General features: G+C 47.1%; 3 protein-coding genes across 3 annotated transcripts; 2 read left to right on the top strand and 1 right to left on the bottom strand.

Moving 5' to 3' along the window:
* Positions 1 to 11,061: 11,061 nt before the first annotated feature.
* LOC109755935 (beta-glucuronosyltransferase GlcAT14B) lies at positions 11,062 to 15,184 on the top strand. The gene is made up of 5 exons (XM_020334809.4): positions 11,062 to 11,336; positions 11,467 to 12,251; positions 13,020 to 13,095; positions 13,206 to 13,321; positions 14,367 to 15,184. The coding sequence occupies exons 2-5, from the start codon at positions 11,585 to 11,587 to the stop codon at positions 14,930 to 14,932; spliced, it is 1,425 nt and encodes a 474-aa protein (XP_020190398.1). The 5' UTR covers positions 11,062 to 11,336; positions 11,467 to 11,584; the 3' UTR covers positions 14,933 to 15,184.
* Positions 15,185 to 52,169: 36,985 nt separating this feature from the next.
* LOC141027192 (uncharacterized) lies at positions 52,170 to 52,538 on the top strand. The gene has a single exon (XM_073504172.1). The coding sequence runs from the start codon at positions 52,170 to 52,172 to the stop codon at positions 52,536 to 52,538; it is 369 nt and encodes a 122-aa protein (XP_073360273.1).
* Positions 52,539 to 57,250: 4,712 nt separating this feature from the next.
* LOC109755943 (phospholipase A1-Ibeta2, chloroplastic) lies at positions 57,251 to 60,032 on the bottom strand. The gene has a single exon (XM_020314820.2). It carries the CDS (start codon positions 59,154 to 59,156, stop codon positions 57,666 to 57,668), a length of 1,491 nt encoding a protein of 496 aa, XP_020170409.1. The 5' UTR covers positions 59,157 to 60,032; the 3' UTR covers positions 57,251 to 57,665.
* Between the last annotated feature and the right edge of the window lie 12,057 nt (positions 60,033 to 72,089).

Here is a 72,089-nt window from a genome sequence, read left to right as displayed (position 1 = left end):
TTTGGATAATTGAGCAAGAAACATTTAGCATTGGGGTTCAAATGTTCTTGTTGAAAATCGGAGTACCATAGACCTGCTTCGAGATAGCATTGACATGGTCATTAGGTAAGATCAGGCTATGGATACACAAAGGATCCATCAGGAACAACTTATAGAGTAAGTCTTACAATTTCCTCATGGAAAGAATGGATAACCTTGCTAAAAATGAAAACTATAACAATAGGGCCGGAGGGCTAGGTATGACACCACCTTACCGGGTCATATAAAGACCAACGTTATAACTCTTGGAAATATGTTCCAACCATCATATCTGACCGAGATTCAGATCTGATTGGTGTCAGGATACCTCAGACTCAGGATGTCTGAGAAGAAAGGTGCAACACAAATTGATGGGATGACATTGTAAGATTCTCGGGAAATGAACTATGGAAGCGAGTTCTGAACAAGGGTTCATCATTAAGCCAAGGAGAGGATGAGGAGGTGGCTGATGGACTCGGCAATATTTCAACGAGATATCCAAAAAGATGGATTTCCACAATTATGTGAACAAGGAGATAACAATCGTCATTTCAAACGATATAATGATGTATGCTCGAGGAAAAACATACACAATTAAAGAATGATAGAAAGGTGCACTCGAAAATCTGGACTAGGTAACACGATCAATGTTAGAATGATGATTCAATAAGCAACAGACTTAGAATGAAACTATCGACCATTAACTTCAAAGCAATAAGGTTACTAGAAGTTTTAAATTTACACATCACAGACCATTTGTCGACATTCCGGTTAGAAACAACACGGACACCAAGAAAAGAATGGTGATGGTAATAAGTATTACTTGTATCAAGAATTCTTAAGGGGTGGTGAAAATTCCCATGACATTCTTGACATAAAAGATGGTAATACTCCAAGGTAAAGAAGAACAGAAGCTGGATAGCAAGGGACTCAAAGTATAACACAAAACACGAACAAGTTTGTGTTGGAGGGAGGTCAATAAAGTGGTCGATGATAACACAAATCATCGAGGGCAAGGATGGTATTTCTCATCACGAACTCAATTGATATCCTGGAAGAGCTCGGAATGCTGATGATGATCACGACACATTTGTCGAGAGATCTCATGAAGATGTAATCAATCGGTAATGACATCTAGCCAAACGAATGACAAAGCAAAAGGTTATTGGAACCATGGGTACGACACAAACTCGGAATCAAGTATTGTTATTCAAAGCGAAATGATATGATGAGGAAGATCGACGTAAGCTTAGCTCATCGTCAAAAATTGTGCTCCGGGAAGAAGGACCAGGTAGCACAGTTAAAATTTAGCACGATAGTGATATAGACGATAAGGCTAGGAATGACTTGAAGGATTATTAAACTCATAGCAACAAGAATTACTTAGAGTTATTGAATCGGAGTGCGGAATCGATTCACTTATCGCTGTTCTCGAGTGACTAATAACTCAGAACCTGGGGGATCCGAGATCGGTGAGAAGCAATACTAGATGAAGACTTGCAGGAAGCAACACAGTTCTCGAGATACCAGAGGTTAATACTCAAGGAAGATCAAAAATAGAGGTTGCGGAGATGTATCGATCAACAAAAGACAAGTGCTTTAACTTGTCTGAGAAATGGAATCAAGGAGAAAATGTGGTCGGGACCACGATTGCAAATGATCAATACATACATACCAGATGATTTCATATCAAGGAAATAGTTATTATTACAAGAAGCTTCTATGTTAGGATCTACATCGTGACCATGCGCAAGAACACAAAGTTCAAGGTCGACTCCCACTTCTTTAATGCATAACCTTTCATTCACTTCTCGCCTTCCACGAATTTGTGGTGTTGAAATTTTATCTGTCATAACACCAGTAGAGTATGACCCGTAGTAGTTTCCGGGTTCACACAAATTAGAAAAAGGCATATGTCCAATCCATCGGGGCCTCTTAGGAACATATACCACAAACTTCAGGAGTAATTATCACCAGCTCGAAAGTAGAGCATGGTTGACAAAGCAGAGGATACAATTTATCAAAGGCATTATATACCCGTGGAAAGGATCACAAGGTTATTGAATATGAAGGACGATGTCGGATGAAATCCAACAATGGATCGAGCGATCCACAACGGAGCTGATGTGAGTATCGGTACTCAATCAGAGGAAGAAATAATGCAAGAGCGTCAGATTATAGATCATCTGAATAATTTGATGCTTAGTTAACAAAGGAATTGATGATTTCCAAAACGAAGGATCAGAAGCAGACGCTCTGATCAAGGATGGATAAACTGAATAGACCAGAGGCACAATCGACGACAATTAGTTTGGTCAAGAACCAGCTCATGTTCAAAATGACGTCTGAGCCGGAAAGATAATTTAGAAGGTTCGATTGATGATGTGTGCATTCGCACACATGTTGAATCAATAGGATCAAAATGATAGTGTCAAAAGATACTAGTGAATATTGCTAGTGATATGGGAGCATCCATAATGTAAGCATACAAGTATTTGCAGAGCAATAGTTCGAAGAGGATGCTCAGAAGGTCGGATAGTATTTCAGAGTATCTTATGAAGCATACGAACAACTGGGGATGAACGGATACTCAATAAGTGCGAGGAATCTTCAATAGGGGTATTCATGTGGTAAAGAACTGCAAGGCAGTAAGCTTAAAGGATTTTCGGAACAACAGAGAGAATTTCGGGGTATCTTGTAATAACAAGATCAACTGGGAAACATTGTATGAATGGCGAGTATACGTGGTTATCCATAGGAGTTTATCGATGAAAGGGAATTGGAAAAGCGATGAACACAAGTTCTCGGGTTATCAGCGGAGAGTATCTTCAGGGTCTTCACGTGCAGCAGACGATCATCAGTGATAAGGGGCTCTCCGGGTGAAAGTGATAACGAGATCCTAATGTTAGATTTAGCAAAATTCACTTAACCCGAATAGAAGAGAGATCAGAGTCCCAGAGTATAGACAAGGAGTAAAAGATCCTAATACCACCCAATGGCGACGTGGGCCCATAAGCCACACATCCCTGTTAGTAAAAGTTTTTCAATGACTAGACTCGACTTCGGCCAAGGAGTTGGAAAGGGGGATTCCTACAGGCAGTTGGCTCTGATACCAACTTGTCACGCCCCCGATTTGACCGTACACTAATCATGCACGCAAATGTGTACGATCAAGATCAGGGTCTCACGGGAAGATATCACAACACAACTCTACAACATAAATAAGTCATACAAGCATCATAATACAAGCCAGGGGGCCTCGAGGGCTCGAATACAAGTGCTCGATCATAGACGAGTCAGCGGAAGCAACAATATCTGAGTACAGACATAAGTTAAACAAGTTTGCCTTAAGAAGGCTAGCACAAAAGTAGCAACGATCGAAAAGGCAAGGCCTCCTGCCTGGGACCTCCTAACTACTACTCGAAGCCAAACTCCACGTAGAATCATCCTCGGGATCTCTAGCTCCTGGACTCCAGCATCTGGTTGCGACAATCCGGTATAGAAAGGGGGAAAGAGGGAGAAAAGCAACCGTGAGTACTCATCCAAAGTACTCGCAAGCAAGGAGCTACACTACATATGCATGGGTATATGTGTAAAGGGCCATATCAGTGGACTAAACTGCAGAATGCCAGAATAAGAGGGGGATAGCTAATCCTATCGAAGACTACGCTTCTGGCCACCTCCATCTTGCAGCATGTAGAAGAGAGTAGATGGTAAGTTCACCAAGTAGCATCGCATAGCATAATCCTACCCGGCGATCCCCTCCTCGTCGCCCTGTTAGAGAGCGATCACCGGGTTGTATCTGGCACTTGGAAGGGTGTGTTTTATTAAGTATCCGGTTCTAGTTGTCATAAGGTCAAGGTACAACTCTGGGTCGTCCTTTTACCGAGGGACACGGCTATTCGAATAGATAAACTTCCCTGCAGGGGTGCACCACATAACCCAACACGCTCGATCCCATTTGGCTGGACACACTTTCCTGGGTCATGCCCGGCCACGGAAGATCAACACGTCGCAGCCCCACCTAGGCACAACAGAGAGGTCAGCACGCCGGTCTAAATCCTATGGCGCAGGGGTCTAGGCCCATCGCCCATTGCACACCTGCATGTTGCGAACGCGGCCGGAAGCAGACCTAGCCTAGCAGGCGTTCCAATCCAATCCGGCGCGTGCCACTCAGTCGCTGACGTCACGAAGGCTTCGGCTGATACCACGACGTCGAGTGCCCATAACTGTTCCCGCATAGTTGGTTAGTGCGTATAGACCAAATGGCCAGACTTAGATCAAATACCAAGATCTCGTTAAGCGTGTTAAGTATCCGCGAACGCCGACCAGGGCCAGGCCCACCTCTCTCCTAGGTGGTCTCAACCTGCCCTGTCGCTCCGCCACAAAGTAACAGTCGGGGGCCGTCAGGAACCCAGGCCCACCTCTACCGGGATGGAGCCACCTGTCCTTTCAGCCCCCTCATCAGAATCACTTGCGGGTACTCAACGAGCCGACCCGACTTTAGCCACCACATGTGTCATGTATATAAAGTATATAGTATATACCCGTGATCACCTCCTGAAGTGATCACGGCCCAGTAGTATAGCATGACAGACGGACAAGAGTGTAGGGCCACTGATGGAACACTAGCATCCTATACTAAGCAGTAGGATAGCAGGTAAGGGTAACAACTTGTAGTAACAATGACAGGCTATGCATCAGAAAAGGATTAACCGAAAGCAGTAACATGCTACACTACTCTAATGTGAGCAGTATAGAGAAGAATAGGCGATATCTGGTGATCAAGGGGGGGGTCTTTCCTGGAAGCTCAGCCGAGAATGAGGGGTCGTCAACACCGTAGTCGATCGAGGATCGCCGACAGTCTCGGGGTCTACCGAAAAGAAGTAACGGAGGGGGAAGACAATAAATAACAGAGCAATCAAAGCATCACAAAGCGTAACATGGTAATACACGGTGCTAGGTGTGCCCTAATGCGGTACTAGGTGATACCGGCGAAGGGGGGAAACATCCGGGAAAGTATTCCCGGTGTTTCGCGTTTTCGGACAGATGAACCGGAGGGGGATTGTTGCACGTTTGCTATGCTAGGGATATATGGTGGACGAACGGGCTGCGTATCCGGATTCGTCTCGTCGTTCTGAGCAACCTTCATGTAGAAAGTATTTTCATCTGAGCTACGGTTTATTTTATATGATCTTCTAAAGTCTTAAATCATTTTTAGAATTTATTTAATTAATTTAATTCAACATTATCCAGAATAGTGTATGCTGATGTCATCATGACGTCAGCAGTCAACAGGGCGTTGACTGGGTCAATCTGACGTGTGGGTCCCGCATGTCATTGACTGTTTAGATAATTAACAATAGTTAAATTGGTTAATTAGCTAATTAAACAGGATTAATTAAGTTAATTAATTCTCTAATTGATTAATTAATTAATTAATTAATATTTTAATTATTTTTAGTTATTTATTTATTTATTTAATTCTTTTTTTATAAAACGTTCTGGGGTGGGCCCCGTTTGTCATAGGGCCAAAGGCCTAACGGGGCGGAGCGGTTAGCGGGCGCGGGCGTCGGCGCCCGACTGGGCGAGCGCCCAAATCGACAGGCAAGGGGGGCGCCAGCCACGGGCGTGGCGAGGCCGCCGGCGCCCACGACGCCGGCCAAGGGAGGCGGCGGAGGGCGGCGCCACGGGAGGGACCGCGATAGGGTGGAGCAAGCGGTGACGGGCGTTCAGCGCGGCAAGGCCTCGCGCGAGAGGAAGGACACGGCGAGGCAAACGGTGGGCGTAGCCGGGCGCGGCCACCGCGCGTGTGAGGCGGTGCGGGGCGAGCAAGGCGCGCGTGCAGGTCGTGGCCCGCGGGAGCAGCAGCACGGGGGAAAGGGGAGGAGAGGGGAAGCTCACGAGGGCCGTAGGGAAAAGGCAGCGGGCTCGGGGTCGGCCGGTGTGGAGGAGACCGTGGACGGGGCAGCGGCGGCGTGGTCGACGGCGGCAGGGGCACGAGGTTCGGCGGCGTAGGGGGCGGCTTCAGGCGACGGTGAGGTCCGGCGACGGCGGCGAGCGCTGGGCGCTGGAGTAGTTGCCCCCCGATCCAGATCGGGGGGAGGAGGAGGCGAACGTGGGGGGAGTGGGGCGACGGAATTGGGGCGGCGTCCGGGCCACCGGCGACGAGGGGCGATGGCGCGCAACGGCAGCGGCAGAGGGGTCGGGGGCGTTGGTTGCCCCCGATTCAGATCCACCCGTGGGTGGGGTGGGGAGACGAGAGGGATCGGGGAGGAGTGGGGGGTTACGTGCTAGGGTTTCAGGTGCGTGGGGTTAAGGGGAATGGGGTGGCCGGTTGGGCCTTTTGGGCTGGTGGCCTGCTGGCTAGCTGGGCCATTCGGCCCAGGGGGAGGGGGTTTCTCCCTTTTTTTTGTTAGCTTTGTTTTCTGTTTTTGTATTTTCTTTTCTGTTATTTATTTCCCTTTTCTGTTTTATTTAAATTTAGGGCATCTTAGCATTTTCTAAATATGTGTTTTCTTCACAACAATTACCTATGCAATATTTAGCACTAACCGAACATTTTCGTTCTAATGCTTGAAAACTTTTGTTGTTTGCCATATTTTTGAATTTGAATTTTGAATCGGTTTCGAACTAACGTGAGAATAGCAACAGTAATCGAGGTGACGTGGCATCATTAGCAGAGGTTACTGTAGCTTGATTATCCGGGCATCACAAATCTAATCTATCCTGGATTAGGGATTTCCTTTTGTTCTTTGTTCTGTCAGCTTCAGAGGGAACAGAGTGGTTCCTGTAGGCCCAGTTATTAGTCAGTTGTTTCAATTTCAGTAAGAAGTGTGTTGTAGCAGGTCCTCTGTATCTACTTCGGAGGGAAGAGAGTCGGACAACTGAATCAATATTTAAACAACCATGAAGATAGTGGCCTGGAATTGTCATGGTTTGGGCAATCACAAAGCAGTTCGAGGGATTTTGGACGTCCAAAGGCATGAGAATCCAGATGTTTTATTTCTGTCTGAAACCAAGTTGGATGAGAAAAGAATGAAAAAAATTTGTTGGTTACTGGATATGCCCAATATGGTGATTCACAGCAGCAACGGAAAGAGTGGTGGCCTAGCTCTATTCTAGAAGCGCGATGTGGATGTCTCGGTCCGTCATGTTAAGCGCTTATATATTGATGCTTATATACGAGATGATGGGAAGGTATGGAGGTTTACAGGAATCTATGGCCATCCAAAGAAAAAGGATATGACCTGGCGTGCTCTACGGAATTTGAAACATCAAGGTTCTGGACCCTGGCTTTGCATAGGTGATTTCAATGAAATTCTATTTCAGCATGAGAAGTTTGGTGGTCAACTTAATCCTAGTGTACAAATGGATCGGTTCAGGGAAGTGCTAGAATTTTGTGAGCTTGAAGATCTTGGTTTCATGGGAGATGTTTTTATCTGGCGAAACCATAGTCACAGGTATGACCGATACATCAAGGAAAGGCTAGATAGGGCTGTTGGCAATCGTGAATGGCGTACCATATATCCGGCTTTCAAAGTAATCAATGGCGAACCTCGCCATTCAGACCACCGCCCGGTGATTCTTGACTCTAGTTGTGAACCTGTGTTCGAGCCACCAAGTGACCCAACTTTTCGATTTGAAGCTATGTGGTTGCAAGAAGAAGGTTGCGCTCAAGTGGTACAAGAGTCTTGGAATAATGCCTTTATGAACGGTGCCTTATGTGCATCGGATGGTGTTAGACAGGTTGCAGATTCACTTCGAAACTGGAGCACAAATGTCTTGGGAGATCTAGAGAAGAGGATCAAAAAACTAAAAAAAGATCTTAGATGTTGCCTACGTGGTCCAACTAGTGAACAATCTGTACATCGTGAGCATGTGCTTCGGTTCAAACTTGAAAGACTGGAAGATCAGAGGGACACCTATTGGAAACAAAGAGCTCACATAGATTGGTTGAAAAAAGGTGACCGTCATACACAATTTTTCACAACTGTTGTTCAGAGAGGAAAAGGAGAAACAAAATCATTAAACTGTGTGATGACCATGGGAATTCTATTGTAGGTCATGGGGCTTTAAAGGAGCACATTCATAATTTCTATAAATCTCTCTTCACTGCACAGCCTGCTACAAACTTGGCTAATTTGCTCCAACATGTGCAACCACGGGTTTCGGACTATATGAATGCTTCCCTCTGTTCTCCCTTCACTGAAAATGAAATCTTTGAAGCTTTGCAAAATACCGGGAACCTAAAAGCTCCAGGCCCAGACGGGATGCCAGCAATTTTTTACAAGAGATTCTGGGATTTGGTTGGTGAGAGGGTCAGATGTGAGGTACTCGCAGTTCTAAATGGAGGCCCAATCCCAGAGGAATGGAACAGAACTACAGTTGTGCTAATTCCAAAGAGTAAAAATCCAGAAAGGATTAAGGATTTCAGACCAATCAGTCTCTGCAATGTGCTATACAAAATTATTTCCAAGGTTCTTACTAGTAGAATGAAAGTCTTTATTGGAGACATTATCTCGCAAAATCAAAGTGCATTCATTCCAGGTCGTTTGATCATCGACAATGTCCTGGTTGCTTACGAGATGTCTCACTATATAAGAAACAAAAGGAATTGACAGGATGCTTTCATGGCAATCAAACTTGATATGAGTAAAGCATATGATAGGGTAGAATGGAAATTTCTTGAAGCAATGTTGATCAAGCTTGGCTTCCATAATAAGTGGGTTTCTCTCTTGATGAAGTGTGTTCGATCAGTGACTTACAGAGTTAAAGTGAATGGTGATCTGACAGAGGTGATATACCCCCAACGGGGTCTGAGACAAGGGGACCCACTTTCCCCCTATCTCTTTCTAATCTGTGCCGAAGGATTTTCCTCCTTACTTCATACTGCTGAGGATCAAGGGTTGATTGAAGGCATTCAGATTTGTCCAGGGGCACCAAGTGTGTCACACTTGCTTTTTGCGGACGACTCCCTTCTCCTCCTAAAGGCTGATGGTGACAATGCTTCAGAACTTCAACGTATCCTTGACCGATATGAGGAATGCTCAGGACAAATTATCAACAGGGATAAGAGCAGTGTGCTTTTCAGCCCAAATTGTAATAATATGCAGAAGATAGAAATTATGGATTATTTGCATATTTCCTGTGAGGGACAAAATGAGAGGTACCTAGGGCTCCCAGTTCATATAGGCAAGTCCAAGAAAAGAGTCTTCCAATATCTGAAAGGGAAATTTTGGGCAAGAATCCAAGGTTGGAAAGAGAGAACACTTTCCAAAGCCGGAAAAGAAATTCTTATTAAGGCGGTGGCTCAGGCGATCCCAACTTATGCTATGTCATGCTTTGATATCACTAAAGGGATTTGCGAGGAGATCTCTTCCATGGTATGTCGTTTTTGGTGGAGTCAAATGGATGAAGAAAATAAATTACATTGGGTTGGCTGGGACAAATTATCTAAGCCGAAGAAGGATGGAGGTTTAGGTTTCAGAGATCTCTATTCCTTTAATATTGCTATGCTAGCAAAGCAAGCCTGGAGGATCCTTCTAAATCCAGAGTCCCTATGCGCTCAACTACTCAAGGCGAGATACTTTCCGCACGAGGATTTCTTGAAGGTCATGCCAAAAAAGGGTATCTCTTACACTTGGAGGAGTATTCTTGAAGGTCGCGATCTTATCAAACAAGGGTTGATCTGGCGTATAGGTGTTGGCCAAAAAGTTAATATCTGGGAAGATCCATGGGTACTGAGAGGGAGTACTAGAAGACCTAGTACAGTTAGAGGCCAAATTTTACTTCAGAAGGTTTGTGATCTGATCGACCCTATTTCTGGACAGTGGGACCAAGATCTTGTTCAACAAGTATTTAATGATGATGATGTCCCACACATTCTGAGTATTCCTATTAAGGAGGGATTTGATGATCTTCCAGCCTGGCATCCCGACCCGAAAGGTAACTTTTCGGCTCGTTCAACTTACAAACTTAAACTTCAATTGGACGATGTTGCTGCAGGTCAAACATCAACTTCCACTGTAGCAGATCCGACAACAAGTGCAACAAAGGTTTGGACCAAGCTTTGGAGTTTGAAAATGCCTAGGAAAATCATCATGTTCCTTTGGAGATTGAGTCACAACACCCTTCCTGTCTGGTTAAATCTTAAACGTCGTGGAATTGACCTGGATACCACCTGTCCGATGTGCAATCGCCTTGACGAGGATGGTGGCCATGCCTTCCTCAAATGTAAATTTGCAAAGGCTCTTTGGCGGGAAGCTAAACAGGAGCATGTAAGGGGTTTGCTTCTCAGTTGTACTGATGCAAAACAATCAGTCGAAACTCTACTAAGCCTGGAGAATGCGACATCCATGTTCTGCATTTGTTTGATGTGGAATTTGTGGAATGCTAGAAATGCAGTTAATAATGGTGATAGGTATCCGTCAGCAGCGGCTATCGTTTACTCTACTGCTATACAAGTTACAGAATTTTCTGAACATCTTCGTATACCTTCATGTTCAGTTATTGCCCCTAATGAGCGCTGGTCTAAGCCTCCTGAAGACTTCCTAAAGATAAACATTGATGGTTCGTTCCTAAAAAATAACAGTACAAGAGGTTGGGGTTTTTGTGTTAGGGATGCTTCTGGAGATGTTGTCGGTGCTGGCATGGGCCAAATCCACTTCCTGTCGGATGCTTTGCATGCAGAGACGATAGCTTGTCTGAAGGCGATTGAGTTTGCTACTGAAGTTGGGTTTGGGCGTATCATCATTGAAACAGACTCCACAGTGCTAGCCTCAGCTCTTCTTTCCAATGAATTGGATACTGCTCGTATCGGAGTTCTCTTTCGGAAGGCAAAATTTCTTCTTTTTACCAGCTTTATTGAGTTTAAAGTGCATGTGTGTAAGCGTGCCTGTAACTCAGTGGCACATGTTTTGGCTACCAATGGTGCCCATATGTCCCAGGGAGGTACCATGTATTGGTATGACGCTGTTCCTGACATTGTATCTTCTGTGGTGGCTAGCGATCTAGCTGCTTCTGCTTCTGCTTGTTAATAAAGCCAGGTTACAGTTTAAAAAAAAAATCTGATTTTTTTTTAAGTCGAGCCAAGGTGAAAATGAAAATCTCGTGCTGCCCTACTAAAAAAATAAAAAAAGTGAGGAAAATCTGGTGTTGCTAATGCTGTACGCTGGCGAGCTCAACCACTCCAGCCTGCTGCTCCGACCAAAGCGTGGAGCCGGACGAAGCAACCAATCTGGATCCCTCAGGCCGGTTTCTCGCAGGAGGCAGCGTAGGGCGGTGGCGCGGCACCCGGCGGGGTCACGGGAGCACAGGTAAAGCTCCTTCGAATTTCTCCCCTTCATTTGGGGTTTGCCGATTTAGGAATTGGGGATTTGATGAAGTGTGAACGGTGGCTACAAATTCGAGTTTGCTCACTGTTCTTGACGTGATCTGCGAATGTAGGTGCGCAAGTTAGAGCGATTCGGGAAGCACAGGCTTTGGATTTGGAGTCGTGCGCGCCCCCGTTGACATTTTTTCTAGCTCCGCCACTGCGGTGTACTAGTGGAATGCTTACGAGCAAATGAGGAAGAGCTGTGGCCTTAACTCCGGTCCAGGGCGGCCCTTCAACGACCGCCGGTGGCTGCTCCCCTTCCTCGCGAGCCTCCTCGTGTCGGTCACCCTCTTCCTGGCCGCCGCCTGCGGCCTCTTCTCGCCGCCCTACTTGGCCGGCGACGACGCCTTCCTCGTCGACGTCGTCTCGTTCACCGACTGGGACGATGGAGGCGCACCGTCGCAGCGAGACAGCGGCCAGTCAGTGGAACCCGAGGCCAAGGACCAGCTGCTGGATGACAACGACAACCCCGACAACGCCGCCGTGAACTCGGACGATTCCGACGCCGAGCCGCCCAGGCTGGCGTATCTCCTCGAGGGCACCAAGGGCGACGGCCTGCGGATGCGGAGGGTGCTGCAGGCGATATACCACCCGCGCAACCAGTACATCCTGCACTTGGATCTGGAGGCGCCGCCCCGGGAGAGGATTGACCTGGCCATGTACGTCAAGGGGGACCCGATGTTCAGCCAGGTCGGGAATGTGCGGGTGATCGCCAAGGGCAACCTGGTCACGTACAAGGGGCCGACGATGGTCGCCTGCACGCTCCACGCCGTGGCGATCCTCCTCAAAGAAGGCTTGGAGTGGGACTGGTTCATCAACCTCAGCGCCTCGGATTATCCCCTCATGACGCAAGATGGTTAGTGCTCTTGTTCAACATTTCCATTTCTATTTTCCTGCAGTGAAAACCACTTCTGTCCAGGGACCTGTCTTTTGTTGCATTGAGCAACTAAATGAAAGTTGGATCTGCATTCTCATGATTGGCAAACACAAACCAGCCATTGTGATACTATGTTCATTCCTTGATTTACCTGCTGAAACTGTACTCCTGTTGTCTGATATAGAGCACTGTAGAATGGAGTTGGCAACATTGGAATTGCTGTGCACACGACGAACAGTATGCACGACCATCAGACGATGGTCCATCAAGGGGTGTGCTCCCTTTTGTTGCTATACATGGACGGTTTGATTGGCTTGTCGTCCAAACATCGTCTGCATGCTATCGTCTGCGTAGCAGTGCTCTGGCAACAATATCATGCCATAAGATTAAAATCATTCATAGTATGTGTGCTTCGGGGCACATATGTTGCCCTATGTCTGCAGTCTGGACTAGCTTAATCAGATATCTTCTGCATTATCATCACTTATGTAGAGGATAGCCTCCTCAGTGAGTGTAAGATTGTAAGGGTAAGGAAGCATCACTTACATCGATATTTAGAGGATAGAGGCCATGGATAGGTTACAGGTGGTGAAGTGCCAGTGTGCAGCGTTCGTTTAAAATTTCACTAAATCAACAACATAACTACTGAAGGCAGTGTACTTTGTAGTGTGAACTGATAGTATCTCTGTGCTGATATACTTAATTTATTGCATACTCCATTATTTAACTGCTGTTATTTTTGTACAGATATACTTCATGTATTCTCGTCTTTGCCAAGAAATCTTAATTTTATAGAGCACATGCAAATATCTGGATGGAAAAGGTACGTTTTCTTAATGGTGTAAACTCTTTATTTTGATTTACATTATCTAGCTCTGTTTATCCTTCGCAAACTACTTTGCCTTTTCTGATGTCTGTGTGCTTTCATCACAGGATCCAAAGAGCAAAACCCATAGTTCTGGACCCAGGGCTTTATCTGTTAAAAAAGTTTGACCTTTCTACGACACCTGAGCGGCGAGAACTGCCAACATCTTTCAAATTATATACTGGTAGGACTGCTTTCTGATTTCAGTATTGGCAATTCTGCATTTCTACCCATAAGCCAGTACATTTGTGTGGCAGTCGGCATACATGACATGCGGCCTTCGAGAACCACTTGCTTAAATTTATTCAGTTGTGCTCTTAATTTTTACACTTGCTATACTCCCTCCTTCCATCTATACAGGGCCTAAGTTTTGAATCTCTCATACCAAGGCTGTTGCATAAAAAGAGGAGCAAATATTGGGAATAGTACTTCATTAATCCCTCACACCGTCACACGCAACTTCCTCTCCTCCTTTTTCTGCATGCAGCCAACAATAACTCCTCCAGTCCTGCATGCATTGGCCAAAAGAAACAGTTTTGTGGAGAAAAAGGAGGAGGAGGCGAGGTGAAGCACTCCTAATAACTACTTTGTGCATGCATGCAAATCAATGCTGCCGCCATTGCGTTTCCACGAGGATGACCACGCGATCTGCGAGGGGGAATTAAGTGGGAGATGCATTGGTTAGCTCGTTTGGCCTTGTATAGATGGAAAAATGAAATTTGGGGTTAGGCCTGATATAGATGGAAGGAGGGAGTAGCTTCTTAGTTCAAATTGTACATTTTGCATATAGAAGAACAGTGGCTATTTGTTGTATTGGCATATCAGTCTGGAGGTATTGTGGTCAAAAGTATTTGAATCAGGGCGCTAATTTTGTTAAGAGGGCGTGCTATTCTTAAATGATCAAAAGTTTGTAGTTAACTATGCATATGATTTTTATTTGCATTTCTTGTTACTAAACTGGAAACCCTTATCCTGCGAAACAGTGTATGGAATCATTTGTTGGCATCAAGAAAGTAACTCCAAAATTTATTCTAGTAAACAGGGATACAAACTGAATTAATAGTAGTATGGAAAAACAAAAGTTTTTGTGTATAATGTAAGGATGAGAATGTGAGCAACTTTATAACTGGTGGTCTTGCTGTCTGTTGAGTGTTAAGGCATGTTTTCTTGTTGAAACGACACTTTCTAGTGTATCTTAACATGACAGCCCTCCCTGTTGGGATCATCAGGTTCTGCTTGGATAATGCTCACGAAATCCTTCCTGGAGTACTGCATATGGGGTTGGGATAATCTGCCACGCACCCTCCTGATGTACTATGTCAACTTCATCTCCTCACCAGAAGGTTATTTCCATACTGTGATCTGCAACTCTGATGAGTTTCAGGGCACTGCAGTTGGTCATGACCTGCACTACATTGCCTGGGACTACCCTGCAAAACAGCATCCGCTGACCCTCTCCATGAAGGACTTCAACAACATGGTCAAGAGTGGCGCACCCTTTGCACGGAAGTTTCCCAAGGAAGACAAGGTCTTGGACAGGATCGACCGTGAGCTTCTGCACCGCTCTGAAGGCCGGTTCATTCCTGGGGCATGGTGTAATGGGAGCTTTGAAGGAGGGGCTGACCCTTGTTTGTCTAGGCAGGAAGACTCTGTTTTAGAGCCTGGTCCAGGCGCTGAGAGGCTGCGCGGCTTGATGAAGAAGGTGCTGTCATGGGATTACCGCAACGGCAGCTGCTCGACTCTCTCGTACGATCAAACAAAGAGAGACTGGTATGTTCCCAAAAGTAAAGGATAATTTTGATTGCCTGCTTGTAAATGAAAGAGCTTGACCCCTTCCATTGAAATGAACAATGCTGATGAGTGCGTCATTCTGACCAAGGAAAATGTTGAAATGGTGATGTTCATACCACGATACACACTACCATCTCATGGAAATTAACAATTGTGGAAGACTTCATTTTCAGTTCTACAATCTTTGCTGTAGTCCAAACAGGAAATGGATCCTTGTATCATACATGTTCTTTCTCTGGTCAAGTTTTTTTTTCATGTGTTCTTGTTGCACTTTATTCACAGGAAAAAAGAAGGAACATATCCAAATTCTGACTATACCTGGAATATGGTAGAAAGGAAAAAGAAAATCCCCAACAAAGTTTTCCTCTGGAACACAGAATTCTTTTTGTCTGGGATCTTTGGGAGTGTTTGGATAGTCCACTTGGCCCACCGTCACTTGGACCACATGTCCGCCCATGTACTTCTTTTCTCTCCGCCCATGTACTTCTTTTCTCTAGGTCTGCCTGACCCACCCCTGCTGTCCGGATTTGATGTCTTTAATGTGATTTTTAGAGCAACTCTAATGGGACGACCCAAACGGACGGCGATTTCGTCCGTTTTTTGTCCGTTTGGGTTGGCCGCCCGCTCGGCGTCCGCTCTGTTTTTGATATGGGTCGGCAGTGCGCCCAACGCGCCGACCCATATGTGGCCGGCTGGCCGCCCAATTTTACATTGATGATTTGCATTCAAACATATTGTCAAATAAACCAAATAAAAATAGTATAGTTTTACAAGCCGAATACAAATAAAAATGTTTCACATAGTTTTGCAGACGAATAAAAGAAGATACATCTATTGGTTGCGAACATGAGCGCACCTATGCTCAACCAAATCATTTTGCAGTTGCACGTGAGTTTTCCAATCACGCATATCTTGATGAAATTAGGTGAACTGTTCAAACATTGCCGCTACTCCATGCTCAGGTACAACATTCTCACCCTGAAACTGAAACCCTTGATCGTACAGACGTTCCGGGCGCTCGTCTTCTACGATCATATTGTGCATGATCACACAAGCAGTCATCACCTTCCACAGTTTCTGCATGCTTCAGGTATTAGCAGGATACCGAACGATGCCCCATCGAGATTGCAAAACATCAAAAACACGCTCGACATCCTTCCTAGCACTCTCTTGCTCTTGGGCAAATCTTTTCCTCTTCTCTCCGACAGGGTTGTGTATTATCTTGACAATAGTGGTCCACTGAGGATAGATGCCGTCACCCAGGTAGTATCCTTTGTCGTAGTTGTGGCCGTTGACAGTAAAGTTCACCGGTGGGCTGTTGCCTTCGGTAAGCCTATCAAACACCGGCGAGCGCTGAAGCACGTTGATATCATTGTGTGATCCAGCCATGCCAAAGAAAGAGTGTCAGATCCAGAGATCTTGAGACTCCACGGCCTCTAGTATGACAGTGCAAGCCCTGATATGTCCCTTATACTGCCCTTGCCAAGCGAAAGGACAGTTCTTCCACTCCCAGTGCATGCAGTCTATACTGCCAAGCATCCCTGGGAAGCCCCTTCTAGCATTCATCGCCAACAAACGGGCTGTATCTTCAGCTGTCGGCTCTCTCAAGTACTCAGGGCCAAACACAGCAATAACAGCCTTGCAGAACTTATACAGGGACTCTAGGCATGTAGACTCGCTCATACGGACGTACTCGTCAATGAGATCACCGGCCACTCCGTATGCAAGCATTCGGATGGCGACAGTGCATTTCTGATAAGAGGAGAAACCGATCTTGCCTACGACATCCTCTTTGCACTCGAAATAGTCATCATAGCCGACCACCCCCTCTCTAATACAGTTGAAAAGATGCCTACTCATACGGAAACTGCGGCGGAATTTTTGATGTTTGAACAACGGGTTTGTTGTATCAAAGTGGTCCTTCCGAAGAAGGAAATGCCCGCTCTCTCGGTTGTGATTCAACGCCGGAAGGTGGCCTGGAATGGAGCCACGGAACAATGGCCGCTGGCTGTTGAGGTGGTGATGGACCAACGCGGCAGCCAATATCTCCTCCTCGTCGTCGGACGACGAATCGTCGAAGTCGCAAAGGAAATTGTGTAAAAAGAACTCGTCGGCGGAGTCCATTTCGTACCTTGGCAAATTGTCGAACAACTTGCGGGCGTCGAAGAAGGAGACGGCCGGCGAGGGGAGTCGCAGCGCGCACGGACCAGCTAGCTGCCCTGCCGGCGTCCGACGAGCGTGCCGGTCGGATCTGGCCGGGGCGGCGATGCGGCTTCTTGGTCACGGGCGGCTGTGTAGTGGGGGGAGCGGCGGTGGGAAGCAGTTTGCTCCCCGGCGGCAAGATGGCGGTGGCGGGCGACGGGGGAGTGGGCGGCGTTGTTGGGCGTATGTGGAGGTGGCGGCAGCTGGCAGAGTCGCCGGCAAAAAGGGCGGCGGTGTCGGCGACGAAGGAGGCGGGCGAGGGTTGCTGTTGGCTGGGGGTGAGGGGGGAGGCCAATGTGCCACCGACCAGCGGGCTCGAGGAGAGGAGAAGGCGAGCGTGCGCGCGTCCGTCGCGTGTCCGCGCCGACGCAAATCCGTCTAAAAAATGGGCCGGGAATGGGTCGCCCGCGGACGAAAAGCGGACGCGCATCCGTTCGGGTCGGCGTGTTGGGCCGCCTTTTGTGTCCGCGCCGACCCAAATGGACGACGGCGGACGAAATCGGTCGCCCCATGGGAGTTGCTCTTAGTGTGTTTGTTTTAAGAAACAATGCTGGAGATGCGCTTAGTGGGTATAGACAAAATTGCAAGCCTGTTTAAATTAGGTATAATTGGTTTTATGCCCCTAGTTGGGCCATGATGATGATATAGACCTGGGGTAAGCCTGACCTATGACCCCTATCCAAGGTCACTATCCTAGAAACAAAGAAGCTCAAGAAACAACAGGGAGGGGCCAACAAAGGCGTCGAGTGCAATCCACTCGACCGATCAGCTACTCGGAGACCCCTCCTTCCTGAAGTCGCTCGACCAATCGACCACTGGACCATACAAGAATCCACTCGACCTATTGAAGACCAAGAGTCATCTGGAGCGGCAACGGACGAGCGTTCACTCTGTAATCTTTAAGGCCATTAAGGCATTTAAGGCTGGCGTTACCAGTAACGCCTCATCTTTATGTATATTGAACCCTTGGCGACAGGGGAACGGCTGGGGTCCTGGCGTTCACTATATAAGCCACCCCCTCCTCTGGCACAAGGGTTCGCACCCCCTGTAACACACACGCGCATAATCCAGTCGACCGCCTCCGGGCTCCGAGACGTAGGGCTATTACTTCCTCTGGGAAGGGCCTGAACTCGTAAAACTCGTGTATACAACTTCGCGATAGCTAGGATCTTGCCTCCTCATACCTACCCCCCATTCTACTGTCAGTCTTATAACCACGACAGTTGGCGCCCACCATGGGGCCGGTGTCTTAGCGACTCTTTGGTGAAGTTGCGATTTTTTCCGATTCCCATCATCATGGTTTCCGGCGGTGGTTTGGTTGAGGGCCGCGAGATCCGTCTCGGCGCGCTCGTCTTCGTTGCCGACGACTCTGCCTGGCTTCAGGAAGCTCCCCTCGACGTCGATGCGCTCCCCATCCGCGGGGCGACGAACTTTCGCGCGTGTGTCCGCGACGTCCTTCTCCGGCAGCCGTCGACTCAGTATCGATCGGCTCCCGTGGTGTCCTCGCTCCCCGCTGTACGCCGGCGCAAGCGATCTAGTCGGTCGCGGCTTCAGCAGTGGGTGAGACACGCGGTGGCCCGTCAGTCGGCCACCCCACAAGTCGCGGCAATAGAGTCGGACGAAACTCTCTATGGCTTGTTCGACCTGTCGACTGGCTCCGTCGAGACCGCATCCGAGTGCGATAGCAGCGATCCCGCGGCTAAAGTCTTGATGGTCAATGGACCGCAGAGTCCTCCTGGCTTCCCCCGCGACGACGACGGTGATGGTGGCGGCGATCCATCACGCGCTCACGAAGAGTATCGCCCCGAGCCCCTTTCTTCGCAGCAGAGGGAAGAGCTTCGCCGCCGCAATATGGATGCACTTCACACTCCCATCGTTGGAGAAACCCCCAAGGCCCGGGCCTTGGAGGAGGCGCGCCTGGCCAACTTGGCTGAGCGCACTCGACTGGAGAACCTACAGCATGCACTCGACGAGCGTGCTCGGCAGCGGATCCCCGAGTCCAGTCGATGACAGCTTTTTCCACCTCAACCTCAGGTATACCGCACTCCGATTCAGAATCTCACAGCTGCGGCCCGAATAGCAGAGTCAATTCAGCCTTCCCAGTCGAAAGCGGACAGAGGTTTGATGCAGATCCGGGCCTTGCTCCGAGCAGCCGGAGAGCGGAACACAGCAGTGTCTCAGTCGCGGAATAGGATTCATAGCAGGTCTGTGATGGCAGACACGGTTCAGTCGGCTCACAGCCCAAGATCGCCCCCGCGGCGTGAGGGACGTGGGCACCGGCAGGATCAGTACAGAAACCACGAGCAATATGATCACCGACTCGGCCATGATGACCATCGTCGAGTTCCCACACCTCCTCCGAGGAGTGGGTCATATGTGCCTCGGCAGCATGATGACAAACGCCCTCACAGCGGCGAGCGAAGAATACCAGTCGACCCAAGGGAGCCAGGCTTTGATGCGAGATCTATTCTCGTTCAAGGTCTAGTTGACAGGAACAGAGCGCACAGAGAGGGCCATGGCAGAGATCACCCGACTGGCAGCAGAGTGCATGTTTCAGGTCTAGAGTGTTTCAGTAGGGCCATCAGGGCCGCAGTGATTCCTCCCAACTTCAGGTTGGCGACTGGAGTCAGCAAGTTTACCGGTGAGTCCAAGCCTGACACTTGGCTTGAGGATTACCGAGTGGCTGTATAGATTGGTGGCGGCAATGACGAAGTGGCCATGAAGCACCTTCCTTTGATGTTAGAAGGCTCGGCCAGAGCATGGTTGAATCAGTTAGCACCTGGCAGTATATTCAGTTGGGAAGAACTCTCCCGAGTGTTTGTGAGAACTTTTGAGGGTACATGCAAACGACCAACAGGGTTAACGGAATTGCAGCATTGCATGCAAAAACCGAATGAAACCCTGAGAGACTATATCCAGAGATGGATCATGTTGCACCATACAGTGGAGAATGTGTCAGATCACCAAGCAGTTTGTGCCTTCAAACAAGGCGTTAAGTATCGAGAGTTGAATCTGAAATTCGGTCGGACAGGGGATATATCCCTGACTCGGATGATGGAGATTGCCACCAAATACGCTAACGGCGAAGAGGAAGACCGACTCCGGAGTGGCAAGCACAAAACAGTCGCTCAGGAAACCGGAGGAGGAAATTCCAATCGGAAACAGAAGCGCAAGGCCGAGCCAGCTGCTCCTGGTGAAGCTTTAGTCGTGGCTCAAGGAAAGTTCAAGGGGAAGCCCAAAGGGCCCTGGACCCCCAAGAAAGTGAAAGATCAAGCCGGAAATGATGTGTTGGATTTACCATGCCACATTCACATCAAGAAAGATGAGGAAGGTAATCTGATTTATCCTAAACATACCACTCGACAGTGTCGAGTTCTGATCCAGCAGTTCCGAGAAAAGCAACCCAATGAGAAGGAAAAGGAGTTGGACAAGGATGAGGATAAGGAAGAAGATGACGATGGTTTTCCCAACGTCAATTCCACTCTGATGATTTTTGCCGATGTGGAGAGCAAAAGTCAACTGAAAGTTATCAACAGAGAAGTAAACATGGTAATCGGCAATAGGCAGAAGAGTGCTTCCAGAAGGGCTCAAAAATCGCCGATGCACAAATGGCAGCAGTCGAAATGCAAGAATACAGGAAGAATGCAGATCCGAGTGATTTGTTGCGAGCTAAGAAGCCTGCCATAGATTCTGTAGTTCAGTTGTCCGGTGAAACGAAGCCGATTCATATTCACCCGACCGATCCTAATGCTGCTCCTACTCATATTTCAACATCACTCGACAGCAAATAGGAAGAATCGCTCATCCAGTCCCTCCGTGAGAGCTGGGACATCTTTGCATGGAAACCCTCTGACATGCCGGGTGTGAGCGTTTGTCTTTTCTGGACGCGTATTTCGGGTACCATCAGATCCGACTGTATGGACCCGATGAGATAAAAACAGCTTTCATCACCCCATTCGGGTGTTTTTGTTATGTCACCATGCCATTCGGTCTCAAGAACGCTGGTGCCACATTTATGAGGATGATTCAGAAGTGTCTACTCACTCAAATCAGTCGGAATGTGAAAGCATACATGGATGACATTGTGGTCAAGTCGCGTAAAGGTTCCGACCTGCTGGCTGACCTTGCTGAAACCTTTGCCAACCTGATAAGGTATGATATCAAGCTTAATCCATCAAAGTGCACATTCGGAGTTCCTGGTGGGAAGTTACTTGGTTTCCTCGTTTCCGAACGAGGGATAGACGCGAACCCAGAGAAAGTTGGTGCCATACTTCGGATGAAGCGCCATGTGCGTGTGCATGATGTCCAGAAGCTTACTGCTAGTTTGGCTGCCTTGAGTCGATTCATCTCTCGTCTCGGTGAAAAGGCATTGCCTCTTTACCGACTGATGAAGAAATCTGATAAGTTCGAGTGGACTCCTGAAGCTGACGCAGCGTTTGCAGAGCTCAAAGCCCTGCTTTCCACCCAACCGGTGCTCGCTGCCCCAATCAGCAAAGAGCCTTTACTGCTTTACATTGCAGCCACTGGACAAGTTGTCAGTACAGTACTCACGGTCGAGCGGGAAGAAGAAGGAAAAGCCTATAAAGTTCAGCGCCCAGTGTACTATGTTTCTGAAGTCTTGACCTCGTCCAAGCAGAGATATCCGCATTATCAAAAACTTGTTTATGGAATTTACATGACCACGAAGAAGGTTGCACATTATTTCTCTAATCACTCCATTATAGTCGTCATCGACGCACCATTGTCAGAAATCTGAACAACAGAGATGCAACTGGTCGAGTGGCAAAGTGGGTGATTGAACTCCTTCCCTTGGATATCAAGTTTGAGGGAAAGAAAGCTATCAAGTCCCAAGCAATAGCAGATTTCCTCGCCGAGTGGGTCGAGCAACAACTACCGACTCAGGTTCACTCAGAGCATTGGACCATGTTCTTCGATGGATCCAAGATGCTGAATGGTTCGGGTGCTGGAGTGGTATTGGTATCCCCCCGAGGAGACAGACTCAGCTACGTTCTTCAAATTCATTTCGATTCCTCCAACAATGAGGCTGAATACGAAGCACTTCTGTACGGGTTGCGTATGGCCATTTCACTCAGCGTCCGTCGCCTAATGGTCTACGGTGACTCAGATTTGGTGGTTAACCAAGTAATGAAGGAATGGGACGTCAGGAGCCCAGCTATGACTGGTTATTGCAATGCAGTGAGAAAGTTAGAGAAGAAGTTTGAGGGGTTAGAGCTCCATCACATACCCTGACTGAAAAATCAAGAAGCTGATGATTTGGCAAAGATAGGTTCCAAGAGGGAGGCCATTCCCAGCAATGTGTTTTTGGAACATATTCATACACCTTCAGTTCAGGAAGATCCTTTCACTGAAGAGCCCCCACAACCAAAGAGTGCCACTGATCCGACTGAAGTCGAAGTCCCAGTCGTGGTCGACTTGATCATGGAGGTTTTGGTCATCACTCCCGACTGGACAGTACCGTACATCGCGTACATTCTTAGGAAGGAACTCCCAGAGGATGAAGAAGAGGCTCGACAGATCGTCCGTCGATCCAAAGCCTTTACTGTGATAAGAGGACAGTTGTTCAGAGAAAGTGTAACTGGAGTCAACCAGAAATGAATAACACCAGAAGAAGGTCGAGTGATCCTCAACGACATCCACTCGGGGACCTGTGGTCACCATGCGTCCTCTCGGACCATTGTGGCCAAAGCATACCGAACGGGATTTTATTGGCCACGAGCAAATGAAATGGCGAAAGAAATAGTCAACAAATGCGAAGGTTGCTAGTTTTACTCCAACATGTCTCACAAGCCTGCATCAGCCCTGAAGACCATTCCACTCGTCTGGCCCTTTGCTGTTTGGGGATTGGATATGGTTGGGCCTCTGAGGACTGTAGGAGCGGCTTCACTCATGTGCTCGTGGCAGTCGACAAGTTTACTAAATGGATCGAAGTCAAGCCTATCAAAAATCTTGAAGCCAGTACTGTTGTCAGCTTCATCAGAGAGTTAACATTCAGATATGGTGTTCCGCACAGCATCATCACTGACAATGGTTCGAACTTCGATTCTGATGAGTTTAGAGCCTTCTGCGCTTCCCATGGCACTCGAGTCGACTATGCTTCAGTCGCCCATCCCCAGTCGAATGGACAAGCTGAAAGAGCAAACAGATTGATTCTCAAAGGACTGAAACCCCGATTGATGCGTGATCTCAAGCATGCGGCAGGCGCCTGGGTCGATGAACTTCCATCAGTGCTTTGGGGATTGAGGACAACTCCTAATCGGTCGACTGGCCGAACTCCATTCTTCTTGGTCTATGGAGCTGAAGCTGTACTTCCGAGTGACTTGCTTCACAATGCACCCTGAGTCGAGCTTTTCTCAAAAGATGAAGCAGAACAGGCTCGGCAAGATGCAGTTGATCTCCTAGAAGAGGAAAGAGAGATGGCCCTGATCCGGTCGACCATTTATCAGCAAGACCTGCGTCGATTCCACGCCAGAAATGTGAGGGGTCGAGCATTTCAAGAGGGAGACTTGGTTCTTCGAGTGGATCAGCAGAAACCGCACAAGCTCGCTCCTGCTTGGGAAGGCCCCTTCATTGTCACCAGAGTGCTCCACAACGGAGCATACTACCTTTACAATGTCCAGCACAAGAAAGACGAGCCACACGCTTGGAATGCAGAGCTGCTCCGCCCCTTTTACACTTAAGCTTTCAGACTGTTGAGATATAATAAGAAATACCTTCTAGTTTGATTATTAAAGACATAGTTTTTACAGTCTCATAAATGATTGTTGTTCCTTTTTTATTCTCTAAATCCCCCCGCAGGTGGCTTAGCTGCGAACCCGTTTCGCCTAAGTTCGAAAAATCCTACCAAGTGGTGAGCAAGCCTCTCACTCGGGAGCTTAGCTGCGAATCCATTTCGCCTAAGTCTAAAAAAACCTACCGAGTGGTGAGCAAGTCTCTCACTCGGAGGCTTAGCTGCGAATCCGTTTCGCCTAAGTTTGAAAAAATCCTACCGAGTGGTGAGCAAGCCTCTCACTCGGGGGCTTAGCTGCAGTCCAGTACTCGCCTAAGTTTGAAAAAAATCCTACCGAGTGGTGAGCAAGCCTCTCACTCGGGGGCTTAGCTGCAGTCCAGTACTCGCCTAAGTTTGAAAAAATCCTACCGAGTGGTGAGCAAGCCTCTCACTCGGGGGCTTAGCTGCAGTCCAGTACTCGCCTAAGTTTGAAAAAATCCTACCGAGTGGTGACCAAGCCTCTCACTCGGGGGCTTAGCTGCAGTCCAGTACTCGCCTAAGTTTGAAAAAATCCTACCGAGTGGTGAGAAAGCCTCTCACTCAGGGGCTTAGCTGCAGTCCAGTACTCGCCTAAGTTTGAAAAAATCCTACCGAGTGGTGAGCAAGCCTCTCACTCGGGGGCTTAGCTGCAGTCCAGTACTCACCTAAGTTTGAAAAAATCCTACCGAGTGGTGAGCAAGCTTCTCACTCGGGGGCTTAGCTGCAGTCCAGTACTCGCCTAAGTTTGAAAAAATCCTACCGAGTGGTGAGCAAGCCTATCACTCGGGGGCTTAGCTGCAGTCCAGTACTCGCCTAAGTTTGAAAAAATCCTATCGAGTGGTGAGCAAGCCTCTCACTCGGGGGCTTAGCTGCAGTCCAGTACTCACCTGAGTTTGAAAAATCCCACCGAGTGGTGAGCAGCTCTCTCACTCGGGGGCTTAGCTGCAGTCTAGTATTCGCCTAAGATTAAAAAATCCCACCGAGTGGTGAGCAACCCTCTCACTCGGGGGCTTAGCTGCAGTCCAGTACTCGCCTGAGTTTGAAAAATCCCACCGAGTGGTGAGCAACCGTCTCACTCGGGGGCTTAGCTGCAGTCCAGTACTCGCCTAAGATTCAGAAATCCCACCGAGTGGTGAGCAACCCTCTCACTCGGGGGCTTAGCTGCAGTCCAGTACTCGCCTAAGATTAAAAAATCCCACCGAGTGGTGAGCAACCCTCTCACTCAGGGGCTTAGCTGCAGTCCAGTACTCGCCTAAGATTAAAAAATCCCACCGAGTGGTGAGCAACCCTCTCACTCGAGGGCTTAGCTGCAGTCCAGTACTCGCCTAAGTTTGAAAAATCCCACCGAGTGGTGAGCAACCCTCTCACTTGGGGGCTTAGCTGCAGTCCAGTACTCGCCTAAGTTTGAAAAATCCTACCGAGTGGTGAGCAACCCTCACACTCGGAGGCTTAGCCGCGGTCCAGTACTCGCCTAAGTTTGAAAAATCCTACCGAGTGGTGAGCAACCCTCTCACTCGGAGGCTTAACTGCAGTCCAATACTTGCCTAAGTATAAAATACGTTCCGAGTGAGAACCGACCTTCTCGCTCGGGGACTTGGCCACACGCTCCATCCCGATCCGCAAGGACGACGAGGTGCAGGTCGACTGCTACCTTCTCCTCAGAGCTGCGCCATAAGTACAATGTGTGCTCCATCCTGATCCGCAAGGACGACGAGGTGCAGGTTGACTGCTACCTTCTCCTCAGAGCTGCGCCATAAGTACAATGTGCGCTCCATCCTGATCCGCAAGGACGACGAGGTGCAGGTCAACTGCTACCTTCTCCTCAGAGCTGCGCCATAAGTACAATGTGCCCTCCATCCTGATCCGCAAGGACGACGAGGTGCAGGTCGACTGCTACCTTCTCCTCAGAGTTGCGCCATAAGTACAACGTGCGCTCCATCCTGATCCGCAAGGACGATGAGGTGCAGGTCGACTGTTACCTTCCCCTCGGAGCTGCAACACAAGTTTAAAGACTATTCCGAGTGAAGAACAAGTTCCACTCAAAGGCAAACATAAGCATATTCAGAGATAAACCAAATTCAGATAAATCCTAAGGTTCCGGACCACGGATTAAAGTACTCGGGCGTCAAGCCCGAAGGAGTTTAACGATTACACGATCACTCGACATTCCAAGGAAAATAAAGGTGAAGCATAATTTTTTTGATCACTCGTCAGGGGAAGGACTGGCTAGATCGCAGAAACTGTCAAGGTCTATGCTATCTGCGATGCGAGTGGCGGCGGCAAGGAAAGTATCCATGAAGGACTGGAAGGTGTGCTTTTTGGTGTTAGCAACCTTGAGCTCCGCCAGCTTGTCTTCTTTGACATCCTTGCAGTGCACTCGAACCAGTGACAGGGCGACATCAACGCCGCAGCGAGCAGATGATTTCTTCCATTCTTGCACTCGGTCGGTATCTGATTCAGTCGAGCCATCAGAGACTCGAGGTCTTGAGACAGTTCCGCCTGGGGCCAGAGTTCAGCGTCAACCCGAGTCATCGCCGCCTTTAGACGGGCGAGATAAGCAACTGCGCTGTCCATGCGAGATTCCAACCGCAGCACATTCATCGCGACGTCATCTTTGATCGGACAGTTTATGGGATCGAGACCCGTCTCGACCCGCCCAGTTTCTGCTTCAAAGTCCTGACAAAGTTCTGCACAGTCGAGTAAATAATGAGTCGACAATATGATAAGACCTATCAATCGACAGCAATAAGTCAGTCGAACAACAATACCTTCAAGCTTTAAGACCAGTTTTGCAGCAAGCTGGCCCAGATAAGATTCTAACTCGCCCTTCTTGGCCTTGAGGTTTCCAATCTCGTTAGTCAACTTGTCCTTATCTTTCTTCAGTTGCTCGACCTCCCGATTGGCATCAGAGACAGCGGTCTTCAGTTTGGAGTTTTCTTCTTCTAACTTGCCGACTGAAGCCAGCTTCTTGTCAGCAAGTGCCGTTTTCTCTCGCGCCTCCTTCTGGGCAGCAGCAAGATCCAGATCCTTCTTCTCCAGAGCCTGCTTCATTTCCTCTAAAGAAACAACATTCTTCAGACGAGCTTGAAGTTGACGGTTTTCATTACGCACATCTGTTCGAGTGAAATCACTCGGTTCAAAGTGACTAAAAAAACACACGGAAAATTGTGAGTCGTAAGATGGACAGTTGACGATTGGTTACCTCCCATGGCAGCTACTTCATCACGAGCGGTCTTGAGGTTCTTCTTGGCCAGTTCCAGATCAAGATTGAGGTTGGTTTGCTGCTTGTCCAGTGCAGAAAGTTGAGCCCCAAGATCACAAGATTTCTACACTCAGCATATAAGATATATCAGTCGACAGAAACAAAAGAACATCATAGTGAAAGTTACTCTAAGACTACCGCCGAATCAAACATTCAATGGTAGTCTCGGGGACTACACCCAGTGGGTGCACTTAGCGTGCCCCCACTGGTTCGATTCAACACTCGGCATGGTCTGCCCAGCGCGAGTCGTAAAAGGAAAGGAGTAGATTCTCAGACCCCGGCCGACTGCAAACAGTCGACCGCGGTCTCGGGGACTACACCCAGTGGATGCACTTAGCCTGACCCCACTGGTTTGATTCAACACTTGGCATGGTCTGCCCAGCGCGAGTCGTTTAAAAAAACACTCGACTCAATCCAAGTCGACTCGAGTTGAAGGCCTATACAGACACACCCTAGTGGGTGATCGGATGAGACATAAGATCAGTCAGAAATAGACTAACCTGGACATTGGTTTGCAGAGCAACGATGGCGTTGTAAGTGACCTGACTGGCCTCGTGCACCACTTTCAATTGCCCCATCACAAGATTCAGTTGAAGAAGAGCTTCCTTGGTAGCACTCGGTGGGTCGTCTGGAGTTTGGTACGCAGTAAAAAGCGACGACGGCAGAGCAGTCGAAGCAGCCACTGAGTCTGATGCGTGGAGTTGTACTGGAGCAGCAGGAGTCTGAGCAGTCGACCCTGATGGGCGATCAGTCGTCAGCGGGATAGCGAAAGTGACGTTGGTCCGAGCCGGATTTCTGGATCGCTCGACCTCCGTCCCAGGCACCAGTGTCGACTGAGGAACCTGAACCTCATGCGCTTTCCCGCTCGATCCCTTGTTCCTCCTTCTCCTTTCCCTCAGAGGCACTTCTTCTTCATCATCTGGAAGCACGACAACGTCTCGTGGAGCTGTAACAAACAGAAAACATCAGTGATTCAACCGACGAACAATCCAATCGACAGAATAAATTTGAGTCGAGCGGACTTACTAGCTTTGGAGGTAGCCGCGTCATCGGTTTCCTCGTCGTCTGGGACCTTGTCAATGTCCATATCAGTCCCGGCGGAGGCTGGGCTGAAAAAGTTTACAATCCATTCGGTCAGAACAGAAGAGTCAATCAGCGCAAGAAAACACGGAAAGAACATTTACCCTGAAGCAACAGGAACATCCATCTTAACCTTGGGCAGGGTCTTCCGAGCCTTTGAGGGGTTGATGACGATTTTCTCCGTCGGCTCCGGAGTTGAAGACCGAGCACGCTTATGCGTCTTGCCGCGCCTGCTCGCTGGATCATGATGCTGTTTGGATCGACATTCCGCATGAGGTGGTGAGTCGACTACCTCCTCGTCGTCTGACTCGTCACTTTCGTCCTCGTCGTCGTCATCCGGCGACTCCCATTCACCACTCTCCTCCGCGCTATCCTCGCCCTCATGATCCTGCTCCAGAGCTTGTTCACCATTGGGCATCGAGTACATCTCGGTATAAACCTACAAGACAAGAAGTCGAGCAGAAGTCAGTCGGATTCAAGAATAGTCGGAAAAAGTACCCAAATGCAATTGGTTATAAAGGTCGAACCTTGTCGGGCTGATTACTGTCACTGAAGGGGTCGACTCTCCTGGCTCCCCTGGGGTTGTCCTTGTTTCCTGTAATACTCCTCAACCATTGGGCCACTGTTTTGGCCGGCACCTCCTCTGGATGAACCCGAGCGGTGTCGCTGGCTCCAGAATACATCCACATAGAGTGGTCACGAGCCTGGAGCGGCTGGATGCGCCGACTAAGGAATACCTCCAACAAATCCATGCCGGTGACGCCCTGGTTGATCAACTGGACCACCCTCTTGACCAGCATGGCTGTCTCCACCTTCTCCGCAGCGGTCACTTTCAGCGAGGAAGGGGTCTGAACACAATCGAAGGAAAAAGGGGGAAGTCCAGTCGACTGGCCTGGAGTCACGATATCCTGGCAGTAGAACCAGGTTGACTGCCAGCCTCTGACCGACTCAGGAAGGGTCATTGAAGGGAAATAACTCCTCTTCCTCTTCTGGATACCCAGACCCCCACACATCTGAATAACGTGTGTTTTCTCATCACTCGAATTCGCTTTCTTCACCGACTGGGAGCGGATAGTGAAAATTTGCTTGAAAAGACCCCAGTGCGGTCGACACCCCAAAAAGTTCTCGCACATGGACACGAACGCGGCAAGATATGTGATGGTGTAGGGAGAAAAATGATGGAGTTGGGCCCCGAAGAAATTCAAGAAACACCGGAAAAAAGGGTGCGGAGGAAGCGAGAAACCGTGGTCGACATGGGTGGCGAGCAGAACACACTCACCCGGTCGCGGCTGCGGCTCCGTCTCCCCCTCCGGCAACCGCGTAGCTCCATGGACGTTCAGCCCGGACTCGGCCAGCTCATCCAAATGTTCCTGCCGAAGTGAGGATCGGATCCAATCGCCCTGGATCCAACCTGATGGCAGCCCCGACCGCGACGAAGACCCCCGATTCGTCTTCTTGCCTTTCGCCGCCCCGTCGCCTTCTTCGCGCGTTCCAGCACCGCCGTCTTTTCCTTCCCCATGGTGGCGGATCGGCGGCGTCGAGAGCGGAGAAGCCGGATGCGGTGGAGAAACAAAGGAGAATGAAGGGGAATGGATGCGCATAGTGCAGGCGCCTCGGCCCCGTCACCTTTTAAAGACCCACTTCCGAGTGGCTGACGCGTGGGCCCGGACGATCCTGTCAAATCCCGCAACACTCGCACGCGGGATACGTGGCGAAAAAGGTGGCGCGGAAATCAAGGCGCCCCTGTCTATCCGTCCCGCTTACCACGACGCGCCCCGCCTCGCGCGCTTCCCCGAAATTTTGAATCCGGTGAAATCCGGGATACGCCATAACCAATTACACCAAATATCTCGCGTCAAAAACAACACTCGACGGATGACGTTATAAATCCAATCGGCAACTTCTGAATCGATCAAGGCGACTGAAACGAAGCTGAAGTTCCAACATGGGCCTCCGTTCAAACATGAATAGTTGTGAAACACAAGAGTCGAAGCAAGATCAACTTCAGCCTTCTTTTCACTCGGACCTCAATCCATTCGGGGGCTAATGATGATGATATAGACCTGGGGTAGGGTCATAGGCCTGACCTATGACCCCTATCCAAGGTCACTATCCTAGAAACAAAGAAGCTCAAGAGACAACAGGGAGGGCCCAACAAAGGTGTCGAGTGCAATCCACTCGACCGATCAGCTACTCGGAGACCCCTCCTTCCTAAAGTCGCTCGACCAATCGACCACTCGACCATACAAGAATCCACTCGACCTATTGAAGACCAGGAGTCATCTGGAGCGGCAACGGACGAGTGTTCACTCTGTAATCTTTAAGGCCATTAAGGCATTTAAGGCTGGCGTTACCAGTAACGCCTCATCTTTATGCACATTGAACCCTTGGCGACAGGGGAACGGCTGGGGTCCTGGCGTTCACTATATAAGCCACCCCCTCCTCTGGCACAAGGGTTCGCACCCCCTGTAACACACACGCGCATAATCCAGTCGACCGCCTTCGGGCTCCAAGACGTAGGGCTATTACTTCCTCTGGGAAGGGCCTGAACTCGTAAAACTCGTGTGTACAACTTTGCCATAGCTAGGATCTTGCCTCCTCATACCTACCCCCCATTCTACTGTCAGTCTTAGAACGACGACAGGCCACACTCGGTAGGTTTACCCCTAGTTTCCGAAAACACTTGTCCGCCCAAACCACTTTGTTCATGCCTAAACCACTTTGTTCGTCTTATGCTTTTGCCCATTGACCGTTTGGCCGTCACTTTGAAAACTTCATAAAAAAATCGTACTAACTCAGAAAAATGAAATAAGGTACCAAAATGTTCAAAAAAAATCATCTATATGTGCATGTCATTTGCATTCATGGAATAAGTGTTGTAAAGTCCCCATATGAGTTTGAGCTCATATGATCTCAGCATGAAGAGTAAAATCTAAAAAAACTGAAAAGATTTCAATTTTTTTAACATTTTTAAATTGTTTTGATTTTACTGTTAACCCGAGCTCATTTGAGCTCGGCTGCAAAAACTTCACGTCTCCTTATGCATCACAAAATGCATAGCATGTTGTCAATCAAATCGGTTGAAGAAATTCGGAGAGATAATCTCCCATCGGTTGCGCCGAAAGGCCATGGGCACTTGCTCCTCCTTCTTGTGAAGTAACAACCACATATGGATTCACCTCATGACTTTGAGAACAACATGCAATCTTTTTGAAGCTTTTGTTCTGTTAAAAATGTAACCATTATGAGTGTTCCAAATGGTTTAAAGTAAATTATAATTTTTATGCGGATCGAGACTTCAATTTGAGATGCACTCCAACTAACCAGTTTTTGAACGTTGTACTTGTATTAGCAGAGGGTGAAGATAGATTAAAAGATGTATAGGCAAATCGTCATAATAGCTTGGCAAGTGGGTAGGGAAGGAATAAATGTTGTCGCTGCCACAAAAGTAACACCACTACTAATTTACAGCAGTTTTGAGTTAGCCATGAGCTAACTAAGGGCCTATTTGGTTCCAATAAGTCACCTGACTTATAAGTCAGGTGACTTAAAACCAGTGACTTATAAGTCACCTGACTTATAAGTCACCTGACCACACCTCAAAATAGTGCATGTGTAAAATAAGCTTCACTTTTCCCATTTATGTTGGTGTGGTTAAAAGCAATAATTCATGCATACCCAAACAACAGAATAGATCAATAAGATTATCTGTAGCTATCTCATACGAGTAGTATGAAAGGCAACATAAACTTGATAATTGGTATGCACAGATCCATAACATTCGAAGAGCACAATATCTAGAAAGACAGTATAGACTTAATAAGTATGATTCAGTGCATGCATTGGGTAATATGAAGTGTTCTAATATCAAAAAAATTGCAGAAACAAGTGTAAACTAATTCTGGTAAAGAGCAGTTCCTACCTGACGTAAAGTCATCATTCTGTATAGATTGCGTCCTTTGACAAGTAGCAAATACAAAGGTGGTAATTTGCCTACTCCTTTGCTCTAGAACACTTAAATCCATTTCAAATATGCATACATATATCCATACAAGTATCGATACAAGTCATCACCAACAAATACAAATTACATTGTTCGGCACTAGAACAAATACCAATTACCGCCTACTATGCAGTCCTTCCGCTATCCAATTACGAAAAACGTTCATGTTATGATCATCACGCGAGTTTTGCCCCTGCGATTGAGTTGCACGGCTTCATCGTCGGCGTCGGCGTCGTAGGCGACTAGGCTCATCCACCATTGGAATGAACTCCTCATCATCATCACACTCTCCAAAATCTCTATCCTCCAATTTACTCTCTCTAATGAAATTGTGTAAAGCCATGCATGCTGAAATAATTTTACTTTGCTTTGGCGGTGGATAAGAGGGCATGTGCAACAAAATCCTCCACTTGTTCTTCAGTACTCCAAAGCATCGCTCTATTGCATTGCGAATTTGGGAATGTCTATTATTAAATGCTTGTTTTTTACTGATACGTCTCCAACGTATCTATAATTTATGAAGTATTCATGGTATTATATTATCTGTTTTGGATGTTTATGGGCTTTACTAAACACTTCTATATTATTTTTGGGACTAACCTATTAACCCAGAGCCCAGTGCCAGTTTCTGTTTTTTTCCTTGTTTTAGTGTTTCGCAGAAAAGGAATATCAAACGGAGTCCAAACGGAATGAAACCTTCGGGAGCGTGATTTTTGGAACGAACGTGATCCAGGAGACTTGGAGTTGAAGTCAAGGAAGCTTCGAGGTGGCCACGAGGCAGGGACGCGCGCCTGCCCCCCTGGGCGTGCCCCCACCCTCGTGGGCCCCTCGTGGCTCCCCTGACCGACTTCTTTCGCCTATATATGTCCATATACCCTAAAAACATCGGGGAACAGAATAGATCGGAGTTCCGCCGCCGCAAGCCTCTGTAGCCACCAAAAACCAATCGGGACCCTGTTCCGGCACCCTGCCGGAGGGGGGAACCCTCACCGGTGGCCATCTTCATCATCCCGGCGCTCTCCATGACGAGGAGGGAGTAGTTCACCCTCGGGGCTGAGGGTATGTACCAGTAGCTATGTGTTTGATCTCTCTCTCTCACTCTCGTGTTCTTGAGGTGGTACGATCTTGATGTATCGCGAGCTTTGCTACTATAGTTGGATCTTATGATGTTTCTCCCCCTCTACTCTCTTGTAATGGATTGAGTTTTCCCTTTGAAGTTATCTTATCGGATTGAGTCTTTAAGGATTTGAGAACACTTGATGTATGTCTTGCCGTGCTTATCTGTGGTGACAATGGGATATTCATGTGATCTACTTGATGTATGTTTTGGTGATCAACTTGCGGGTTCAGTGACCTTGTGAACTTATGCATAGGGGTTGGCACACGTTTTCGTCTTGACTCTCCGGTAGAAACTTTGGGGCACTCTTTGAAGTACTTTGTATTGGTTGAATAGATGAATCTGAGATTGTGTTGTGCATATCGTATAATCATACCCACGGATACTTGAGGTGACATTGGAGTATTTAGGTGACATTAAGGTTTTGGTTGATTTGTGTCTTAAGGTGTTATTCTAGTACGAACTCTATGATAGATTGAACGGAAAGACTAGCTTCGTGTTATTTTACTACGGACTCTTGAATAGATCGATCAGAAAGGATAACTTTGAGGTGGTTTCGTACCCTACCATAATCTCTTCGTTTGTTCTCCGCTATTAGTGACTTTGGAGTGACTCTTTGTTGCATGTTGAGGGATAGTTATATGATCCAATTATGTTATTATTGTTGAGAGAACTTGCACCAGTGAAAGTATGAACCCTAGGCCTTGTTACCTAGCATTGCAATACCGTTTGTGCTCACTTTTATCATTAGTTACCTTGCTGTTTTTATATTTTCAGATTACAAAAACCTATATCTACCATCCATATTGCACTTGTATCACCATCTCCTCGCCGAACTAGTGCACCTATACAATTTACCATTGTATTGGGTGTGTTTGGGGACACAAGAGACTCTTTGTTATTTGGTTGCAGGGTTGTTTGAGAGAGACCATCTTCATCCTACACCTCCCACGGATTGATAAACCTTAGGTCATCCACTTGAGGGAAATTTGCTACTGTCCTACAAACCTCTGCACTTGGAGGCCCAACAACGTCTACAAGAAGAAGGTTGTGTAGTAGACATCAAGCTATTTTCTGGCGTTGTTGCCGGGGAGGTGAGTGCTTGAAGGTATATCTTTAGATCTTGCAATCGAATCTTTTTGTTTCTTGTTTTATCACTAGTTTAGTCTATAAAAGAAAACTAAAAAAATGGAATTGAGTTTGTCTCATACGCTTCATCTTTTTAATATCTTTCGTGAGAATGATGGGAAGGAAAAATGTGCTCAAGTGCTAGAAGAAGAAGTCTATAAAATGTTTGGCACTAAATCTTTGAATGATGAGCATGATTGCAATGTTGTTAGTATGAACTCCTTGAATATCCATAGTACTAATGATGATTGCACTAGTCATGATGAAAATATCTCTTATAAGCATGTCGATTTTTGTGGAGTGCATAGAGTTTGCAAGTACATACCAAATAGAGAAGATAGATTTTGCAAGAGGCATAAGTATTTAGAAACTAAATGGTTGCAAGAAAGGCTAAATGTGAGTGCTGAAAATTTAAAATATCTTTACCGTACTTGTGAACTTTGAAATGAACATGGTCATTTAAATCTCCGATGCAAATGTTTCATGATCGAATCGTGTCCAAAAATTGTGATGATTTGATTTCCCTTGCACATCATAATGAACTTAGTTTGCTTTTGGGTTATGAAGATGAAACGTGCAACTGAGGGTATTCCAAAATTTAACCTTGAGAAATTCCTCGATATTGATCTAGAAGAAATTTATATGTATTGTGCGGTGAATTGCATTGAAAATCCTTATATTGCCAATTACATAAAGAAAAGAAAACAAATAGAAGATGAAGAGAATACTAACGAAAGGGAAGAGACTTCCCAATATTCTCCTATTATTTCTTATGATGAATCAGGTAACGAGGAGGAGCCTTCTATTCAACCAATCTCATTAATAAGGAGCTCTAAAAAGAGGACTGAACCCACACATGATGTGAAGAAGAAAAAGAAAATACGGAGAAGCAAAGGTAGAAAGGTATCTCTCCCAAATGATGTTGCTCCTATTACTCATTGTGATGATGATAATTGCTATACTATTGGTGCTATTCATACTATTAATGATGAGAGTGATTATGCTTATGATATGAAAAGGCCCAAGCTTGGGGATGCTATGTTTGATGAAGATGATGTTTTTGAGAATATATTTGCTGCAATTAATGTTTGTCCCAAGCTTGGGGATGCTACGTTTAATGAAGATGATATTTTTAGTCTCCCAAGTTTTGATATGCAAATTTATAATGATGATAGTATGCCTCCTACTTATGATGATTATATTGATGAAAGTGGGTTTGGAAGAGTGTCAACTTTAGGAAGTAATTATCCCACTATTTTGGAGGATGTTGAATCTTATTATGATAATTATGAAAGTGGATTTGGAGAGGTCATGACTTTATTTAGTAATGATTCCACTATCTTGGAAGAGGTTTCAATTGATTATGATGAGAACAAAGTTGCTACTTATGATGATTATTGTGATGAAACTTATGCTATAAAAAGTAGTGATGATTATATTTATAAAACTTGTCATTCTTATGATTACCCTTTTTCTGAACATTACTCTTTTAATATGGAAACAATTTATAGTATTCGAGTCTCTTATGATACTCCCACTATTTCAAAAGAGAAGAATTTTGCTTATGTGGAGAGTAGTAAAATTTCTATGCAAGTAGATCATGAAAAGAATGCTTTAGGTGCTGGTTATATTGTTGAATTCATTCATGATGCTACTGAAAATTATTATGAGGGAGGAATGTATGCTTGTAGGAATTGCAATAATATCAAGTTTCCTCTCTATGTGCTTAAAATCTTGAAGTTATGCTTGTTTTACCTTCCTATGCAAGTTGATTCTTGTTCCCATAAGTTGTTTGCTCACAAAATCCCTATGCATAGGAAGTGGGTTAGACTTAAATGTGCTAGTCATATTCTTCATGATGCTCTCTTTGTGTTTCAATTCTTATCTTTTATGCTAGCATCATTGAAATCATCATGCCTAGCTAGGGGCGTTAAACGATAGCGCTTGTTGGGAGGCAACCCAATTTTATTTTAGTTCCTTGATTTTAGTTCCTGTTTAGTAATAAATAATTCATCTAGACTCTGGTTAGATGTGGTTTTATGTTTTAATTAGTGTTTTTGCCAAGTAGAACCTTTGGGAAGACTTGGGTGAAGTCTTTATGATCATGCTGTAAAAAACAGAAACTTTAGCGCTCACGAGATTAGCTGCCTTTTTTTACTGGAGCGTGCTTTTAGGTTGATTCTTTTTGCAGATGATTAATAGATAAATTCCTCAGGTCCATCAATTTATTTTGGAATTTTTGGAGTTCCATAAGTATACGTTTGATACATATTACTACAGACTATTGTGTTTTTGACAGATTCTGTTTTCTATGTGTTGTTTGCTTATTTTGATGAATCTATGAGTAGTATCGGAAGATATGAACCATAGAGAAGTTGGAATACAGTAGATATTAAACCAATATAAATAAATAATGAGTTCACAACAGTACCTAAGTGACGGTTTTATTTTCTTATACTAACGGAGCTTACGAGTTTTCTGTTGAGTTTTGTGTTGTGAAGTTTTCAAGTTTTGGGTAAAGATTCGATGGACTATGGAATAAGGAGTGGCAAGAGACTAAGATTGGGGATTCCCAAGGCACCCCAAGGTAATATTCAAGGACAACCAAGAGCCTAAGCTTGGGGATGCCCCGGATGGCATCCCCTCTTCCGTCTTCGTTCATCGGTAACTTTACTTGGAGCTATATTTTTATTCACCACATGATATGTGTTTTGCTTGGAGCGTCATTTTATTTTGTTAGTATTTCCTTTCTGTTATTTAGAATAATGGTTTGCATCTTTAATTTCAATAAAAGTGGCATTGATAGCCTTTACTATGCCTATTTTACAAGTCTTCATGTTGCTGTTTGAAAACAGAAAGTTTACCGCTGTTGCAAAAATTTCCTAGAAAAGTCAGAATGTGATAAATTTTTTAAACCTTTTGCATAATAAGCTATGATAAATTTACTACAGTGGGAATTTTCTTTCATAATATTTGGAGCTAGGAAAGTATGGATCTTGCTGCATTCTTTACACACTGTCCTGTTTAGGCAGATTGCTGTTATGTTTGCATTGTTTGCATATGTTTGCTTGTTTAATGATTCTATTTGAGGATATGACTATTAAATATGCAGAGGCATTTAGTATGCAATGTTGAATAAGAATTTTAGTGATTTTCTACAGTAGAGTATGATAAGGTTTTTGCTTTGGTTTATACTAACTTATCTCACGAGTCCTTGTTGAGTTTTGTGTGGATGAAGCTTTTGAGATTTAGGGAGACCGTGATATGAGAGGAATTAAGGAGACACAAAAGCTCAAGCTTGGGTATGCCCAAGGCATCTCAAGATAATATTTCAAGAAGCCTCAAGCGTCTAAGCTTGGGGATGCCCCGGTTGGCATCCCACCTTTCTTCTTCGACAACTATCGGTTAGTATCGGTTGATCCTAAGTTTTTGCTTCTTCACATGATGTTTGCTATTCTTAGATGTCATTTTATTTTGTTTTTCTTGATGTTTGAATAAAATATCAAGATCTGAAATTCTTAAATGAGAGAGAGTCTTCACATAGCTACATAATTATTTAACTACTCATTGATCTTCACTTATATCTTTTTGGAGTAGTTTGTCATTTACTCGTGTGCCTCACTTATATCATACGAGTAAATGGTTGAATGATTTGAATGTCATAAATCTAAAATTATATATGTTTCATATGCTTATCCCATGGGGAGTAATGACTTCACATATAAGAAGTAGAGGTGGTAAATTTATTGAAGGTTAGCAAACATTGTATTGGTCACTTGAACAATTCATGAAAGAATATTGAAGGAAGAGAGATTTCACATATAAATATACTATCTTGGACATCTTTTGTAATTGTGAGCACTCATTAAAATATGACATGTTAAAAGGTTGATGTTGGACAAGGAAGACAACGTAATGGGTTATGTTTTCTTATATCCGAAATAAAGTATATTGTCATGGATCGCCCAACACGTTGAGCTTGCCTTTCCCCCCCCATGCTAGCCAAATTCTTTGCACCAAGTAGAGATACTACTTGTGCTTCCAAACATCCCTTAAACCAGTATTGCCATGAGAGTCCACCATACCTACCTATGGATTGAGTAAGATCCTTCAAGTAAGTTGTCATCGGTGCATGCAATAAAAATTGCTCTCTAAATATGTATGATCTTTTAGTGTGGAGAAAATAAGCTTTATACGATCCTGTGATATGGAAGCAATAAAAGCGACGGACTGCATAATAAAGGTCACTATCACAAGTGGCAATATAAAGTGACGTTCCCTCGCATTAAGATTTTGTGCATCCAACTATAAAAGCGCATGGCAACCTCTGCTTCCCTCTGTGAAGGGCCTATCTTTTATTCTTGTGCAAGAGTCATGGTGATCTTCACCTTTCCTTTTTACATTCTACCCTTCGGCAAGCACATTGTGTTGGAAAGATTCTGATATATATATATCCAATTGGATGTAAGGCATCATGAACTATTATTGTTGACATTACCCTTGAGGTAAAAGGTTGGGAGGCGAATCTATAAGCCCCTATCTTTCTCTGTGTCTGATTAAAACTTTGAACCCATAAATATCGCGTGAGTGTTAGCAATTGTGAAAGACTAAATGATAGTTGAGTATGTGAAGTTTGCTAAATCAAAGCTCTGACATAGACTCTTCCTGAAAATAAGATGAATTGTAATTGTTTGACGACTGATAACACGGTTTGTTAGTTTTCAAGAAAGTTTATGATCTACACTTTAACATGTGAATAGCTTGTTACTTGATCATGAGAAGCTTTATGATATGAGCTACTGTTATGATATATAAGGATGCTAGAAAAGGTGAATGAAATTATCATTGATCAAACTTGTGCACCTGCTAGCATTCACACTTCATATTCTTTCTTTTATCATTTACCTACTCGAGGACGAGCAGGAATTAAGCTTGCGGATGCTGATACGTCTCCAACGTATCTATAATTTATGAAGTATTCATGCTATTATATTATCTGTTTTGGATGTTTATGGGCTTTACTAAACACTTTTATATTATTTTTGGGGCTAACCTATTAACCCAGAGCCCAGTGCCAGTTTCTGTTTTTCCCCTTGTTTCAGTGTTTCGCAGAAAAGGAATATCAAACGGAGTCCAAACGGAATGAAACCTTCGGGAGCGTGATTTTTGGAACGAACGTGATCCAGGAGACTTGTAGTTGAAGTCAAGGAAGCTTCGAGGTGGCCACGAGGCAGGGAGGCGCGCCCCCACCCTCGTGGGCCCCTCGTGGCTCCCCTGACCGACTTCTTTCGCCTATATATGTCCATATACCCTAAAAACATCGAGGAACAGAATAGATCAGGAGTTCCGCCGCCGCAAGCCTCTGTAGCCACCAAAAACCAATCGGGACCCTGTTCCGGCACCCTGCCGGAGGGGGGAACCTTCATCGGTGGCCATCTTCATCATCCCGGCGCTCTCCATGACGAGGAAGGAGTATTTCACCCTCGGGGCTGAGGGTATGTACCAGTAGCTATGTGTTTGATCTCTCTCTCTCGTGTTCTTGAGATGGTACGATCTTGCTGTATCGCGAGCTTTGCTACTATAGTTGGATCTTATGATGTTTCTCCCCCTCTACTCTCTTGTAATGGATTGAGTTTCCCCTTTGAAGTTATCTTATCAGATTGAGTCTTTAAGGATTTGAGAACACTTGATGTATGTCTTGCCGTGCTTATCTGTGGTGACAATGGGATATTCATGTGATCTACTTGATGTATGTTTTGGTGATCAACTTGCGGGTTCAGTGACCTTGTGAACTTATGCATAGGGGTTGGCACACGTTTTCGTCTTGACTCTCCGGTAGAAACTTTGAGGCACTCTTTGAAGTACTTTGTGTTGGTTGAATAGATGAATCTGAGATTGTGTGATGCATATCGTATAATCATACCCACGGATACTTGAGGTGACATTGGAGTATTTAGGTGACATTAGGGTTTTGGTTGATTTGTGTCTTAAGGTGTTATTCTAGTACGAACTCTATGATAGATTGAACGGAAAGAATAGCTTCGTGTTATTTTACTACGGACTCTTGAATAGATCAATCAGAAAGGATAACTTTGAGGTGGTTTCGTACCCTACCATAATCTCTTCGTTTGTTCTCCGCTATTAGTGACTTTGGAGCGACTGTTTGTTGCATGTTGAGGGATAGTTATATGATCCGATTATGTTATTATTGTTGAGAGAACTTGCACTAGTGAAAGTATGAACCCTAGGCCTTGTTTTCTAGCATTGCAATACCGTTTGTGCTCACTTTTATCATTAGTTACCTTGCTGTTTTTATATTTTCAGATTACAAAAACCTATATCTACCATCCATATTGCACTTGTATCACCATCTCTTCGCCGAACTAGTGCACCTATACAATTTACCATTGTATTGGGTGTGTTTGGGGATACAAGAGACTCTTTGTTATTTGGTTGCAGGGTTGTTTGAGAGAGACCCTCTTCATCCTACGCCTCCCACGGATTGATAAACCTTAGGTCATCCACTTGAGGGAAATTTGCTACTGTCCTACAAACCTCTGCACTTGGAGGCCCAACAACGTCTACAAGAAGAAGGTTGTGTAGTAGACATCATTTACCTCTTGGCGGTGGACCTTGATTGTACTCTTGAAAATGGTACTTCGTTCCTTTGTACGGTGCAAGATAACCAGGTTGGTTAGAGAATCCCGAGTCCACCACATAAAACTTCCCTACAATGTTAAACTGTTAGAAAAGCATCAATCATCGGGCTGATCAAAGAATTGTGTACTGCAATCTAAATGTACCTCGGGGAGGATGTAGGAAGTGGCTGCCAAATTTGTCTAGTGCTGCCTTGAACACCCTCATGTCATGAACCGACCCAGGCCACCCAGTAACGATGAAGGTGAATCTCAAGTCAAAATCACAAATTGCTAGCACATTCTGAGTAGTAGTTGATTTTCGGTTCATGTGTGTGATGAGGTCTGTCTTTGGTACAACCACCTCTATACGTGTCCCATCAATGGCTCCAATGCAATTGTCAAAGAACGGAGCAAACATTGGATTTTGGACTCTTGGATGAGGTGTCCTAAACTGTGGATCTAGTGGGCGAATTATGTCTCCTGCCAACTTAACCAAACATTCCAAGACTTTATCAAACTTCCTATGAAGTGTCTCCATTGATCGAACAAAATTATTTTCAGCCTGCCGTATAGATTGGGGAGCACCAACCTTCCATAAGAACATGGCTAAAGATTCCACAGATGTCATCCTCCTAGTAGACTTCAATCCATATGACTCTACTAGCAAATTGTGCAGGCTATCAAACACCTCTCTATCCATTCTAAACATGTTGAAACATTGTGTCTTATGCTGTAATGTCCTCATGACCCACTCATATCCAGTTTCTTTAGGTTGGCGGTACATATTTTTATTTGCCATGTTCTCAAGGTGGTACGTACCAATGATTTGTGCAGCGCTGAATATTATGTTCTTCCTCCTCTCTGCTGTTGCAGCTTCTTGTTCCTCCTCTTCTTCGTCCTCCTCTGCCCACCGATCCATGGTGACAGCCATCCATTGCTACAAAAAAGGGTAGATGATCAATTTAGTACCAACAAGTAACAGAATATGATGGATCATATGCACCAGTTCACATCAAATGAAGAAATGCTTACAATTATTACTTCACATACTCCAGTCAACATAAATATAACACATGACCAATCAAAGTTCAAATTGCAGTTCACATAACACGGCATAACATGATTCAAGTTCAAAGTGAAGTTCACATAACATGACATAACATGATTACAGTTGACATAACACGGCATAACATGATTATTTCTTGGTCTGTTACTACTGGCATCACACTGCTACAGTTACTTCTTGGTCACAATTCCTCTCTGCTGGCAGTGCATCTGGATCCACGCAAGCCTTGCTTCAAGAGTCTGCATAGCTCTGAAAAGGCCCTCTTGTTAGCATCCATGAACAACTCCGAAGCCACCCACATCTCCACGGATGCTTCAGCTACCCCACACTCTTTAGCAAGAGCTACACACTGATCCATCTCTTCTTGAATTGCTTGGCGTTTTTGCACCATGATCTGTGCTTGTGCATTTACAATTGCCCTGGACCGAGCCTCCTCCCTCTTGGCATAATTGTCCTCCTTTTTCTTCCCTTCCTCCCTGTCAATCTTGATTTCATTCGCCAGCCCCCTAAGAGCTTTAACCATAGGACTCTTGGTTTTCTTGGAAGGGCTCTCTCCTGTTGTTGCATTGCTGCTTGTTCTCTTGCTGCTACTGCTAGCCCTCTTGTTGGCACTGCCCATGGGACTGCATGTGTCGCCTTCTCCAGTGAGATCATAAAGATCTGCTGCAACACCATTGTGCGGCTGGTTGTCTTCCTCATCAAATCCTGGACAAAACGCAGATGCTCCATCCACTATCACATTATCGAAGATCAGCATCAAATCATCTAGATAGGGGGGCACTCGATCCTTGAATACTCTATAGCACTCGGTTCTCCCCTTGGTATTAGCTTGCCACCATGACTCGCTTGCTAGGATTTCACCATTTGGACCTCGGCCTAGTCCACTGGACTTCACCTGCACCTCTTTCCAGAAAGTTGCCAAGACCTTTGCTTGGGTATACCTATTCTTCATAGCCTTCACATTATATTTCTGTCCACAAGATCTACGAAAATCTCTGCATATATTCTTCCACCCAACAGGAGCCATTTGATTGTTTGGGCGGTTCCCGTCACTAATCTCGCGAATGACTAATTTTAAAAAGAGTTCAAGCCTTTGTTCATTCCATTTAGCACTATCAAAGCCAAGCTGTCATGCATTGCAACTCGATTACAAAACGATACTATGTGATACATTGCAATTGTGAAACACATGAGCACTGCAAATGTTACCTCATCAGAGTCGTCTTCCTCCTCGTCGGAGTTCTAAAGCATGTTGGAGCTGGTCCAATAGAAGCCTTCCTCGTCGTCGTCCAGGTCAACGTGGCCTCCAGTTTGAGCGCTTGCGGCACTGGTCAGGGACTTGCCACGCTTGACACCACCACCACCGCGACCAACCCCTGACCTCGCTGGACGAGGAGGCATGCCGGCGCTGGATGAGGTTCCTCGGCCACCTGCGCCTCGGCCCGCACCTCGACCGCGTCCAGTCGTGGCCACCACATGCTTGCTGCTGCGTCGACGGGGAGGGGCCTCCTGGGACTGCAGAACATGCTGGTACTCCGACAGGCCAGGAAACGCCGCCGCCTCGGAGTTCAGGTCCAGTCCCCCCGGCGCGGGCGGATCGACGAAGGTCGGGGCCTGTGGTGCACTCAGAGCACCCACGCGCGGAGGGAGGCCGGCAACCGCCGCGCTCAGAGCACCCAGGCCTCCAGTCGCCGCGCCCAGGGCACCCACGCGCGGAGAGAAGCCTCCAGCCACCGGAGCACTAAACGGAGCAGCACCCGCACGAATCAGTGGGGAGTAGTTGCCGACCTGGGAGCCGTCACCAAAGAAGTCGTCTTCCTCGTCGGCGCCTTGGGAATCTTCAAAAAGGTTGAGCTGCAGCCTCGACTTCCTACCGGCCATGGTGGAGACCGGGCGGCGAGCGGAGGAGGCGAGCGGATCCGGGCTGCGAGCGGAGGAGGCGAGCGGATCCGGGCAGTGGCGTACTGGATCTCGAAGGCGGCGTGCTGGATCGGAAGGATTGCGGCGGGGGCGAGCTCGCGATGGAGGGCAGCGGCGGCGAGGGTTGGGGCGTGGTGGGATCGAGCTCGGGATGGGTCACGGGTGAGCGTCTAGCGTGGACCTGAAGCAGAAAAGGTGGTGGGACCCACGCAAAAGGGGGTGACTTATAAGTTTTAAGTTGGGGTGGAGCAACTTATGACTTATAAGTTGGGGTGACTTATAAGTTGGGTCTGTTTGGCAAAATAAGTCACTTTTTTCACTTTTCGACTTATAAGTTGGTGACTTATTTGAAACCAAACAGGCCCTAAGATCATCTACAATTAGAATTGCCTAATCCGTCTCCCTATACGTCCACGGGCCGCGGATGGTGATCGGGCGGGCCTTTTTTTCTCATTTGCAACTACAAATCTTATTTTCAAAACACCACATAAATGCACGTGCATGCACGTCGATCATTTTGGATGTTACTCCCTCCATTCCTAAATATAAGTTTTTGCAGAGATTTCACTATGAACCACATACAGATATATATATAGATGCATTTTAAGTGTAGATTCATTCATTTTGCTCCGTATGTAGTCCATCTAATAGAATCCCTAGAAAGACTTATATTTAGGAACGGAGGGAGTAGTTCATATTGGGCCAGCCGGGTTGTTATAAACACCAAATGAATTTTTGTACTTGAGATTTCCAGTGTAGATGTAACATCCGTATCGGACCGGCTTGGTTGGGGCTTTAGTCCCACCTCGCGAAGGGATGAACAACACGGTCGGCTTAAATAACCGCGTCTTCCAAAAGCGCTAAACTTCGGTCATCAACACATTCATTCTGAAGATTGTGGACTGTCATTATGGATATTCTCTATCACTATGAATAGAGAAGATTCATCATGACAGTCCATACCCCTTACAAAGCGAGCATCGATGGCCTTGCCTTTTGTAAGTATAATCATCTTCGACTTCTTCGTCTCAATCTGAAAGGTTACATTGATGGCCATACTTTTTTTAAGCCCAGTCGCGGTGTCTAGTGGCGCTGACCTTCAGTGGCAAGGAAAGGGGACGGATATGGGTGAATTGGCAAGGGCCCTCCCGGCCAGTCCGACTTAGCGGGCGCGTCCGAGCACGCCTGAGCATCTCTATATCCGACTATGTAAAAGTCTGGATATGAGGAGTGTCGGGCAGTCCGGATGTTTGAGCCGACTATGAAAAAACCGGTTGGACGTTGGTGGCGTTGCTTCGTCCGGGCAATGACCGGACAGCCCGTCCGGCCTTTTGGGGTGGGTATCCGGAGTCTGGTTGTAGATACTGTAATGAGTTTTATGGGTTTTTACTTTCAATCGGATATGCTTGGGCAAACAGGCCCCTAGACACAAGTGACGGTATGATAGCCGGAAGAGTAGTTTGAGTACGGTGTTGGATATCGATCGGCCCGGTTACTTTGACTGCTTACTCTCCGTCGCTTTCCATTCAACGAATCTACCGCACGAGCAAAGTTGATCAACGTTGCTTTTGGCTTTGTGTACTTGTAAGTTGTAGCGAACAAATCAACACCTACCTGGGCTCCTTTACGCTTTCAAAGAGAGAAAAGGTTCCAAGAAATGGAATCAGATTAGCGGTGCAGCTTTTTAGCCGCCCGTATGTTCTTTTTGTCCCCTAATGTTAATGTTAACTGAAAAAAAAAATGCTCTTTCAGTTTGACGACGATTAAGTGACATGTGGCCTGGTGAGAACGTGATCTCCTTGCAAAGAAAGTGGGCTGACCGTTAACAACCCATGGAGCAGCAAGATTAATTATTATTTTTATTACTTGCAGCAAGATTAAATGTTGAAAACCATAGCATTCACAGGGAATAAAAGACCCACGGACCGACAACGTATGTTGGTCCGGGATCGTACGGCCTTGAACAAGATACAATTCCGGTTCAAAGATTTCTTCCTTTCCTCACCGAAAGGCAGATATTTGGTGCAGCTCGTAAGACAGTGTCAGAAGTTCAGGAGCCAGACAATAAGTCCACGAATAGGACACAACACTGTCCCTTTGTTATCATTATGTTGTACTCCCTCGATTTCCTTTTTTACTTCCCATATAAGTTTTATCTTAAGTCAAATTTTGTAAAAAATTGATCAAGATTATGAAAATACATATCAATATTTACAATATCAAATCAATATTATTAGATGCATCATGGAATTAATTTCCATATTATAAATCTTTTGTATTGTAGATGTTGATATATATTAATATAAACTTGGTCAATTTTTATGAATTTTAAGTTAAGACAAACTTTATATGCAAAGTAAAAAAGAAATGTATTCGCAAAAAAAAGTAAAAAAGAAATGGAGAGAGCATGTGGAATTTCTCGTCATGAAGGTGCGGCACATCCCGTTCAGTGTTTGGGATTGAGAAGGATTATGCTAATGCAACTTTTGCAGCTTTCTTTTTGTCTAATCAAATTGCTTTCGTTCCTATGTTTCATAGCATAATACACGATGAGATATTTCAAAATAAATGCAACTTCTACAACAATTTTTCTTTTGATATGCATATTTCTTTTCATTTGCACAAACATTTTATTTCACTCACAAGAACATTACTTTATTTCCATTGCATTTGACCGAAAATAAAGAATAAAGAGACTAGTCGGGGGTGGGGGGGGGGGTGGGGGGGGGAGGGGGCTATAGGTCCTTACATTTTTGCAGAGCTGATAACCATCACATCACACTCGTGCCACTCGTAGGGGGGGGGGGGGGGGTCGCGCTCGGGCGAACCCTAGCCGTCGCCCCTGCCGTTGGAGGACAGCGGCGGGCAAAGCCCGCTCAGCCGACAACGAGGGCGGGGTTGGCTCTCCCGTGCAACGAGCGCTCTAATCACACTGTGCGGTGGCTCAGACAATGCGATGATCCCGATGGATCTTAGACGCCGGGGCGGTGGTATTGAAAACTGTAGGTAGTGGTCGTGTTGCAATAGTGCATGGGCAGGAGCATCCAACATGGGTGGCCCCGTGCAGCAGAGTTGGGTCTCTAGCACCCTTATTTAGTCGTCAGCCGTTGACGGCGTCTTGGGATCAGTTTGTCGGCGGTGGAGTTGTCGTTACGACGACGACATGAAGTGTTGCAGTAGTGAGGCGAATTGTTGCAGAGCTGTCGTTGTTGCTGTTGGCCTCCACGGTGGTGGCTCTAGAGCATGGGCACGTGAGTTGAAACATGTCTTACAAGCATGGATTCAACGCATGGTGATGTCCATGCCGGAGATTTGCAGAGGAGCACCTGCCTTTGGTCATGTATGCCATGGAACAATTTGAATGTCATTTCCTAGTGACCATGGTGTCTGCCCCGCCATGCAACATTGTTTTCTTCGGAGAGGGGGTGGCGGTGATCACGATGACTTCGGTTGAGTGGTGCTCTTTGAGCATCGGGTCTCAGCCTCCGGGGTGGAAACCCTAGATCTTATTGTCGCACCTAGCAATGGCAGTGTTTATGCGTTGTGTACTTGTTGAAAGTATTGCTTTGGCGTCTATTCGGGCCTGCTCTCCGGGTGAAAACCCAAGATCTGATCCTCAGTGGTGAGATGCGGTAACGGCGCCGCCTTCACATTTTTATTTATTTATTGAGACATTACTTCCAAAGAACCTTTCTCGTAGTTCTGTGCTATCAAAGAAGTGGATGGAACTTGTCTATTGCGGTTCGTTGGCCGCATCGACTTTCTTTGTTTTCTCGTGTTCTTAAAAAAAAAATCTTTTTACTATGTGCATCCTTGATGCCTCGATTTAGTCTTGATTTTGTATCATTACAGAAATCAGGTGTAGCTGATATCAACTTGATATTAATATACTCCCCTTCTTGATAATAAAAGCATACAAAAAATCTTAAATAATGGCAGTCTACTCTTCACGAGAATATGAACACTCCTTATGAACACATCATCATGCCTCACAAAGATAATTGCTCATATGGAAGAGAGGAAAATAAAAATAGAACTGTTAGACTCCACAAAAAGCAGAAAAGGGCCGGCCGGCCTTATTCTATCATACACTGACGTGTTTTATACTAACTGACTGTACAGAGTGGTTTAAAGTACAATCATCTTCGTGACATATTACATTGTTTGACTGTACAAGTACATCCAAAACTGAACAACTTTGGCTGTAGTTGCTGGCGGTTTTTCTGCGCGGGAAACTTCGCAGGCTTGCAGTTCGAACAGGGAAACTTGACTCTCCTGCCTATCCAGCTGGCAACCTGGACTCTTCAGGTACGGTTTTTTTAGAAAAGGAGGATGACCCCGGCCTCTGCATCTGGGAGATGCATATGGCCACTTTATTAATTATTCTCGAGGACCTTACAAAGTATTACAAACAATATACCTGAAACTACCATCTTGGCAACATATGCCGCTCCTCTTATCCATATGATGTAGGGATGCTAGTTGGGCCACTACCCAAACCACTCACCTAAACCTAACATCAAAAGCCGGAAGCCCCAGCCGAGCCACATACCGGGTCTGAGGCACAATCCGGTCAGACGCACTCTTGCGTCGTCGCCGCCATCTTCCACAGGTCCGTCTTCAGATTATATTGAATCTTCTACCTTGTGAAGGCCACTACTGCCATCGACGTCATCATGACGCCAGACATCTACCTCCTCCTGCGTGAGTCCATCTCCGCGCATCGGACACCGAGCCTCCACGGCGCCATGCCGCCGATCTCCGCCGCCATCAATGAGTGAGATGGAGTACCGCTCCACCACGGCAAGTACAAGGTGAGGAAGGGCGAGGTCGCCATCGGAGACACGGCCAGAAATGGGCCGCCACCAGGAACCAGACAAGCTCGCCATGCACACCCAACATCCCCATGCCCAAGTCGGCGCCTTCAAGAAGGTAACGACGCTGTGGCGCCGCCGCCGCTTAGCCACCGGGGCTAGGGTTTTCACCCGGGCGCAGGGGGAGGGGGGAGGCAGGGGAGGTTTAGCCTCGGCGCCGCCACCAAGGAGGGAATGGCGTCCGGGACGCCATCGACGCCGTGACCGCCACTGGCGGCCAAGGGTTTCCCCCGGCCAAGCACCCTGCCGCCACCTCCGAACCAGCCACAACATCAGCAGGCGCGTGCACGCCGGAGATCCAGGCCGGCCGGAGGTCATGCATCACGAGCGGACCAGATCGCCTCCAATCCGACGAGGGGAGCCCGGGACCTCCCCGCGCCATGACAGGTACGTGGTGGAGTATATCTCGCACCTCTGACTTTTCGATATTTTTCAGGTTTTTTTCTCATACTTTTCCATGGGAGACCAAGTGTTCTGGACTTCAACTCCGTGTCTCACTTTGGGACACAGCGACGGCGAGCAGGACAATTAATTAAGAGCAAAATGCGAGATTATCTACGTACTCCCATGTTGTGGACTAGAGGGTTTAGCTTGTGATATGATTCGATCTCAGAGGTTGCGCATAGATCTTGCTTGGCCCCAACGTTGGAACGTAGCTGGCACTTCTCTTCGTCTTCGACTCTTCGTCTTGTCTGGAGAATATTATGTGTACCTAGCTAGCTGCCATGAACCTTCCTGTGATCTGAAAAGTAAGCAGGGAAATGTTTTCTCCAACTACGATCGACGTCACCCAGCTGCATATGAAATGTGCACGTAAGGAGACCCCATACCGTCCGCCCGCGTCCGTTTGAGCCAAAACAGTGACACGGCCCAACGCGCGGCCGCATCTTCAAATTTTGTCCGTTTAGCGTCCGGCCCGCCCCATTTCCAACGCAAACATGCATCTGGTTTGCATCCGCACGGACGCCAAACGGACGGGCACGCGCTTGCTCCTCGCCTGCCTCGGGGACGCGTGGCGGCCGCCCACCTACCTCCACCGCCCAACATTAATGCGCCCGTGCGGCGGGACCCGGCTGTCATTGACACGGGCGGAGGGTCGTCGTCCTTCTTAATGTGGAAGCCGTGGACCGGCCAGTCCACAATTTTCACTTCCTAGCCGTCTTGCCTCCTCGAGCCCCGACACAAACAAACCCTAGCCTTCATCCACTTCTCCGTCGGCGACAATGGTGGGCTGTTGGTTCCCCGACCGCAAGACGAGGCACGACCACGAGGCCGGGCCGTCGTTCGGTCGCCGTTGCCGCTCCCCCACCCGCCTCCACCTCCACCTCCATCGCCCGCCTTTCATATTGCGCCGGGCAGCGCCCCAGCTCGCCGGTGGCCGTACGTCAAGGCGGAGGTGTGCCAATGCTACTGGGAGACGCGCACGCAGTTGCCGTGGGGCGACCTGCACGTCCCCAACAACTGGCACCTCTCCGCGGATCGTGTGCCTGTCCTGCCGGCCCCGGTGAGCGGTCGCGCCCGCCGGGAGGAGATCCATCGTCGCCGCGCTCACCTGCCCCCGGACCTCATCGGCGACTGGAGGTACGCCGTGGACTCGCCGCTGTGGGATACGTGGCTCCGCGACAAGCACAACATCCGGCGGCAGTCCTACTTTGTTGGCCATCCGCAGAGCCCATGGCGGCCACACGCTGACCGCCGCACGCCCGCTCGGCCGCAGGCAGGTTCGCGGCCTCACCCCTACGCCGTCGCCGTCCCCGCCACCTCTCGAGCCAATGACGGCCGCCAAGCAGGAGGACCTGATGCGGCAGGTGATGGAGGAGTCCCACACCCATGACAAGCGCCAATGGGAGGGCCTCGAGGAGATGTTGGCCCTGTCAGCGGCCCGCGACGTCGCCTTCCCCGAGCTCAACGTGTACGTCAAGGAGGAGGCCATGGAGGAGGCGCGGTCAGAGGTGGCGACGGAGGAGCAGACGGGATGGAACCCAGCATTGGTTGAGCAGTCCTGGACGTGGACGGAGACCGTGTCGTGCACGCCCGAGGTGGGCGCCCACCGGCGGTCACCATCCCCGCCGCGCGAAGAGGTCGTGCAGGCGCCACCGCAGCCGGCACAACAGGTGGCTCTGGCCTGACAAGGGCCGCCAACCCACCTCCATACGTAGACCTCACCGGCGACGAGGACGACGACGAAGAGTAGACGGCAGCCACGGCAGGCAACGGCGGCCACCACTGCGGCGACAACCCTTTTATATTTTTTTAATGTTTTAAATTACCTTGTTTATATTAATGTGTGAACTTGGGTAATGTTGACGTTTTAATGTCTGTGTGAAATATTTTCGAGTTGTTTTTAATGTTTATTTGATGTTTTGGGGGTTTATTTTCGCGTCAAAAATAAAGCAGACTGTTTGGGGTGCGGCTGACCCGTTGGACGCACCGACGGCCGCACGGCCGTAAGCGGATGGCGGTGTCCGTTTTTCTGAAATTCATAAATGAAAATGAAGTAGTTAATGGGAGGGCTATCGTTATCCTTTTTCTTGGCGTATTTGTTCAATTGACACGTCTGAAGGAATCAATATTGGACTTACTGGATTCCTCTAAATTAGGAGGCCTTGAGAACAAAGAAATTATTGGAGCTATCGTTTTCCTCAAACAGACCAAAAGCAGACGAACCGAGCGTCTGATTGGGGTTGCGTGTTAGAGTTGGCCTGACACCTACACGTCCAACTGTCTTTCATTAAAATTTGCATGCTAGTACACTTGTAAGGCCAACTTCACCGCGCGACCCTATCCTGTCCGGCCCCGTCCGCTTGGGGTAAAACGGACAAACGAGGCGGCCTAGCGAGTGACGGCCCGGACCCATCTGGTCCGTTTTGTGTCCGAGCTGACCCATTTCGAGCGCAAACTTGCGCCGGGTTTGGGTCACGGCGGACACCAAACGGACGCGCGCCTTGTCCGCGTCGGGGCCGCGTGGCAGACGGTCACATACCTCCCACCCGCCCACATCAATGCGCACGCGCGGGCGGCCCCGCCTGTCATCCGCCCAGGCGAGGGGTCGCGGTCCTTCTTAAATGGGAACCGTGGACCGGTCGTCGTCCACACTGCCCCACGCCACCCCGCGGCCTCCTCGAAACCCGACAGCCCCAGTCCCAAACCCTAGCCAAGAACTCGCCGGCCGGCCGCCCGCAGCCATGGGGCTATGGAACTACGGCCGCAAAGGCAAGCACGACCGCGAGGCTGGTTCCTCGTCGGGATGCGGCCGCGCCTCGGTGAAGAAGGAAGAGCCCGCGTCGCCATCGCCACCACGTCGGGCCCACGCGCCGCCCGCGTTCTCCATCGCTCCCACGGCTGCCAGCGAGCGCGACCGACATTACATTGAGGCGGCCGTCTGCCGCTGTTATTGGGAGACGAGGACGCCGCTGCCCTGGAGCGACGTCCACCTCCCCAATAACTGGCACCTGTCGGCCGACCGCGTGCCGATCCCGCCCGTCCCGCAGAGCGGCCGTGCGCGCCGCCAGGAGATCCAGCGCCGCCGCCGCCTCCTCCCGGACGACCTCTAATACGATGAGAGGTACGCCCCGACTCGCCATTGTGGGACACTTGGCTCCGCGATGAGCATGACGTGCGACGGGCGTCGTTCTTCGCCGGCACGTCGACGGGGCCGCGGCGGCCACGTGAGCCCCGAGCGGCTTCCCAGGTGCGCGGGCGTACGCGGGTGCGCGGCCTAACGCCCACGCCGTCGCCGTCGCCATCTCCATCGCCACCCTACCTCCTCGCATGACAGCGGAGGAGGAGGCCCGACTCATGGCGCGTGTGCTTGAGGACTCCATGCACACGCACGACGAGCGCCAATGGGAGGGCCTCGAGGAGATGACGGCCCTCTCCGCGGCCGGCGACGTCGCCATCCCCTAGCTGGAGATGGTGCCGAAGGAGGAGGTGGTGGAGGAGCCGCCGGTGGCCGCGTTCCACCCTGACCTGGTGGGCCAGTGGTGGAGCTGGTCGTGCTCCGCTGAGCAGATGGCGGCCGCCCTGGGGGCCGTGAACCGGTGCTCCATGCCGCCGCGGTCGCCGGAGCGGGAGGCCTCGCCTCGGGAGGAGGTGATGCAGGCACCGGCCACCTTCCAGCCTGCCGCCCCCGTGCACCATGGACCGCCGGCCCACCTGTGGACGCCGCCGGACTACGTCGACCTCGTCAGCAACGACGACGACACCGGCGGCCAGTGAAGACGGCGACGGCCACGACATCAACGGATGCGGCAGGAGCGCGCGGGAGGTGTTTTTTTTTATTTTGGTTTTAAGTTAATTATAAAACTGGGCCGTTTAAGTGGACTGAGAAACTGGGCCGTTTTGTGGCCGTAACCCCTATATATGTTTTATGTTTTTTAACTGCGTTTATTTATTTTTTAGTCATTTCATTTAAGTTTTTATATTTTTTTATTCACGTCCACCCCGGACAGGTTTTGGGATGCGGCCGCGCGTTGGGCGCACCCACAACCCATCGGACAAACGCGGACATGGGCGAATCCATTGCCATCCCAAAAGGACAAAATCCGGTCAAACCGGACGTCCGTTTAGGGTCGCGCGGTGGAGTTGGCCTAACGCATGCATGCACGACCGGATCATCAGACGGTCGCATGCACATATTCTTTGTCCCCGCCCCACGAGCCAAACCCAAAAGTACATATTCATTCCAATTTCGAAAGAAACCATTCGTGCAGTCGCGCCTCTGGTTTTCCAGAAGATGTAGCTACCATGCCACAACGGCCGGCCGGGTGGGATTCCAGCATTCATCGCAATTCTAAGTCCAACATGCTCGGTCGAGTCTAGTAGCACCACTCTAATTTTCCAAAGTGAACTGATGCGCTAACTAGAGCAGTATAATCTCTTTCATGCATACATCTTTTTTTTTTTTGAGAATTCATCCATACATGGCTAATTAGATTATTTTATTACTTCAATCGAAATATATGCGTCCACAGAGCTAGGTCAACGTGAGAGCAACAGTTTCATACTACGTGCACTGTACCACCGCGTAACGTATGTCGGTGGTGCATAATATATATATTTTGATTATTAATAATACTTCAAGGCAAAAATAAAATAAAAATGACCTATAATTGAGTGTCTTTTGAGCCTATTATTTATACTTGAATCAAGGAGAAAAAAAGAAAGACAAGACTCGTAGTACATTTAGGTCAGCTAATTAAGCACTCCAGACTCTAATTATCAGAGCATACATCAAGTCAAGGCCGATATTTAAACTCGAACCAAGAGCTTGACCGGCTGAAACAAGTCAGTGGCAAAATGTGGCCGCAACTGGTAGTGCCCAACACAAACGGCACACAACAGCCACTACTTCCCTGTCAAACCTGCTAAACAACATTTGCGAAAACACGGAATGTTTCATACTCCCTCTGTCTAGGTGAATAAGTCATCTTAGGTTGTGCACTGTGACTAAGAAGGAGGAAAAAATGAGAGAACTTAATGTTTATTTGCTAATTAATAGCATTGCATGCAATGAACTAACCACTGCATGTCATGTTTGGTAGTCTCAAGTCATTAAAAGCATGCATACCCACATCTCTTATTGGTTAATGCACCGCACCTAAGTGTTTTGGGATTATTTGGTTTTCGTAAGATGACTTACACACCTAGACGGAGGGAGTACCAGAATTATTATACGATTAGTCGTCAGTGAACTTACGTACTTTTATACGATTAGTCGTCAGTGAACTTACGTACTTTGCATGACGGCATGCATGACGCAAAGCTATATATGAACAAATCTACGCATACAGCAGTCTCTGGTCTCTCATGAGCCGGCTAATTCGGTGGGTTCCTCTAGTCAAGTGTACTTAATTTTTCTCTTGATTTTGTAGTTACCCTATTTTGTGAAGACGGGTAACGTTCAAGACTCTAGTCAAGTACTCACCCCGATCCATGATAATTGTCGCTGCTTTTGTACAAAATTATACTAAAGCAGTGACAATTAATATGGATATAAGTACCTGTCAAATTCATAACATAGTACCTATATTGATCGCATTCTATTTTGAAGGAAATCCATCATGGCAACTTTATTGATGACCCTCCACATTAAACACTAGAGTATGAACCACTATTGCTACCCGCATAACTACGAGCAAATATAACATGAACCCAGAGTTGATCACATACTTTGAGATCTTCATATCGTGTTTAAATACGCCATAACCCAGTAGATCAACATTAGTGTACCTAAACGAATCATCTCTCTTAGACCACATTTTTTCGATAAATGATGGATTTTATTAGCTTAAAATGAAGCATCAAGAGGATACAAAACACCATGAGCACGTACCCGGCCCCTTCATAGCTAGGATGCACACAGCCAACATGAACACACGCACACAAGAAAACACACCGACCAATAGCAAAGTCATGTAAGACCAAAGCTATGAGCAGGCGAGGAAAAAGACCCAAACTGATCAGATTCGTGATCGGCAAACTACAACAATGACCATATTCGCACCAATCATCTCATGACATCACACAATCAACGAGTTTTTTCAACAGCAACGCCTTCAGGATAGGAGCAGCGTTCAAACACCATCGTCGCCGGATCCAACCACCAAAGGCTAGAATCTGGGTTTTCACCCTGAAGAATTAGTCCAAGCATATCCGAGCAATGCCTCCAGCAAGGTAACGATGTTAAAACATCGCCATTGCCAGGTATAACCAACTTGGATCAGACCTAGGCTTTCACCCCGGAGCTCGTGATCGGGGTGCTCGATTAGCACCACCATCGATGTTACTCATGTGTTGTCGCCACCACTTTTCCGCGAACCCAGCAGCTACGTGTGATGTGAGACCACCACTGCCGCACAACCATCCCTATGCGTCAAACCGTTGTCCATAGTTTGCATCTTGCTGCCGAAGTCAACCAACGGATCTGAAGGGAAACCCTTCCAAACACCTTTCGGTGGCCATCGCAATCTGCAACAAGACTATCGCCGCAGGCCGAAGTGGTCATCTCCACAGGCGAATCTGGATGATGGGACGACCGCTTCGGAAACCCACCTATGTCTGGCCAGACGAGAACGATGGGTATCATCGCACGATGGCGACAACAATCACCAAGCCACAGATCAAGCCCAGCCAGCATCCGCAGATCAAGCCCCGCCGGCATCGGTGACCACCGACCCATGCCTTGCTCAGGCTGAGCAGCACAACTAGAAGGCGAGGCACCCAGGAGAGGACACGAGGGGAGCGTTCCACCACTAGCCTGCTGTCGTTCAGCAACTGACGTCGTGATCCGCCGCCATGCCCACGACCTTCATGACCACGTTCAGATCCGCGCGGGGAGGAACGACTCAGGAGCAAGAGTCCCGCCGCCACCGACCATCGACCGGAGCTTTGCCCGGACGGCAGCGGCCGGCGCCGGCGAGGGAGAAAGGAGGCGACTGGGGCCTAGAGTGCCGGCGGCGGCGAGCCACCCAAGTCGCCGATCGGACGACGCGGGGGCGTTAAGTCTCTTAGACCACATATAAGCGTACATAAACAAATCTCATATGCATAATTGTACATAAACAATTATCCGTTAAATCTTCATAATTGTATCTAAGGAGATCATAACCAACATATCTTCATTTTTTTGCCATGGAATATATATCTTTGTAATTGTAGCTAGATACCCCCTTCATCCCAAAATAAGTGTCTCAACCTTGATACAACTTTGTACCAGAGGTAGTACAAAGTTGAGACATTTATTTTAGGACGGAGGGACTAATATCATAACTTTCAAATCAACATACTAGTTGCACTTATAAGTCTGTCACAAAACTTATTCTAAGTACACATGCTAGTTATTAGACATGTCTAGGGACTTAAAAAATAGACTGTGAGAAAATGCCTCTTACCTTCTTTTGCTCTTAGGGAATGAGTAATATTGCTAACATACAAAATCTCTCAGGGGTGGCATACAACAAATTTGGCCGATGAATGATTAGGCACTAACATGATCATTGGTCGACGAATACCTATAGGAGTGTTTTGCAATGGAGAGGCTAATGACTTGGGGGAGGGGTGGGTTTCATAAGTCTAAAATCAATATTGTATACTTTCGACACATTAAAATGTTTGCATAAGATGATGCCCTCGTGTTTTCAAGGACTACAATGCTAGTTGCTCACAAAATGCAAATGAGATTTGAGGTATCATACAAATAGTGGAACCGACAATTTTTTACACAATTATTAGACAAATATGAAGTCATATAGGACAAGTACCAATGTTTTATCAAAAAAATCTATATTGATAGGTTTACATAAACATACTACCTCTGTCCAGAATTACTCGACCCTGAAATGAATGTATCTGGAGTAGTATTATCCATTGGCTGACAGCGGGATCTCCGATGGATCGCCCTTTCACACGTAAGACAAGACAACAACACCGTTTTTGTACATAAATACCAATAAATCAACAAATCTTGAGCTGCACAAGTCTTCTTGTGACTTTGATGTGCACACCAATTCTATGTCTGCTGATCAAAGCAACACATCATCATCATCTTTACTTGGTAAAACTTGAGGACCGACTATATTCTAAAAGAATATCAAAGTCAGCTGCTTTTACCCGCCGTGAACAAGAGACCAAACACGGTGCCGCCGACATTTCCCGCCGGTCCGTCGTCGTCGTCGTCATCCTCAGTGCACGCACTCAAGCACGGTGCTCGGCGCACCGAGACGACTGAGCGGCGAGCCAGGCATGTCAACGGCGCCACCGGCGTCGAGCCGGACGCGCATGTCCATGGCCTTGCTGATGTAGAGCTGCTTGACGTTGCCACCCTGGTTCTTGAGCAGCCGCAGAATGCTGCGCTTGGCGTTGGCGCGGAAGGGGCAGTGCGAGCTGAGGAAGCCGTCGACGAGGTGGATATACGCTTCCAGGTCGTGGCAGCAGGCTGCGTCGGCATCGGGGCGGAGGTACGGGGACGCGCGGCTGTCAAGGCGGAGCTCGCGGCCGATATCAGCGTACCACCGGCCGCCGGGGCGCGGCGGGAGGTGCGGCACGACGTCGTGCGCGTTCACCACGCGGAGCACGCGAGCGCCCCGGGCCTCCACGCGCTCCGCGAACGCGCAGTTCCCCACCCTCGGCCCGCCGAAGGAAAACACCGTCACTGGCTTCGGCGCGTCGCCGTGGCCCACGAGCTCGTCGGCTATCAGCACCGCCAGCGCCGCCCCCAGGCTGTGACCCGTCACCGTGATGCTCACCTCCTCTCCCTCATACTTTTTGAGTAGTCTGCGCACTTCGGTGACGACCATTTCTGACAAGCTCGGCGAACCGTTGCCGGCTGTCTTGTAAAGGTTCCGGAACCCGCACTCAACCTTTGCGTCGGAGGCGGAGACCGGCGAAGCTGCGGCGTCGACCGCTTCGTTGGCCGGGACGAGGCCGGCTCGGAAGTTCTCGGCCCACTCAAGGACCGTGCAGGTGCCACGGAGCGCGATGACTATGTCGCGCCGGCCCATACGTCGGACCTCGTCGGGGCTGTCGCACACGGCCACGTACCCAACGAGGCTCGTGCGCTGCGCGGCGCACGGCGCGGCAAGCGCGAGCCAGGACGGGAAGCCCACGGACGAGGTCGCGAACAGTGGCGCCGTGACGCGGTAGGCCGCGTCGTGGAGCGGGACGTGCACGGGGGCGGCGAGGTCGCCCGGCGTGGCGTCGGGTTGGGAAAGGAACGCGCCGTACGCGGCGTCGACGAACTCCCCGTAGCGGACGATCTCGCGGCGGAGGTCCGGGTGCAGCGGGTCAAGCAGGCCGCGCCAGCCGTCCTCGCCGTGCAGCCGCCGCCACGACGCCGCGATGTCCCCACGCGGTGACGGCCCGTCGGGCGGCACCGGCTGGAACAGGCGCGGCGACAAGTCCACCTGCTCCTCCTTGGCCACGGCGAAGTCGCCCTTGGCCCGCTTGAAGAAGGACGGTAGCCGCAGCAGCGGCGCCTGCTGCCTCCTGCGTGCCGGCTGCACAGGCGCCGCGGCAGTCCCACTGCTCTCGACGGCACCGCGGCTTCGGAAGAGGTGCTCGAGGTTACCAAGGTGCACCCTGTTGCTCGACGCCGCGACGGACGCTCTGGCTCCGTGTGTGGCGCTCACCGCCGGGCGGTGCAGCGATGTTGGCGGCGCTGCGGCGGAGGTCATGCAAGGCAAAAATGGTGTCGAGGCCAGCGGAGCGGCATACAGTAAGTCGGGTACGTACGTCCAAGATGCGGAAGCCAGGAGGAAGAAGAGGCGATCGGAAGCGATGAGCTCACGAGTGCCTTTTTATAGCGGCGCCAGCGAAGTTGGCGTCAACGCGGAAACTTCGTTTGTTACGATGATCAGGATCGCTCACATCATCAAGTCATTATCAGTCCTGATTCGAACAACAATACGTCTTAGATTTTGACATAATTTCAAACATGCAACTAATTTGATCTTTATAATTTTTAAATAAATACTAGATGATACCTTGTGCATTGCTGCGAAACCGGTCACAATATATTTCAATAAGATTGTATTGCGTTTAACATGAATCGTCCGAGAAATCGGCGGCCTATCAGATTCTTTGCGAGATGAAGGAGTTAAGTAGCCAATTTCAGGCTTTCGGCTCTAGTTTTCGAGTCGGTCGATCTAATGTGGTGGCTCACCTCGAACACCTTCAAATGCTCATGGACACATGCGAATGTGTCCGCGGACAGCCGGCCGCCAGGTGCGCCGGTCATCCAATGCTATTCCTCAATTATCCGCCTCTTTGTCCAATGAATATATGAGAGGGAAGGAAAAAAAAAAAAGGAAAAATGAGTTCATGATGGGGTTAGAATGATCCTTTGCCGAGTTGGCAGTGTCGGCGGACACGCCCAGACTACCTATATCTCCATTGATTTAGAGACGGATCAGGGGATTTCGGATCGTCTAGGCCAGTCCGTGAATAAACGAGGGACTATTTTAAAGGTCTAAAATTGTCTGAACCGTCATGTCAAGATGTATATAGGCGGTTTGATAAGCCAGGTTAGAGATGCCCTAACTTTTACGATCTAAGAGGACAATAACACGAGAGCAGCCGCATGTTGTTTTGAGGCTGCTACCACATGACTAGGGTTTCAGCCCCTTTAATAAAATGGGTGTTAAACTGCGGATTACCTTACGCTTAGGCTTAGGGCTTATGGTAATCGAGACCGTTCCACCATGCACCTTTTTATGTGATCTTGTGTTGATTCGGTAAACAGCGGTGGTTGTTACTTGTTAGACAGGGATTCATTCACTAGTCAAATTCTACTCAATTACTTTTTAGAAGATGTAACCTAGCTGCTTGGCAAGCAAGTCTCCATGTTCTTACTGAATCTCCTTTGCTAATTTCTATTGTACTTTTCGGTCCCTGTCTCTTGTGAATTCTTTGCACACGTCCATGGCATCTCTACCTTTCCAGCTAATGTGAGATAAGACTATAGCTCTTGGTTTTACTTTTCAAGATCTACAAACAACAAGATGAATTTTAGTCAGACAATACCATGTACCAATTACATCCACAAACCTTTTCCATTATATTTATCATTTTTTAAATATCCGTATCAATACTTTACATAATTTTACCTATAGGAATGTGTTATATACTAATCACCAACCTTTGAATGTACTAATCACCAACCTTTGCATGGTTATATTGGTGTGTCCTAGGACTTTTTGGGTTGATTTGCAAAAAAAAAAAGACTTTTGGGTTGAGTCAAGACACGTCCTCGTTATCCTAAAATGCACGATTCAGTCCTATCTGATTCAATACCAAAATTACTCGGAGGTGCTATGCATTTTACCCAAATGAAAACCATCTAACTAAAGCCTCATCTCCCTAAAAAAACACTAAAGCCTCATCCAGTCATTTTGATTTTTGTCTTGCCGTGCGCCTGCCTTGAGGTGCAAAATGAACTTTTTTTTATTAGTTGAACTCACATTTTACTTGTATTGAACTGAATGCTTTAGTATAACTACAACAACAATAAATATTGATCAGAGTGAGTATCATGTTTCATTCAAGTGATGGGACGGGAAGGTTGATCTCGCTTCCTATTGGTCTGTATAAACATCAAACTATTTATTCATTAATATAATTTTCCCTTATGAGAGAGTAGCTGGGGACTTTTTTGTGTGTAGCCGGGGACTAATATTAATTAATAAGAATACATCTACGGGTAAAATGATGAGTAGCTATTAATTAACCCATCGTGTGTTTTAATGCTCTACTGCACGATGTTTCGCCTTGCAACATTTCTCACATTTTTGGGTCTTGGTTATGGTGTTTCTATTTCTCTTCGCTTGCTTATCAATGTTGGCCTCACTACAACTTTATTTATTTTATCTATTTGACTATGCGGAAATGATATTTACATCTAACAGGAAGGAATTATAATATTTTTGCACAAAGTTTAATTTGTTTTGACTTCATAATAAATCTGGGTTGCATATGCATCCTCAATGCAAAGAGCAAGATGATATAAATTGTCTTGAAAAGGAAAAACTTGCTCGTAACTGTTAAGCTAGTCTTTAGTTCCATCTGATTACTATGACAAAGAAGAGTAGTAAGACTTCGAACTATGCCTATAGTCTTAGGGACTGTTCACATGGATCTGGTCCTAGACAAACATACAAGTTATTCTTGTCTACACAAGGAGGAGACATTTGTAAGGCATACACGTACTAGTCCACTCAACGATGGAATTGGTCATGCAATTAAAAAAGGGTTTGAATCTGAGATCAGGCTCCAACCAAGCCTAGCTAGCAGCCATGCAATTTTTTAATCGAAGCGTAGGTGGGAATGACAGAGTTTTAAGGTACGCGCATTCTGTGATATAGTACTAATATTTAGGTTTAATTAGGTCAATGTTTCCTGTGTGTTTGCTGGATTCATCCGATGGATTCGCCTCATCTGGATTCATGCTCGTGCTCCCAGCTCAGCTATGTACAGTACGATAAAACTTGCTTAAAAACAGCCTAATTGTTCTGCTTGTTAAAAGCTTGTTGGACAGATGGCAGACTCTAAAACTGCTGCTGGGGCGCTGCTTGGCCATTTTTACAACAACCTCGATAGTTATAAGATGTACGTGCATCAGTGCATGAATTGTACTCGCTCGTTCCTAAATATAAGTCATTTTAGAGATTTCAATATAGACTACATACGGAGTAAAATGAGTGAATCTACACTAAAATATGTCTACATACATCCGTATGTAGTCTATAGGAAAATCTCTAAAAGACTTATATTTAGGAACAGAGGAGGAAGTATGAGTTTTAATTTTGAAATAGGCTATGGCTCTGCTTTATAGATAAATTCACATGTCCAAAAAGTACGAGGTGCTGAAAAAATCCTCATACAAGCCGATAAAAAATACACAACCAACAAGGCCAACAAAGCACCAGAGATGAGTTGTTGGATGCCACCAGTGTGCTGTCAATCATGCAAACTTTGCTAGCCTCTTCAGTACCGTGCATTGCCCTTCCTCACATCCCGAGTTGGTGCAAACTTCGCCGGTGCATCCAAACCACATGATATGATATGCGCTATCACACATAAGCCTCCTTATATCTTTCAAAACAGCCACCATACCTACCTATTATGGCATTTTCATAGCCATTCTGAGATATATTGCCATGCAGCTTCCACCGTTCCGTTTTCATGACATACATGTTCATTGTCATATTGCTTTGCTTGATCATAGAGCTGACATAGTATTTATGGCAAACCCACCATTCATCATTATCATACATGTTACGCTAGATCATTGCACATCCTGGTACACCGCAGAGGCATTCATCTAGAGTCATATTTTCAGTTTTATTAAGTTGTAAGTAAATAAAAGTGTGACGATCATCATTATTAGAGCATTGTCCCAGTGAGGAAAGGATGATCGAGACTATGATCCCCCACAAGTCGGGATGAGAATCCGGACGAAAAATAAAATTTTAGAAAGAGAGACAAAAGAGCCCAACAAAAAAATGAGAGAAAAAGAAAGAAGGGGCAATGCTACTATCCTTTTTCCCACTTGTGCTTCAGAGTAGCACCATGTTCTTCATATAGAGAGTCCACTGAGTTATCACTTTCATATACTACTGGGAATTTAACGTTATAGAACTTGGCTTGTATATTCCGATGATGGGCTTCCTCAAATGCCCGAGGTCTTCATGACCAAGCAAGTTGGATGCACACTGCTACTTTTTGAGTTTGCGTGATTTTTCCCTTGAAGATGAAAGGGTGATGCAACAAAGTAGAGATAAGTATTTCCCTCAGTTAATAACCAAAGTATCTATCCAGTAGGAGGCGCAACCAAGTCCCCAATATATGCACCTGCACAAACTAACAAACACTTGCACACAACGCAAAAAAGGGGTTGTCAATCCCTTCACGGTCACGAACAAGAGTGAGATCTAATACAGACATGTATAAAAGATAAATAAAAGAGCAAACTAAAGTAAATATAAATAAATTGCAGCAAGGTATTTTTCGGTTTTTTTGTTTATAGATCTGAAAATATATAATGGAAAATAGACCCGGCGGCCATAGGTTTCACTAGAGACTTCTCTCTTGAAGATAGCATACGGTGGGTAAACAAATTACCGTCGAGCAATTGATAGAAAAACGCATATTTATGACGATATCTAAGGCAATGATCGTGCATATAGACATCACGTCCGTGGCAAGTAGACCGAAACGATTCTGCATCTACTACTATTACTCCACACATCGACCGACTCCTGTCTGCATCTACAGTATTAAGTTCATAAGAACATAGCAACGCTTTAAGTAAGATGACATGATGTAGAGGGATAAACTCAAGCAATATGATATAAACTGAAGGAAATATGCCCTAGAGGCAATAATAAAGTATTATATATATTTCCTTATATCATGATAAATGTTTATTATTCATGATAGAATTGTATTAACCAGAAACATAATACATGTGTGAATACATAGACAAACAGAGTGTCACTAGTATGCCTCTACTTGACTAGCTCGTTAATCAAAGATGGTTATGTTTCCTAGCCATAGACATGAGTTGTCATTTGATTAACGAGATCACCTCATTAGGAGAATGACGTGATTGACTTGACCCATTCCATTAGCTTAGCACTCGATCATTTAGTATGTTGCTATTGCTTTCTTCATGACTTATACATGTTCCTATGACTATGAGATTATGCAACTCCCGTTTACCGGAGGAACACTTTGTGTGCTACCAAACGTCACAACGTAAATGGGTGATTATAAAGGTACTCTACAGGTGTCTCCAAAGGTACTTGTTGGGTTGGCGTATTTCGAGATTAGGATTTGTCACTCCAATTGCCGGAGAGGTATCTCTGGGCCCACTCGGTAATGCACATCACTATAAGCCTTGCAAGCATTGTGACTAATGAGTTAGTTGCGGGACGATGTGTTACGGAACGAGTAAAGAGACTTGCCGGTAACGAGATTGAACTAGGTATCGAGATACCGACGATCAAATCTCGGGCAAGTAACATACCGGTGACAAAGGGAACAACGTATGTTGTTATGCGGTCTGACCGATAAAGATCTTCGTAGAATATGTGGGAGCCAATATGGGCATCCAGGTCCCGCTATTGGTTATTGACCGGAGACATGTCTCGGTCATGTCTACATAGTTCTCGAACCCGTAGGTTCCGCACGCTTAACGTTACGATGACAGTTTTATTGAGTTTTGATGTACCGAAGGAGTTCGGAGTCCCGGATGAGATCGGGGATATGACGAGGAGTCTCGAAATGGTCGAGACGTAAAGATCGATATATTGGACGACTATATTCGGACTTCGGAAAGGTTCCGAGTGATTCGGGTATTTTTCGGAGTACCGGAGAGTTACGGGAATACGTATTGGGCCTTATTGGGCCATACGGGAAAGAAGAAAAAGGGCCTCAAGGGTGGCCGCACCCCTCCCCTTTGTCTGGTCCGAATTGGACCAGGGAAGGGGGGCGCCCCCTTCCTTCCTTCTCTTTTTCCCTTCCTCTTTTCCTATTCCATATGGGAGGTGGAATCCTACTAGGACTAGGGAGTCCTAGTAGGACTCCACACTTGGTGCCCCCCTCCTAGGGCCGGCCTCCTCCTCCCTTGCTCCTTTATATACGGGGGCAGGGGGGCACCCCAGGGACACAACAATCGATCCTTGAGATCTCTTAGCCGTGTGCGGTGCCCCCCTCCACCATATTACACCTCGATAATACCGTTGCGGAGCTTTAGGCGAAGCCCTGCGTCGGTGGAACATCATCATCGTCACCACGCCGTCGTGCTGACGAAACTCTCCCTCAACACTCGGCTGGGTCGGAGTTCGAGGGACGTCATCGAGCTGAACGTGTGTAGAACTCGGAGGTGCCGTACGTTCGGTACTTGATCGGTCGGATCGTGAAGACGTACGACTACATCAACCGCGTTGTGATAACGCTTCCGCTGTCGGTCTACGAGGGTACGTGGACAACACTCTCCCCTCTCGTTGCTATGCATCACCATGATCTTGCGTGTGCGTAGGAATTTTTTTGAAATTACTACGTTCCCCAACATAAACCCCATCTTTTTTATCCTTGATGGCAACAATGCAATACGTGCCTCGCTACCCCTTCTGTGACTGGATGAGGACACCGCAAGATTGAACCCAAAACTAAGCACTTCTCCCACTTCAAGAAAAACCAATCTAGTTGGCCAAAGCAAACTGATAGTTCGAAGAGAAATACAAAGATATCTTAATCATGCATAAAAGAGTTCAGAGAAGACTCAAATAATATTCATAGATAATCTGATCATAAATCCACAATTCACCGGATCTCAACAAACGCACCGCAAAATAAGATTACATCGAATAGAACTCCAAGAACATCGAGGAGGACATTGTATTGAAGATCAAAGAGAGAGAAGAAGCCATCTAGCTACTAGCTATGGACCCGTAGGTCTGTGGTAAACTACTCACGCATCATCGGAAGGGCATCATGTAACGCCCATGATGCGGCTATATCTCCCACATGTCGAGGCACGACTTAGAGGCATAACCGCATACTGGGCGTTACAAGTTGGTAATCAGAGCCATCCCCGACTTAGGAGCCCCCTACTTGATCGAATCGCTGGCGTTGTTGAGTCTAGAGCAAAAATGTTTTGAGTCTTAGGATTATATATATCGGAGAGTAGGATTCTTTTTACTCCTCAGTCCCTTCGTCGCTCTGGTGAGGTCTCCTGACGTAGAAGTTTTGACTATTCTCTCCTCAAATTTCACTAAATTTTTTTTAGGATCACGCGGGTATCTTGGAATCGTTCCGATGGATTTGTGACGAGAACATTGTTCTTGGTGCCTCCTGTCATTTAGGGGTTGTGGCAGTGTCCCGGGGAGTTGAGCTTCGAGGTGTTGTCGTCACAATTTTATCGTTGCAGTTCTGGAATACCTGAGTTTCGCCGACATCGAAATCTCTTTTATGCAGTTGTTGGTGAGATCACCTCGACGCCACCCAGTATTGGGGCGGGAGTTCGGGAGTATTGCCATAACTTGTATAACAGATGTTTTTCGAAGGTTGAGGTAAACGATTTCCGAAGGTTTCTTGGTTATGTGTTGACGGATGGATACAACTGGATCTAGGGATTGCTAGTTTGGGTGATATATATTTGTGTCCCCTGTATCCCTTACACCAGATTGCATAACCAGAAAGTTTCGGGAGTTTATAAGTGGGAATTCAAGTAGCCTTAGGATATCTTTCCGACAGACGCATGATATGAGATTGGGGTTCGACGTCTAGTGGTCCGCCTTTCCACGGTTGATTTTACAGTGGTCTCGTTGTGTCTTAAAGAGTCCATGGCTTTGCCGACTCGGGGACGCTTCGTATGTCATGTGCACAGCCTTGTACATGATGGTGCTGTACGATTGAGCCCGTGTGGGCCCCACCACAAAAACTTCGGACGAAATCTCTATCATATGTTTGTTCCGGCTTATTTTGCAAGCCAATACTTTGTTTTATTTTGTATTGTGGTATTCGAGTTGCTTCGAATTCATATGTTCATTCCATATCTTTTTCAAGTGGCTTCTCAACTTATGGAAGTGTGATGATTACTACGGAATTCATTCGTTCATCTTCGTTCGAATGTTTATTGTGAAGACTATATGTTGCAATTTCTATCCGTTGATTCTACTTATCTATTTGTCTATCAAGATGCTAACGGATGTCACCATCTTCAGGATGGCTCCGCCAACGCGTCAGAATCCGGATCGCAAAGAAGGGAGTCAAGCGAACCCTCCGCCACCACCTCCACCTCCGGAGGCATGGCAAGCAATCATGGCAGCCACCAACGCCAATGCTCAGATGATTCTGCAACTCTTGCAAGAACGTACTCAAGGGCAAGGCAATCAAGGCAATCAAGGTCAAGGCAACAATCAGTTTCACTTTGCCACTCTCAACCAGTTTCTCGCAAATCAGCCCAAGTCTTTCAGCTACTGTGCCGAGGCCACGGATGCCGATGATTGGCTCGTGGACATCAACAAGCATTTTGAATGTAGCAATGTCAGGCCTGAGGACTTTGTCAAGTTCGCTTCTTTCCAGCTCAAGGACCAAGCTGCTGATTGGTATCAACAATACAAAGATTCCAGAGGAGGTCGTGTGATCACTTGGACTGACTTCTGTCGGGACTTCAAAGCGCACCACATTCCACAAAGTGTTGTTGAGAGCAAGCGTGAGGAGTTCCGCAATCTCAAGCAAGGCAACATGTCTGTGTATCAATACAACATTCAGTTTCAGAAACTTGCTCGCTTCGCTAAACAAGACGTTCCTGATGAAAAGAGCATGATCTATCACTTCAGAGGTGGCCTTAAAGAGGATCTGCAGTTAGCTCTCGTTCTTGTTGAGCCTACTCAGTTTGATCAATTCTATAATATGGCACTGAAGCAAGAGGCTGCTCAGCTCAAGTGTGAGGCTTCTAAGAAGAGAGTCAGAGACGCAGTTCAGTCTTCTTCTTCCTCACTTGTGACAGCTAAGCAACAGAAGTTCTGGTTGCCTCCTCCTCCTCCGTTTCGTCAGCCTTACCAGCAGAAGAACAAAGGTGGCCATGGTTCTTCCAACTCTTCCAACTCTGGCTATCAGAATAAGTCTCAGAATCAAGCTCCAAAGTCCAATGCTCCTTATCACCGTCCACTCTCAGAGGTGACTTGCAACAAATGTCAGCAGAAAGGTCACTATGCTAACAAGTGCTTCAACCAAAGGCGTCTTCCTCCTCCTCCTCCTGTCAGATCCTCCAGCAATGCAGTGGTCAAGCATAATCCAAAGTCTGCTAAGGTGAACATGATGAATGCAGCTCAAGCGGAGGAATCTACTGATGTGATAATGGGTAATCTTCCTGTTAACGATATTCCTGCAAAAGTTCTTTTTGATACTGGTGCATCGCATTCTTTCTTGTCATACCCATTTGCATCGAAGCACAATGTTGACACAGAGATTTTATCCAAAGTTATGCAAGTTGTTTCTCCAGGAAAGCTTTTGTCTTCTAGTTTGGTTGCTCCCGATGTTTCCATCAAGATGGGCGATTATAAATTTCAGTCTTCTCCAATTGTTCTTGGTGACTCGGATATTGATCTTATTCTCGGGATGGACTGGCTTTCTAAGCACAAGGCTCAACTTGATTGTGCTGCCAGGGAAATTCAATTGACACACTCGTCTGAGGATGTGATTATTTTTGCCGCTCGTGATGAAACCATTCGGTTTTTCTCTCTCAATGAGAAGGGCGAATTGAATGCCATCTCGCAAATTCCAGTCGTTTGCGAGTATCTAGATGTCTTTCCAGAAGAGCTTCCGGGTATGCCTCTTCATCGGCCAGTTGAGTTCGTTATCGAACTAGAGCCTGGTACTGAACCCGTTTGCAAGCGTCCATACAAGCTTGGACCTAACGAGCTGAAGGAATTGAAGAAGCAGCTCGATGAACAAGAGCGTCTGGGTTTGATCAGACTGAGTTCTTCTCCATGGGGTTGTGGTGTTCTTTTTGTCAAGAAGAAGGATGGAACGGACCGACTTTGTGTCGACTACCATCCATTGAACAAGAAGACAATCAAGAACAAGTAGCCACTTCCCAACATCAATGAGCTATTTGAGCAACTCAAAGGGGCTAAAGTATTCTCGAAGCTTGACCTTCGTATGGGTTATCATCAGATTCGCATTCGTGAAGAAGATATTCCCAAGACAGTATTCAGAACAAGCTTTGGTTCTTATGAATATACTGTCGTGTCTTTCGGTCTTGTCAATGCTCCTCCGGTGTTCTCTCGGATGATGAATTTCATCTTCAACCCCTATACCAATAAATTCGTTCTGGTGTATCTCGATGATATCTTGGTCTTCTCCAAGAATAAGCAGGATCATGCCAAACATTTGCGATTGGTGCTCGACAAGCTCAGAGAGTATCAATTCTATGTGAAGTTCTCTAAATGTGAGTTTTGGCTCGATGAAGTTCTTTTCCTTGGTCACATCATCTCTGCCAAGGGCATCGCTGTTAACCCCGAGAAGGTGTCCGCAGTTCTGGATTGGGAACCTCCTCAAAATGTCAAGCAGCTCCGCAGCTTTCTGGGTCTTGCAAGCTATTGCCGAAGATTCGTTGAGAATTTCTCCAAGATTGCAAAACCTCTTTCCAACCTCCTACAGAAGCATGTGAAGTATGTCTGGTCTCCTGAGTGTGACGTTGCTTTCAACACTCTCAAAGAGAAACTAGTCACAGCTCCTGTCTTGACTCCTCCTGATGAATCCAAGCCGTATGAAGTTTTCTGTGATGCTTCTCTCCAAGGTCTCGGTGCTGTGTTAATGCAAGAAAAGAAAGTTGTGGCCTATACCTCTCGTCAGTTGAAGCCCAACGAGAAGAACTAACCCACTCACGATCTTGAGTTGGCGGCAGTTGTCCATGCGTTGATTACGTGGAGACATCTCTTGTTGGGAAGACAAGTGGACATTTTCACTGATCACAAGAGTCTCAAGTATATCTTCACTCAGCCCAACCTCAACCTCAGGCAGACTCGATGGGTCGAAATGATTCAAGAGTACAATCCAAGTATTGAATATACTCCAGGCAAAGCAAATGTCATTGCAGATGCTTTAAGCAGGAAGGCTTATTGCAACAGCTTAATTCTCAAGCCTTTCCAACCGGATCTTTGTGAAGCTTTTCGCAAGCTGAATCTCCAAGTTGTTCCTCAAGGCGTTCTTGCCAACCTCATAGTATCTCCTACTTTGGAAGATCAAATTCGTGAGGCACAACTCCTTGATGCCATGGTGAAGAAGGTGAAACGTGGTATCGACAAGGGTCTTTCCAAATACAAGTGCTATCGCATTGATGACAGAGACACTTTGTTCTTCGAGGACCAGATTGTGGTTCCGAAAGGTGATCTAAGGAAAGTCATAATGAACGAGGCGCACAATTCTCTCCTTTCCATTCATCCTGGAAGTACGAAGATGTATCATGACCTCAAGCAGTCGTATTGGTGGACTCGAATGAAGCGAGAAATTTCTCAATTCGTGAATGAATGTGATGTCTGCCGAAGAGTGAAAGCAGAACACCAACGACCAGCTGGTCTCCTCCAACCTCTTGCTATTCCGGAATGGAAGTTCGATCATATTGAAATGGACTTCGTGACTGGATTTCCCAAGTCCAAGCACGGAAATGATGCTATCTTCGTTGTCATCGACAAGCTCTCTAAAGTGGCTCATTTCCTTCCAATCAAAGAATCCATCACAGCAGCTCAGCTGGCAGAGCTATACACCTCCAGAATTGTGTCCTTGCACGGCATTCCACAATTGATTTCTTCTGATCGTGGAAGCATCTTCACCTCTAAGTTCTGGGACTCTTTCCAGAAGGCCATGGGCACAAACATTCGCTTCAGCATAGCTTTCCATCTTCAAACTAGTGGCCAAGTCGAGCGAGTCAATCAAATTCTTGAAGATATGCTCAGGGCTTGTGTCATTTCCTTTGGCATGAAATGGGAAGATTGTCTTCCATATGCTGAATTCTCCTACAACAACAGCTTCCAAGCGAGTTCGGGCAAGGCCCCATTCGAGATTCTCTATGGCAGAAAGTGCCGTACTCCTCTCAATTGGTCAGAGACTGGTGAACGCCAACTTCTTGGCAATGACTTAATCACTGAAGCTGAAGAAATGTGTAAAGTCATCCGTGATAATCTCAAAGCCGCGCAATCGCGTCAGAAGAGTTACTATGATAGTAAGCATCGTGATTTGGTTTTCGAGATCGGAGGCCATGTCTACCTCCGCGTCTCTCCAATGAAAGGCACTCGTCGCTTCGGTATCAAAGGGAAGCTTGCCCCTAGATACGTGGGTCCTTTCAAGATCATTGGCAAAAGAGGCGACCTCGCCTATCAACTTGAGCTTCCTTCCAACTTCGCGAACGTGCACGATGTGTTCCACGTGTCACAGCTCCGCAAGTGCTTCAAGGCACCTGAGCGCACTATCAACTTCGAAGAGATTGACCTCCAAGAAGATTTGTCTTATCATGAGCACCCCGTTGCTATTCTTGAAGAAACTGGGCGCAAGACTCGCAACAAGTCAATCAAATTCCTGAAAGTGAAGTGGTCGCACCATTCCGACCGGGAAGCCACCTGGGAACGCGAGGACCATCTCCGTTCCGAATATCCGGAGTTCTTTCAGTCCTAGATCTCGAGACGAGATCCTCTCGTAGTGGTGGAGTGTTGTAACACCCCGCATGTAACTTGCCATATTTGTAACTCCGACTCTTGCCATTTCCGGCTATGTGATATGATTTTCCCTCCGTTGTCGGGTTTTGTCTTTCATTTTGTATTTTGTCATGTCATGCATTTTCATATCATGTCATCATCATGTGCATTGCATTTGCATACGTGTTCGTCTCATGCATCCGAGCATTTTCCCCGTTGTCCGTTTTGCAATCCGGCGCTCCTATCTCCTCCGGTGCACCCCTCTTGTTTTCTTTCGTGTGCGTGTGTCAAACTTTCTCGGAATGGACCGAGGCTTGTCTAGTCGCCTTATTATACCACCCGGAGACTACCGGTCAAGTTTCCTTCCATTCGGAGGTTGTTTGGTACTCCAACGGTTAACCGGGCATC

This window comes from Aegilops tauschii, chromosome 7, assembly GCF_002575655.3.
Source record: "Aegilops tauschii subsp. strangulata cultivar AL8/78 chromosome 7, Aet v6.0, whole genome shotgun sequence".
Taxonomy (NCBI): domain Eukaryota; kingdom Viridiplantae; phylum Streptophyta; class Magnoliopsida; order Poales; family Poaceae; genus Aegilops; species Aegilops tauschii.
The sequence above is the reverse complement of the archived record's forward strand: the minus strand, read 5'-3'. Positions and strand labels throughout refer to the sequence as shown.

Coding starts and splice junctions, on each gene's coding strand:
- LOC109755935 (XM_020334809.4), top strand. CDS start 11,585: ATGAGGAAGAGCTGTGGCCTTAACTCCGGTCCAGGGCGGCCCTTCAAC. Junction 12,252..13,019: donor TCCCCTCATGACGCAAGATG/GTTAGTGCTCTT, acceptor ATTTTTGTACAG/ATATACTTCATGTATTCTCG. Junction 13,096..13,205: donor CAAATATCTGGATGGAAAAG/GTACGTTTTCTT, acceptor CTTTCATCACAG/GATCCAAAGAGCAAAACCCA.
- LOC141027192 (XM_073504172.1), top strand. CDS start 52,170: ATGGGGCTATGGAACTACGGCCGCAAAGGCAAGCACGACCGCGAGGCT.
- LOC109755943 (XM_020314820.2), bottom strand. CDS start 59,156: ATGACCTCCGCCGCAGCGCCGCCAACATCGCTGCACCGCCCGGCGGTG.